General features: G+C 45.5%; 2 protein-coding genes across 4 annotated transcripts; both read right to left on the bottom strand.

Moving 5' to 3' along the window:
- Nucleotides 1-385: 385 nt before the first annotated feature.
- Nucleotides 386-40,945, bottom strand: CRY2 (cryptochrome circadian regulator 2). Of its 2 annotated transcripts, XM_075927583.1 has the most exons (12): nt 40,689-40,944; nt 30,628-30,736; nt 18,255-18,397; nt 15,339-15,523; nt 9,388-9,476; nt 7,754-7,894; nt 6,855-7,166; nt 4,686-4,837; nt 4,313-4,515; nt 3,697-3,786; nt 3,029-3,170; nt 386-2,510 (listed from the first exon to the last, which is right to left on the bottom strand). In XM_075927583.1, the coding sequence occupies exons 1-11, from the start codon at nt 40,871-40,873 to the stop codon at nt 3,031-3,033; spliced, it is 1,749 nt and encodes a 582-aa protein (XP_075783698.1). In that variant the 5' UTR covers nt 40,874-40,944; the 3' UTR covers nt 386-2,510; nt 3,029-3,030. The 2 variants fall into 2 exon arrangements, with proteins under 2 accessions (XP_075783698.1, XP_075783699.1); XM_075927584.1 differs by lacking the exon at nt 3,029-3,170 and having other exon boundaries at nt 40,689-40,945.
- A 4,885-nt stretch (nt 40,946-45,830) lies between these two features.
- Nucleotides 45,831-48,723, bottom strand: SLC35C1 (solute carrier family 35 member C1). Of its 2 annotated transcripts, XM_075927557.1 has the most exons (3): nt 48,586-48,723; nt 47,727-48,268; nt 45,831-46,665 (listed from the first exon to the last, which is right to left on the bottom strand). In XM_075927557.1, the coding sequence occupies exons 2-3, from the start codon at nt 48,235-48,237 to the stop codon at nt 46,106-46,108; spliced, it is 1,071 nt and encodes a 356-aa protein (XP_075783672.1). In that variant the 5' UTR covers nt 48,238-48,268; nt 48,586-48,723; the 3' UTR covers nt 45,831-46,105. The 2 variants fall into 2 exon arrangements, with proteins under 2 accessions (XP_075783672.1, XP_006124561.2); XM_006124499.4 differs by lacking the exon at nt 48,586-48,723 and having other exon boundaries at nt 47,727-48,541.
- Nucleotides 48,724-60,948: the final 12,225 nt, after the last annotated feature.

Here is a 60,948-nt window from a genome sequence, read left to right as displayed (position 1 = left end):
CCCATTATCTGATGAAATGGGTAGTCTCCGTTCTTCCCATGCCATTCTTCCCATGTGGAAACACCTCCTAAGACTGAAAAATCATTACTCTGTCACGACCTAAAATAAACAGTGTACTTTGCCTCTCTCCTTCCTTCATATTTATATCTTCTCAGATTGAGAGTTCTTCAAAGCAGAGTGTCTGCCTTGTATAGACTGCACCTAGCAAACTGTGGGTGCTCCATGTGCCAGAATACAAATACTGGGGATAACAGAGAACCATACACATTCCCCTCTGCACACATTCACAAAGCTTTGCAATAGACCACTTGAAGATTTTCTGACCCAGCATAGAAAGACCCTCCAACACACCTGACTCACTTGAAATAAGTGAAAACACAGCAAGTAGAGGGTTAAAGACATTTATAAAACAATATTTACAGACAGACGATTGTATACGCATGAAACTGTCCATATGACAGAAGTCACATTTTCTGAATGCTAAGTGTACAAAGTGCATTTCTTTCCCCTTCTCTGCACCAGAAGATGGGGTCCTATCCTGCCCCTAGCCCCTATGCTACCAGACTATAGAGCCGCCCTGCCATGGTAAGGATTTGGAGACATCCCCCAGTTACGCTGGATAATTGGGTTATTCTTAAATCCTCTCTAGAGGATATTAGTATGGAAAAATACACACCAAAACAAGGTTAGGAGGGGAGACTCACTGCTTGGAAAGTCTGGTCAATAGATTCCACTGGAAAGGGAAATCTGGGGTCAATGCCCTAGTGTTGTTAGTAGGAGGGAAAGGTTATTTAGCTGGTGTTTATAAACTAACTCTTGGCTCTGACATACTGCCCCATCTCCCAGTAACTGTAAACCTTTCAAATGCCCCTGAATCAGTTGCTATTTATAACCCCAGCATCATTTAAACTTCAAAGTCTGGGTCCCAAAACTGAATCCAAATCCATTGAAGATGAGAAATTGTCTTCTGTTATGGTAAGGGAACAGGTTATCAGTAGGTGAGATTGTGAGTGAACCTAGGCAGCTGTTTCTGCTAGGGCCTATGTCTATGCCACACAGATATAGACTGTTAATTTAGATGGCAAACAAATGTTGTGCCAAGCACAGACACTGGAGACAATTCCTTGTGATGGCTGCAGAAACAGAGGCTCCTCTACTCTATTCCACCCATAATCTGGGGGGCAGCCTGAGGGCCTGTCAGCGCCTTCATGAAAGACGAACAAGACCAGGGGATGTATAATTAACAGCCTGTATGTGCTACAAAGCTGTCAGGTTAGAATACAAGCACTGAATGCTGTGAGGACAGAGGGAGAGGATGCGGTGCAGGGTATAAGGTCATAGGGTTACACAATGCAGAAACAAACAAAAAAACCAGATACAAATGCACTGCAACCTACAGGAAGGGGAGCGGACGTCCACAAAGAATGGGCTATAGAGCCCAAGGAAGACTCACGTATAGGAGCTGCCCAACAGCCCAGCCTCATTCTAGTGGCACATTCACTCCATATCAGACACTGCATGGGCTCCACACCAGACATTGCTCACTCTGTTTGAAAGGGCCTCTTCTTAGGGAAGGAAAACGTGCAGAAAGGGTAGATACCACAGCTTAGTAGATCCAGAATGGGGTTCCTCACCAGGTACAGCCTTCTCTGCTACTCAGAGGGGCAAATATTTGAGAGAAAGCTTCATCTACGATCAACGCAAAGGCTTATTCTCAGAAGAGTCACCCTTCTCTTGAAATTTCCCCTCAAGAGGGCCCCAGAGAGGAAAAAGCCAGTTTTCAGCTGCCTATTCTAGACATCTGCCCCATTTGGACAATGGCAGGGTCACAATCAGGCACTGGTTTGAATGTTTAAGACTCACTGAGCAGATAAGTACTTCCTGGTCCATGGAGGGTGGTCATGGCTATGGCAGTACTGATGTCTCATTCCTGCAGCTTCATCCTTTTCCAAATCCCCCTACTTTGCTGACAGTCATATAGAAGGACATTTCATCATGCTCTGGGGCTGGAGTTGTTTGAACAGATGCCTTGGGAGCACCCTAATGCCATACAGGCAGGAGAAAGGACTTATTTTGGGGTGAAAGACATCTCGCTGCCTGCTATTTAATAGTTAAGGTGGGTGTATAGTTCTTCTGAGACATGCAGATACTGCTTCCTGTAATTAGGCAGCAAATGGACCCATGTATGAGACAAATGGAAAGGAAGAAGATACACCTGGGAGTGAATGAAAAACTCTTGCCACCTCCAATCTGGGCAGATTCCAGGCTTGGCTAAGAAAGAGGTTTAGGTCCCAGGGCTTCTGTATTGCCACTGAGCCAAAATGTACCCAAACACAAGTGACGCAATATCCCTGTGGGGCAGCCATCAGACTTACACATTCATTCCCCTTTCCCCTCCCATTTTCAGCTGTTGCTCAAAAGCTCTGATCCCTTTGGGAGCAGCACCCATCCACTGTTGTGGCGAACACTCCAGAACCCCAACTCTTCCCTTGCGATTCGCCCATCTCTGGCTGCAGGAAAAAGAGAGAAAGGAGGATTTAGGTATCAGTACTCTTTCCAGAACTAGAGCTAGAACAGCAGCACTTCTCTCCAACATTTTAAGAGGACAACAAGGAACAGCCCATTGCCCCAACAAAAGATGTGCTTCTCTCCCTCTCAGCCTGCAACATTTGGAGCAGATTGGGACCAGGCAGTGAAGTCTGATTCTGTAGGACAGCTAGGTCCTGTCAGAAGGGAGCAACACCCTGTAGAACAGGTCCATAGAATAAGGGCAGTCTGTTTCCTAAATTAATAATGCTGCTGCCCTCTGCTGGTCAGCTGTGCTAAAACCTTGCCAAACAACGTGGTGACAGACAGAAGAGAGCCACTGAGGCTAACTGGCAGTATAATAGGGCCTATCAAACTACAGCAACACAAGTTTTAAATTTTTAAACTACTGACACCATTTCAAGTTGGGTACCAAAAGAAATAGACTGAGGAGGATTACAGCCCTGCAGTCATCCCATAGTAAAACCATGGGGCTACTCACATTCACAAGTTCTTGCTGGGGATCTCTGAAATGTGCAGACCCGTCACTTTGGCCCGTTTGTACAGCTCTTCAGCACATAGCTCCTCTATTCCCTCATGTTTACGTTTTGGAGAGGTCTGACCACAATGCAACAGCCTCTGTGCTGCAAGAGGGAGAGGAGAGTCACTGCAATATTTCCTCTGGCCCTGGAGTTTCTCACATTTACTGCTTTAGGCACCTTTGTGCTGAGACAGCAGAGGAAAAGGAGAGCCTGCAATGCCAAAGCAAAAGGAAGTGCAGCCACAACCTCACTTCACTTTTCTCTGACACAAATATTAATGCCAACAGGATACGGAGTCTCAAATTCCAGCTCAGCTCAAACACCAGAGTCTAACTGCACTACACTAACGGGCTAGTTTTATAAAAAAAAGTTTCCATCTCCCCTCTTCATGTCCTATGTATCTAGACAGGTTCCATCCAATTGTGGCACATGACGACAGAAACCACCACCAACTAGAGTTCTGTTGGCTTTTTAGGAAGAACTTTTGGGAACTCCCAGCAAGTCCAAATGAAAGTAAGATCTATTCCAGTCTAGCCACACACTTGTTCCTAGCTGTCCTTTCTAACCAGCAATGGGCACCAAGTATCCATTAACTTATCTAGGTAATTTATTAACAGCTCCTGCTCACCTGTAGTGGTGCTGCTGCCCTGGCCTGCAGTTGAGTCTGTGACTGGGTTGCTGAGATCTTCCACACAGGAAGGGACTGATGCCAATAAACCTGGGAAAGAGAATGATCACTGAGACAGCCGCTGAGGAACAGGCTCTTGTTTTTCATGGGGAGCTCAGAACAACCTATGTGCAAACAGTTAGTGGTGCCCCAGTGTTGACAAAAGACTAGGCTTGATTTAAAGCTCAGTTGGCACAATGCTTGCTGGGGAGCCAAGTCTTGGCCCCCATGATGATCATTCTTACTTGGATCTTATGCATGGGCTTTAGGAGTGAAGCACAGGTTCTCTGGTCCCTAACAGGCTTCCACCCATTTTCGATCTCCTGAGAGCTGTTCCCAACCTTCAAAACTTGACATACTGACGTGCTCATGGTCTTGTCGCATTTCCAGGGAAAACCATGTGCCCTTTGAGAAACTTTCAGCAGAAGTCACTTCCTCTTGCAAAAATCTGATCGGAGCGCAACTGCTATTTGCTGTATTATGAATCCCCCTCCCATCCCAGTCATTTTATCTCCTTCAATTGATACAGAGTTAAAATGCACAATACAGTAAGTGCCTCATAGCACCTGATACTTACAGAGGCCTCTGTAGCGTGACAGCTGCTGGTAGATCTGTTTCATGCGTTCAATGTTTAGCCGGCTGGTCTCTGCATGATTCACCATGGGTTTGGGGTAGTCCACCCCAATGATGCACTTGGCTGCCTTCTGCACTGACTCAGGGGCATTCCAGGGCTCGTAGATGTACCGTGAGGGGAAGCCCTTTAACTTGGGCAAGTATCGCCTGAAGCACAAATAAAAAGATACTCTGAATAAGGAGTCAGTGTAATAGTCACAAAGAGTTCATATGTATGGTATAAGTCAAAAGTCAGCCACCAGGCAGACAGATTGTGCAGCTATGTCTCACTGGCATGACTAGGATGTATATGAGAAGCACCCACCCATATTACTCACCTAACATAGTCACCACTGGGGTCTGTGCGACGCCCAAAACCCACAGGGCAGTAGCAGTGGAAGAACTGTTGGAAAAAAGCACTGCACGAAAGCCACATCCAGCTGCCAGCATTCACACTGAAATCTGCATCCAGCAGCAATTCATCAAACACCTGCAGCAATCAGAGAGAAAGCTGGTCAGGGAACCAATCGCTTAAGGAAAGCCTCAGCAGCAGAGAACACTAGAAGATTGCCTCAGATGCTAAATATCAGCTTGTCACGACACAGATCTTAGTAAATGGAACAGGAGCAGAAATGCAGACACCTGACCAGATAATCTTTACATCGAACCATTCCCAATGCAAAGCCCTGCCTGATCATGTTATTTTGCAAACATTACAGTTAGCTCCTGCTGCTGTAGACTCTGTTGTACAGTTTTACTGCAAGATTTGGACATCACACCTGTACTTGGAAGTGTAAAGAAAGTAAGCAAAATAGATCTTGAAGGAACAGAGCAAGTCTGTGTAGATCAAAAGTCAACAAGTGCTTTTCCTTCTAGGTATAACATTATCCATCCCCCACTCTGAGCCAAAGCAGGGTTTTAGTAATAACCCACTGAATTCCTGTCTATTTTGTTTTCTTGAAGTTCTGTATTCCAATGTCAGTGATCCATTGGAGTTTTCAGCACCTTGGGGCAAGTATCTCACTACTTCCACTTTCAGCAATGAACATATTGGGTGGATTCAAGGCTCTCTGACCTTTTTTTTAATATGTCCAATAGGTGAGTTTTTTAGCTCTTTCCTTGGAAGACCTCTAGACTCAGATTGCACATTCAGGGAGCTTACCTTGACCAGCAACAAGGAAAAATGCCCAGTAATATCCAAACACAATGGAACTGACAGACACAGTTGGGCTGGGAATGCTTTATAATAGCCCATATCAACCAACAGATCCCATTTAAATGTATTTAGGGTAACAGCAGTCCAGGCAGAAAGATGACAACTTCTAAGGCAAGCAAAGCTAGCGAGATCATCCTATCTTCCACACTACTTTACGTGCCAAATGATTGCCAGGACAGTACAGGTTGAACCTCTCAAATCCAGCATTCCCTGATCCAGCAACATCCAGCCAAGTTTCCCGTGGTCCCATAAAGTTTGTTTACAGCCACCAGTCCTGGCTCTCCACATTTTGTGCTATTATTTTTTCTCTAACTTACCCCTCAATGTCTTCAAGGGCCCAGTAAACAGTGGAAGCGTAAACAGTGGTAAAGCTGATAGTGTTCCCTCTAAGATTTTCCATCCATGAGTGGAGTGAGTTGTCTTGTGCGCTGATATTGAGGTCATGGGTGCTTGTTTGGATGTGTGCCACCATTGGCGCTGCTCCCCGAGAGTCTCTCCTCCAGTGTCCAGGGTTTGCAAGGAGTGGGAGGCTTGGGCAGCAATGTGGGAAGCCAGAGGGCAGTGAGAGGGTGGAGTAGGAGTGCAGGGGGGTGGGGGTGGAGAAGAGAGAGACAGGGATGCAGTGGGCCCCAGTCCCTGAAGCAGCCACACTGCAGTGCTGGCTCCAGCTCCAGCTCCAGCTGCTTCTTTGGCCTAGAGGGAACTTAGTATGTAACCAAGTCAGTGACAGAAAATGTCTATAAGGATAGTTCCTGATAATTAGCTATTGGGGGGGGGGGTACCTTTAAGTAAGCACAAAGAATATCTGCCCTTCAGCCACAAGAACCCCCTGACTTGATTCATTCTAGTTTTGTAGGTTGGCTGGAAGATAGTAAAATATTCAGAGCAAGTAGTTGTGAAACTGTCCCTTAATCCTCATTTGCTGAGGGACAGCTTCCTGCTTCTTCCACCTCTAGCACTTTATAATTTCCAATTGAACTCAGTATATTCATAGAACAAACATACCAATAATAGGTCTACTTACATTATTACAGAGCAGCTAATTTTGTTACACTTATAAAAAAAACTTCTTACATTTTTAAACAGTCTTCCCCATTTTTGCAGCAGAGGTAGGCAGGTCTCAAATTCTGGTGTGCACCTGCCAGGTGCATACCTTAGAGGGAACCCTGGTCAGGTCCCAAAGATGCTGGATTAGAGAGATTTAACCTATACTGCAATCCCTGCAGAATGTGCCAACAGGAATTTGCCTATCATGTGCTCTGTTGCTTAATTCTGGAAGTGTCAGACTTACCCTGACTCCAGACTCCCAGCTGATCCAGAGATCACCCCTGGTCAGGAAGCAGGCCACAGCATGCCTGGCTAGGTGGTGAATCCAGCCTTCCTGTTTTAGTTGGGTCATGATAGCATCAATCCAAGGGAAGCCTGTTTTGCCCTCTGCCCATTTTGCCAAGGCTTCAGGATTCCTGTCCCATGGAATCTGAATGCAGATTGGGTTCCCTTCCATACGGTCAAATTTGGGATTGTTGGTGGCTGCCGTATAGAAAAATTCCCGCCAGAGGAGCTGCCCATATAGGGAGAGTGGTGGTGTGTTGTTTCGCTTTACCTGTAGAAGAAGAGATGCAGGGGCAAAGAGAGATTAGACTTTCCCAGCTCCTGCACCTGCGTAACTTAGCTCAGCCCATCTTCCGCCCCAGCACTACAGGCAATTTCCACTCAGGGACCAAAACTATCTGCAACATTTGGAATCATAAAGCTATCCTCTGAACCGCCCTTTCCCAGAAACTCAACTCATTGGGGCAGAACATCCTTGTTTTTAAGCTAGTGTGATATGTTGAAAGAATTGGTCTGTCCAGAACGAAAGAACAAGCATTAAGTTAATCTAGAGCTAATGATTGTGAGAACTCAGGCTTTAGAATCCAAATAGCTACATTTAAAACCTAATTAGGTCTACAAGAGTCACCATTTGTGAATGTTGCCCCCTCCCCAATATAGGCAACTCTATTTAAAGAGCTGAGCGCTGCTTCATAGCCAGGAGAATTAAAGGCAGGGGAAGGAGGAAATGTCAATCTGCAGCTTCTAGTGTCAGAAACATAATATGACAGAGCTGCAAGGGAATTAACACAACCCATGTGCTCAGAACCAGCCTGTTTCTTGGTCTGCCTGCTCTGGATGAATCCCCCACCTTCTCACCTTTTTGTACAGCTCCCAGAGGCGGTAGTAGAACAAGCGGCAGGACAAACAGCCGAAACGCAGGTATGGACTGAGCCCTGTGGGGCTTGCCAACAGGGAGTTGGCATTCATCCTTGGCCTTTCATAATTTGCAACCCAAGCCTAAAAGCATTTGGAAAAGAGAATGGGTTTCAGAAATGCAGCATTCCAAGGAGTAGGTTCCAACTATCTCCAATAGGTTCACTAAAGTGCATCAACTCCAACAGTACTGTACTGAACTTGCTTCAAACATTTGTTGGAGAGGTCTCAGGCTGACCATTTCAGCACTCCCACAGCAGTGAGAGGCACACAAATCACTTTCTATTCAAAGGGAATTTGATCTAGTCATGTTTATCTTGGAGGGGTTATTAGCTCTTGTCTGCTGAGTAGGTCTGGGCCTAGGACCTCGCAAAAGTACAGCCAATTCTGAGCTACAGGAAGAGAGATTTTAACTGTCTCCCTTATTAATGCAGTAGGTGACTCCAGAAGGAAAGACTATGAACACTGAAAATGGCATAACAAAGCTGAAACTAAACACTGACTGCAGAGTATTATACTGAAGTTTTATTCCCTCCTCTATGCAGCATGGCAGGATGCAAGATGAGAACTGCACAACTACCATCAAGAAAGATGGACATTAGACACACAACTTAGCCATGTCTGACTGAGTAATTTTATCTTGTATTGTCACCAGTATCACCTAATATTTTTACTGTTCTAATTTGTTTGTGTGAAGCAAAAAAACCCCCGACAGAGTCAGCAGAAAGTGTCTAGGTATTATGATGAGTGGTTCAAAGTATAATGTAGCATGTGTTGTACTAACAATCCTCACATATTCTACCTAGAAAAAGCCCGTTTGTTTGCCCTGTTGGTGCATCTGCACAAATGTCTCCAAATGAAAAACTAAAAAGGAGATGGTAAACAATAGGGATGTGAACCTTTAACCAATTAACCCAGTAAGCCTCACCCTTACAGTTAACTAGTGACCCTGCAGGATGTACAATGGACAAGGGTGTTCCAGTGCGCCCCTGTCCCCCAACAGTCTCATTTAACTGGTAATTGGTTAAACATAACATTTAACCAGTTAAATAATTAAATGGGATTTTACATGCCTAGCAGGCAGTTTGTAGCTAGTATTGTACCTTGGTCGAAGGTGCTCTTCACCTATGCTATCCTAGACAGAACAGGCTCAATAACCTTACAATCACAGAACCATAGAGCTGGAAGAGACCTCAGAAGGTCATCAAGTCCAGCCCCCTGCTCTAGGCAGGACCAATCCCAATTAAATCAACCCGGCCAGGGCTTTGTCAAGCAGAGACCTTCTTGCTCCGAGGGAGCTGAAACACCAGAATTGCTCAGTGAGTGAATTCCACTCCTAAGTACATGTACATCAGTACACGTCTACCACAGCTAGAGTCCTTTTAAGCCTAGAAGTGGGGAGGGCACACTCTCTATGCCACCCCACCAAGCTGGGTCCTATAGAGACATTTCCATCAACACAGAACTGTATCTACTGCTACAAACAGCAGAAATGAGAGTGACAACTAGGGTTGGTATTTTTCAACCAGAGGCCTCAGCATGCAGAAGGTATCATTTTCTGAAAGGAGGTTAGTTACCTTTCTTTCCAAATGCTTATCCAGCCGGGCTAAGGCCTCTGTCTCACCTCCTTTCCAAACTGCTGGGGCAAGGCCATCTGTGGGGAAACCTGAGAACAACAAACAGGGTGGTAAGGTTGGAAGCCAACACTACGCAAAGGGCCCAATAGAGTTCAAGCAGCAACAATATCAGGCTAGAGAAAGATGGCTCCTGAATTCTCTGAACATCTGGTTTATTGTTGCTAGCCTGATCCTTATAGAGCAAAGCAAGCATAACTTCTCTCAAACCCCAGTAGAGAAGCCTGTCGCCAAATTAAGTTCTTTAGTCAGCATTCTTGGGGCACTCCACCATCATTCATACGCAAACCCTATCAATGTAAAGCCATCATCTTCAGGATCAATACCAAAGAAACAGAACAGCCAGCAGGGGGCATGCTATATTAATTCAGATGGATTATATGTACCAAACAGTTGAAGATGCTGACAATTATAATTAAAAAAGTTAAGGGGTACAATGGGTTAAATTTAGATAGGGGCATAAAATGCAACAAGAAGTTCCATACTGTAAGAATGTGAGACAATAAGGAAAGTGTAGGTTCTCTTAACGGGGAAGGACAGCAAACACCTGATGACATCAAGAAAGCTGAAGCGTGTATCTATTTTATTTCAGTCTTCACTAAAAAGATTAACAGTGACACAATAACACTATTAACAACAAGGGGAAAGAAACAAACCAGATTAGGGAAGAACAGGCTAAAGAGCACAGAAAAATTGCATGTATTCAAATGGTGGGACCTAATGAAATGTATCCTAGGTACATAAAAAACTAGCTGAAGCAATCTCAGAACCTTTAGCAATTATAGTTGAGAACTCCTGCAGGATAGATGAGGTCCCAGAAGATTGCATAATGGCAAACATAGCTACCTGTCTTTAAAAAGATGAACAAAGAGGAGATGGGGAATTACAGACTAGTCAGTCAGTCTAAATTTATTATGTGGAAAGATACCGAAACAAATTATTAAACAATCAATTTGTAAGCACTTGGAGGATATCACCATTATAAGAAACAGGTAGCACGAAGCTGTCAAGAACAAAACCATGCCAAACTAACCTAATTTCCATAAGGCAGGCTTACTTGCTTAGTGGACAGCAGGAAAGCTGTGATAGATTTTGAATTATGTAAGATTTTTGACAGTACTACATGAAATTTCATAAGCAAAGTAAGGAAATAAGGTTTATATGAAGTAACTACTTTGATTGAGGTCTTATAGTAATCAATGGTTCACTGTCAAACTGAGAGAGCATATCTAGTGAGATCCTGTAGCAGTTGGATGCTATTCATATATTTTCATTAATGATTTGGACAACAGAACAGAAAATATGCTTGTAAAGTTTACAGACAATATGATGCCTGGGAAGCAAGCACTTTGGAGGACAGGATGACTGGATGAGAATTCACAAGGATCCTGACAAATTTAAAAAGTGGCCTGAAATCAACAAAGTGCCATTCAATAAAGTCATAGAATCATAGAATAATAGGACTGGAAGGGACCTCGAGAGGTCATCGAGTCCAGCCCCCCACCCTCAAGGCAGGACCAAGCTCCTTGTGCAAGTCAAGTGCAAAGAAAAAAAAACAGTCAAATGTGCAACTATAAAATGGAAAATAATTGGCTAGGTTGGTGGTACTGCTTAAAGAGCCCTAAGATTATAGTGGATCACAAGCTGAATATGAGTAAATGTGATACCATTGTGAAAAAGGCTGATGGGGGTGTATTAACAGGAGTGCTCTATGTAAGCCATGGAAAGTAACTGTGCTGTTCTATTGAGCATTGGTGAGGCCTCAGCTGAAGTACTGTGTCCAATTGTGGGCACCATACTTTAGGAAAAATATGGTCAAACTGGAAAAAGTCCAGAGAAGAGCAACAAAAATAAGATTTAGAAAGCCTGATTTATGAGGAGAGGTAAGAATCCAAGCACTTTTAGCCTTGAGAAAAGGACACTGAATAGGGACCAGAAAACAGTTGGCATACATGTTAAGTGCTGTAATAAAGAGGGTCATCATTCTCCATGTCCACTGAAGGTAGAACAAGTACTAATGGGGGTAATCTGCAGCAAGGGATATTACAGGTTTTTCCTAATATGTAACATTAACAGCAGGGATAATTAGGGTTGTCAGGTGTCCGGTTTTGAACCTGACAGTCCCAGTATTTGAGCTTTCTGTCCGGGAAACAAATTGAGAAAAATACTGGACGTATAAATGTCCAGTATTCTCTAATTAAGTTTTTATTATTATCATGAGTATCAGTACGTAGTTGCATACTGCCTGGCTGGCAGACGCTCATATTGCATGAGCGTGTCTACCAGCCAGGCAGTATGCAACTACACAGTAGAGAGGAGGGGGGTGGGGCTGGATGGAATCCTGGGGCCAGACTCGCCTGTGCATCCTGCTGTGACCATGTGTGGGACCCCGGGATCTGCATGCACCCGGGCCAGCCCTGCTCTCCGCCAGCCAGTTCCCACTTCTCCTGCTTCTCCCCGCCCCCCCCAGGCCAGCCCCACTCCCCAGCGCCCGGTTCCTCCCCGGCTGGCCCCACTCCCCCCCCAGACCCCGCTTCCGGGCAGCTGGCTCCCCCCTCGCCCCAGCCAGCCCTGTTCCCCCCAACCTCCTCCTGGCCAGCCCTGCTTCCCAGCATCTGGTGTCCCCCCCCCCGATCGGAGATCAAGTGTGTCCGGTATTTTTTAAAACCATCTGGTAACCATAAGGATAATTAAGCTCTGGACTAGGCTTTCTAACTGTGGGTTGGAACCCCAAAGTGGGTCACAACCCCATTTTAATGGGATCACCAGTGCTGGCTTAGATTTGCTGGCACTTGGCCCTGGGCACCAGGTCTCAGGTTACAGGGCCTGAAATTCTTGGGCTGTAATCCTTTCCCCTCCTAAGGCAGGGTGGTGGGGCTTGTACAGACTCAGGCTTTGGGAGTGATGTAGTAATTTTTGTTGTCAGAAGGAGGTTGTAGCACAATGAAATTTGAGAACCCCCAGTCTAGACTGCAATATCACAGGGTGCTGACTTTATAACTTTAAGGTCCCTTCCAGCCCTACATTTCTATGATTTTATAATCCAGTCACTCTCCAACATTAGAGTTTTAAAGAAGTTTTGGGATTTGTTGTATAGAAATCTCACTCTGCTTAGCACTATGGTAAACACACTATTAGAAATCCCTCTTTTCATTAAAGACTAGAATTACCCAGCCTGTTGTGATAGTTGATATATACTCTGTTGGCTTGGTGAGGGAAGCAAAAGCAGACCTGGCTGCCATCTTGCCCATGAAAGACCTGCTGCTGCAACAGTTGTATCCTCACTGCTCCGCTCCCACCTTGTGCCATCTATGCACACCATGCACTCACACCTGCTGGAGAGCAGCGTGGAGCCACTGGAGACCATCATCCAGGGGCCGGCAAGCTGGATCCTGGCCAGCCTGCCCAGACCTGCTGGCCGGACTTCCTGTACTTCTGGTGAGGTGCGGCCGCCATTCCACACTCGCTCATGGGCCGCTAACTTATTCCCTGTTTGGAGCAGCATCTGACTGTCACATGGGAATGACTGTTATACTAAACAAACTCAGCTACAGACACTGGAGCTGGGGTCCCTGCTCTGCAGGCAGAGCTCTGTCCGAGTGGGATAAGCCTAGGAGGGAGGGGACTGGACTACTCTCTATTCCCTCGTGGCCTGGCCAGGGGAATGGGCAAACCTGACCCAGCATTGTCCCCAGCTTCAGAGGAAGGTGTGGCTAGGAGACTGGGAGCTGACCTCTGGGGGAGCGCACTGGCTGCTGGCCTCACCTGCAGGTTCTACAGAATAGTCAAGTAACCGAAAAGAATTCATGAGGTTACTCAACTATTCAATTAACCGCTATTTAACATTCCTACTCAATATTGCCAGCTACAGGAAGCCCCAGCTTGAGAACAGTCCCAGTCAGGTTAATCCACATACATGCAAGATGCATACAATCCCAAACAGAGAGCAACCTGAACATAACTGAGGCTGTAGAAGGTTAGCCACCTTGGTAACTGCCACAGCATGAAATGAAATACTCCTGTCTCCTGACTGGGGTTTGTAATACTCTTAATGGAGCATACACTGTTTCCAAACACAGAGCTTGGTACTCCCGTCCAGGCAGACAGACGAAATGACTGTCTGCCCCCTGCAAATTCGAAGTGGTATTTGATGTCGGGTCATTGTTATAAGTGGAATAACACAATTCATTTGGCTAATCTGGGATGAGTGAGCCTTTCTGGGTAACATGAATGCTGAAAAGGAGATGGGGGAGGAAAAGTGCTTCTGCCTTCCTGAAAAAAATCCAGTTACTTCTCCAGAAAGAAGAGCATGGGACTGAGATGGTTACTATATGGACAGCTCCATGCAGGTGTTTGTACTGTGATGAGCTGTCTGTAGGACCCTCACAATCAGTGTTTTTAATCAGCATCTCAGCAAAATAAGTTATATTGGCAAACCCCACATTTGCCTGGCTTCTGCTTCCAGCCCCACTCTTATTTTTCCATTCCACATAATCCCTGCTTTTCTTCCACTTCCAGCACTCACTTGGCTCTTCATCATCTCCTTCCTCTTCTCAGAGAGCCAGGCTCCCCATCTCTCACTATCCAGAATCCACCTTCCTTTTACTGACCCTACTTTCCTCTCTAGCCTCCCCACCCTCCCAAAGCTAGCACCCTGCACCTCAACACCAGCCTGGAACCCCCTCCTGTGCCCAAATTCCTTCTAGTTGAAAGCTTCAGCAGAACCAGTTTTCCTGTGGAACTGGACTTGGGCTTTAAAATGCAGTTTGTGTGCAGGGTTTTCCTGCAATGAGGTGGATAGGCAGGCAGGCAGGCAGGCACATTATACTCTGAATCTCCCCCAGCATGACTAACCAGGAACCCCTCCCTTCTCCTTTCATGGAGCCCCTGGGGAGAACAGTACTGGGACTGTAGTGATCAGTCACAGGTATTCACACTTCTCCACCAGGGAGAAGGGCTATTGCAATAAGGATGCAAAGTAATTAAGGGGCTGGACAGTCAGGTCTCAGCTGAGCTCCTTTGGCACTAGAAGATATGCTAACCTTAGACAACTTTGGCATTTGCTTAAAGTGCTGCTTTCTCCTGCCTCATTACCATTGGGATACTGCTGCCCCTTTCCCATGCTATTGGCTCCTCTGTTTTTGCTATTCCTCACCTCTCCCCTTCTCTTGGAGCTCTTAATTTTCATCCTACCTGTTGCTGCTGACTATCCCTGCCCTTTCATCTCTTTGTCCCTGCTATCAATCATTCCAACGCGTGGGAATCAAAGGAACCACGACCTCTTGCCTGCTACTGTAGGTAGCATAGGGGTGCAGTATAAGTGAACTAGTCTTTATTATTGTATTATAATAGATCTCCTATTAATTGCTTTTGCATTGCTTTGCGTTGCATTAATTGCTTTAGAATGTATAGTAATTGTTTTTAAGGCTTGTGAAACTTAACTATGTTAACTGCTTAAAGCTTGCAAGTAAGAAAGAAAGTGATTAAATTTCCCTTGAGTGTCCTGCTTTCCCTTGCATGTAAAATAAACCAAACCACACAACACTGAGAGGGACGAAGAAGCAGAGGATTCAGTGGGTCAGGACTGAGCAGCACTAGGTGGGACACAGGGCTGAAAAAGCAGGCAAAGGATAGCAGGTCACATTGAGAGGTATCAACAAAGCTGAGGGAAGAAAAGAGAAATTTGCACTAGAAACAAGCACAACACAGGCAGACAGTCAGTCAGTGGCTCATTTTCTCAAACGGCATGACTCACTGAGTATAAATGTAGCTCCCAAATCTGCAAGTCTACTCAGGTCAGACAAACAATGAAACCATTTTGGAAGCATTTCAGCTAGCAGAAACACTTTAATAGAGCTCTGACTGGTCAAGCCCTCTCAGCCCTGGATACATACCCAGCTCCTCCAGAGATGGGACTCCGTATGTGTCGTCATGATTATCCTGGATCTCAGACTTGCACTTCTCCATCTGCTGGCTTGTTATGCTGCTCACTGGCTTCTTGGGAAGCTCCATGCGGCTAATGATGGTCTGGAAACGCTTGTAGGTGAGAGGTGGTTTGTGGCCATTCAGCTCGATTATTCTAGACACACAGGCCCAGGAGACAGAGTTAGAAAACAACTTTATTCTTATAGGAGGGGTGAGGAAGAACACAAACACCAGCCTCCTTGGACTCCAGGTATTTTCTCTGCATAGAGAAATTCCAGACAGATTTGCCCTCCTCCATTTGGGCCTACCCGTAAGCAAGGTATTAATATTAATCTCCATGCTAACCCCACTTCCAGGAAAGACATGCATCAGCCCCCATGCCATGGCTTGAAACCAGAAAAATCCAAGCCCCTAACCAAACTGAGAAAGACAAGTCAAACTATTTTCTATTGATCCCTCAGATGATAAATCCTAGTATATTTGCCCCCATCTCTTTCTTCACTAGATAGCAAAATCCAAGCTATTATAATTTCAGTGCTCCCCACTCATCTTTGAAAAATCCTAGACTGTGCTTGTTTTTGTTTCCTCCAAACTAAAAAAAAAAAAAATCCCAGTCTGTCTGTCACATCTCTCTCCTCCAGCCCCACAGAAGGGATACTAGTATGTCACTCCTCTCCTTTCCTGGGAATAGAAAGATCCCCATCATATGATCACAAGCAATTCTGCAACATACTTAGTACGCCATTTACTTTTTAGTGTTTTAACCCATTTCAGTTCAAACCTGGAGCACAAATTGCAAGGTAGCCACAACTCCCTTCTATCTTCCTAAGCAACAACAATCTGCCCAAGTTACTACTGGGGAATAAAATGTGATGCCACCCAGAACAGCTCTCTCCCTCCCCTGGGGAAAGAGCTGAAAAGAATTTTAAGAAAATAATGTGGCAGAGTCTCAGAGTAGAAGCAAGGGCATTTTTCTTCAGCACTGTCTAACACAGTACCAAGAGCAGAAGAATTAATAGGAAAGCAGGGAATACTCAGACTTCCAGGTTTATATAAAGCAGCAACAACCAAGTCAGCAATCCTGCAAGAGCATTTACAGCAGCTGCATTCCTCCCCACCCTGACAGTCAACAACTTATGCAAGAGGCTGAGCTTGGAGCATATTGTTTCAGGAGAGGCCACATGCCTCCCTTCCTTCTCCCCTCCCATCATCTGCACGTGTACTGGGGAGGAGCTCCATGCTAGCCTGGGGCCTTCACAGAGGAGCTAGTCACATGTGATACTGTGTGACCCATCTTCCAAGCTCTACAGCAGCCAGAAGGCAGGAAGCTGCTTCCTAATTAGTCTAGCTGCTGCTGGGATCTAGGTCATAAATAAATCTCTCATGCATAGGGGAGAGGAACAGAGAGCTTTTTAAAGGAAGAGCATTAAAGAGAGGTTTGTAACAGAGACTCCCACTATTCCTAATTATTTCTTCATGTAGATAAGGTAAAGATACAAGGTATGTCTACACTGCCCACATTGCAGCACAACTGTGGCAGCACTGTGATGTGGACAGTGTAGTCACACTTTATTGCCAGAAAGAGCTCTCCTGGGGTGCATCTACATAGCACCTGAAACGCAAAATAAGATACTCAAAATAAAATTGGTGTATTTCAAAATAGCTTATTTTGTCATTTGGCGCGGCCTAAGCAGCGCCAAATTTTGAAATACAGGCGGCCCCCAACTTGCAACACAATTGGTTCCCAGGCCATCCCTTACTCTTCGTACAATGAGGTTTACAGGGATGGCAAAATAGTTGACGCGTTCAAAAGATGTGGGGTAGCTATTTCAGGATACCATGATACCTCTCATCCCACGAGGCATAACGGGGCAGTCAACAAAGGCTTTTGATGTTGCCAAGGTATGTGAAATTCTCCATGACTTGGGTGTCCTCAAATCAAGATTATATATTACAAAAAAAAATCTGATTCAGCCACTTACTGTTGGCTTGATGCAGGAGCTGCCAGGTTAAATTGTATAGCCTATGCTATAATAGGGGCTCACACAAGATTATAATACTCTCTGTTAGATCACTTTGTAGATTTTCATTGATTGGGGTTAGGGAGAAACTGGCCTGGGGTTAGGGAGAAACTCCCAGTGTGACCATCTGTAAGTCTGGATTATGAAAGATTTAGATCCCAGGGAACAGAAAGCAGGGAGACTCACCTGGAGGAAGAAAATGACCAGCCATCAAACAGCGTTGACTTAATGTGGCCCATGTTATTGTCTTACAGTAAGCCCCTATTATAGCATAGGTCATAAAATTTAACCTGGCAGCTCCTCCATCAAGCCAACAGTATGTGGCTGAAATCAGATGTCTTTAAAAAAAAAAAAAAAGATCTAATCTTGATTTGAGGACACCAAGTCATGGAGAATTTCACATACATTGGCAACATTATAACCCTTAATGTCAAAATTGTATTTTATTCCAAGTTGAATTTTTCTGACTTGAGCCTTCATTTTTGGAACTAATCAAGTCTGAAGGCTACCCTATTTCAGGCTTCTCAGTTAGAAAGGGCAAAATAAGGGGGCATCACTGCATACAGCAGTCCACACTAGAAATACTCAATGATGATAGAAGAGAACAGAGTATAATGGGAGAGATGTTTCTTCAATGCCAACATTCATCACCATCAGCACTTTGAGATACTCTTGTAAAAGGCATGATTAAGTGAAATGTAATCCCTACCATCCTCATCTGTGCTCACATGCAAATTGTGCTTTAAATAGTTGCCAAATTATATGGATCAGGGGACCAAACCCTTCTTCAGACACTAGCTTTCCTACAATCCTTCTCAGACAGCACAATATGAGCCCTGTTTGTGCAGTATAGCTACCTCTTACCTATCCAGGTCATAGAGAGTGTGAGAATTCTCTATCACCACCTCTACACCAGCTTCCTTGGCCAGTTTGATGATAGCTGCATCTCTCTCCTTTCCAAATGGTTCAGAATCATATTCAAAGGTAAGACGGGTCACTCCCCATTCCTGTGAAAAACACAAAACAAAAGTTGTCATTATAGATACCAGATCCTTAGAAGCTAGGATGGTCACTGAAAGAATGACAAAGATGCCATAAGGTCATGCCAATGAGGCCTTGAGATTTTACTTTACAGGATGCTAGGACATGATGAAAGATACCATGGAGGGCGCCCTGTGGACAGATGTGGCAACAATACACATGGAATAAAGAATCAGGGATATGTGCTATCACCTCTATAAAAAGGTCTGGATAAGAATCTTAGCATTATACTAACTCATGTTACTAAACTCCAGGATTATAGACATTTAAGAACCTCTTTCCTCTCTCCTCCCTAATACATATTCTTTGTCTGCACTGCTCTCAGTTTGATACCACTCCAATGCTGAAATATTAGGGTTACAAATTGCAAGGGAAATGCTCAAAAATAGCTTAAAACTTATACTGAAAAACGGCCAAGGAGTTTAAGACAAAAATGTAGGTTCTGAAGTAAAGTTTTTCCAAAATCCCCTTGAGGCCACCACACAAGAGTTTTTCAAGCTTTGGGAGCCGCAGATGCTAGGCCAGGCAGAAACTCCACTTCCAACTTATTGCTGGAACGGGAGTTCTGGGTCTCTGCTAGCAATGTTATGTGCCACCAGAGGTGTGGCCTGAAAGAACAGATGTGAACTGGAGGAAAGCAGGCTTTGCTACAAAATCTGCAGAGGTGCTATTTCAGATTTCAATGGAAGAAGCAATTTTCAGTGATGTTCCAGGGATTAAAAGACATCTAGCCCAAATCTGAGTGGCACTGTGATGCCATGGGCCAGGTTGGAATGCCACTCAAATCTGCCCAAGTTACCTTTCAGGCAGCAATGTCACTTAAATTTGGCCTGGCCCCTACTCTGTAGCATGACAAGAGGTGGAACCAGATCAAATGTGAGTGGTGCCACGACCCCCTTGTAGTAGGTCAAGTTGCCAACCACCAGTGCTTTGCAAAGTGTTTTTGTACTGATTTAGTAAAGGGATGTCCCTTATAACACAGGGACATTAGCAACTCTTCACTGGAGGAAGGAGAAATCAGAACAAGAGGGACTGGGTTTCTTCCCAGAATAGCACAGGAAGATGCTGGAATCCAGACTTGGAGCATTCATTCTCCAAATAGTGGTACTGTTTTTGCCTTATCCAAGATATGAACCTGGCAATATATCAGACAACACACACCTGTATAACACTTTACAGACTGCATGAACTTGGCTCTGAAATACACAGACCTGAGAAGAATTGGGCAACTGCACTGCCAATTTCAACCCTTTTCAGAACATGATATGCTCTCTGAATCCACAGCGTTCATTTGTTGAGAAATCTAGGCTATCAGAAGGGAGTTAGTGTTTTCCACTGTAATACTCCGGATGGCACTGTCAAACACTAACCAAATGTGTGGGCTGCAGGAAACACTCTGAGCAAAACCAAAGTGCCAAGGGGGGGGGGGGGGGGGCTTAAAAAAGTCCCAAATAGGCGGCTTCAAATTAACATGGGGTCACATTTTCTCATTGAAATGGCATGGGATGTCCTTCCCCTTATGCTCTAGAGATCCAGTCAATTCTGAATAAGTTTGGGAGGCTTTTCCTTTTCCTGAACAAGAGCTGAGGGTTGAGTGCAGCCAGCAACATAAGCACAATGCAACAAGAAGAGTTTTGCAATCTTGCATACAATTACATAGATACAATGATGCTGAGGTGGGGGAAATGTTAATGGTTAACTGTTAAGGCCTGGGCCGCAGGCAGGGGCTGCTCTGGCTGGTCAGAGCAGCCCCTGCCTGCCTCCTCTTCAATGGGTTAAATGGTCAGACAGTATGTTTAACCGATTAACCAATTAAATGGGATTTTATTTCCCTAGCTCATAGCAGGAAACAAGTGTTTCTTCCTCAAAAATAAGTCCTGTTTAGACTGCCTCCTTGGCTGCTACCATTGTTGGAACTGTATGCTTAAAAACTGGTTTGTAAGAACAACATAAAAACCATTCTTAGAAATGCAATGGGGCAACACATTTCAAAGTCAATATCCACTCCCTTTCAGCTTCAAACTTCCTGGCTATTATTTGCCTTTCCCCAAACTAAGAAATATACAATTGACAAAACACACTATCCAATGGTTTTAAAAGTCCTTCAAAGCCAGTTCTCTCCCCCATATTGGAACTTGATTTGTCAAATCAGATTTAATTATACAATTGTTTAACAAGGGACAATGTCACTGGGTCACACACAAAATACAGGTTCGATTTAAAAGAACATGTATGTACAGGGAAAGAGGGAAAACATTTTATTGTGACAGACTAGTTGAAAAATTCTGAATGTTGGCAGGTTTTTAGTGTAGGAAAGCTGAAAACAATGGCTAGTGACTACGCTAATAAAAAGGCAACAGAACATAGATGACTAGAAACCAAGAAAACTGATAATTTTCAAAATACAAAGAAGTAGTTAGAAATTTCAAATGCAGTTTCCATCTTCCCTATAAGTGGTAAGGAAGCATTTCAGATTTATATTACACAATATTTCTATAAAAAAGTCCCCCCAAGCCATTTTGCTGCCTTGATGCCTTCTAAAGATATAATCTCAAAAATATTGAATTCCAAAAGACAATTTAAGTACAAGCAATCAACCAGTATATCTGGTGTCTGAATATGGCACGTACTGAAGCCAAATACACACAAATACAAAAATTAACCAGAGACCCTAACAATCTACATCAGGCATATTAGGGGACTCTTATTGAACTGTGACTTACCACAAGGTAGCAGTGACCACTGGGTTTGGTTTTGTGCAGAAGGTCAAACTCCCGATGACTAGTTAGAAGAAAGACGGTGTTTTTAAAAACCAGATACCTTGTGGTAGTGACAAAGCAGCAGAGCAAACTGCATATTAGGAATGTTAGATAGCACGCAACTAAATAGTAATGTAACCGCATGAAAATTTAGTGGGCTATCAAAGGCAGCAGCATGGGGTGGTAGGCAGGAGCCAATCCATGAGGGGAACCAGTTTAAAAACTGGCTTCCTGCGCAGACTGGCTCCCGCTCCATGCTGCTAACTCTGAAATGGAAGTGGCAGGCCTGTCCATGAGTCCGAGCTCCCTGCAGACAGAGGCTTCTCTGTGGGATGCTGGAGAAGCCTCTGTAAGCGGCAAGAAGCTGGGGACAAAGGCAGCCTCCCCGGCTTTCAAATTGGCTCCCTATGTACTGACTTCTGTCTCCCACACCTCTGTAGGAGGCAGCGAGGGAAGGGACAGGTGGGTCCACGGAGCCAGCATGTGCTGGGAACCTGCTTGAAAGCCGGCTCTCCACATGTTTTGTCTCCTGCCTGCCTCCCTCAACCTCTCTGCTTACTGCCTCTAATAGAGGCAGCAACGCGGTGGGGAGGGAGAGTGGATCCGGTGCTCATGGGAAGCCAGCTCCTCATGGGCACTGGCTCCCGCATCACCCCAATACCTGTTTCTGCCTCTGATACAGAGACAGCGGGGAGGGAGGAGGGGGAAGAAAGTGTGTGTAGTCAACTAGATTAACCAATAAACCTGAGCTTATCAGTTAATCATGTATTCATCTACATGTTGACATCCCTACTGCATGCACCATCTTCTACTGAAGCAAACATTCTTTTTAGCCTAAATCTCCACAAGGGCCTCTCTACCAACAGTAGAGATATTTGAAGCTGTAGTGCAGACACTGCAGTTGTATTACTATTGTGCCACCTAGCTTTATTCTAAGCAGCATCGGACAACATGGCATGAACACCTGAGTCCTGTTTAGACTGCCTCTGTGGTTGCTACCATTGTTGGAATTATATGCTTAAAATCAATTATAACTATGATCAAGTCTGCAGCTGCAGACAAGGCCCAAGAGTATGTGCTGCAAGCTTCAATTTCCCTCTTTCTAAACCCATTATATCCTCCTTCCCACTCCAGGGGTTGTCATTTGCACTCTTTATAAACAGTGACAGGCATTCATTTCCATGCTCTGCTTACCCTTACAAAACACACAATAGACAATATCTAATTCTCAGATGATCTAAAACCACCCCCTAAAGAAACCAAACGTAATTGTATATCCCTCTATTACAGTGTATCCCAATTTTATTTGGCCACAGAACCATTTCAGCTTGAAAGAATTTCAAGGAACCTCTAGGGTTGCCAGGGTAAAAATTATTGGGGGAGGGAGAGAGGACCTGCCAAGTCCCACCGCAATTTGTTGAGTAGAAAAAAGCTCTGTCTCTTTAAGGGGGGAGGGGGGGCGAGGCTGAGTGCTGAGTTCTCGTGGAACCCTTACTTTAGCTTCACCAATTGGGAAACACTGCTCTATTATATGCAGTGTTTGGGATTTAGATGTTTTCTGCAGAGCTACTGTCCCAAAACTCCTTAAAATCAAGTTTAAAAAAACTTCATAAACATTTATATTCATATGCAACATTTTATGTCTAAAATATCTGGCACTGTGTCTATCAACCAAGTCCAATTACTTAGCAACCATGGGCTATGGTGAAATTTAGGCTGACTCTTAAGTCTTCTGTTAACTGTATAGCTATTTTCTGAGCCCTGCTCAGAGGTTCAAAGCTCCTGCGCAAGCAGGGAGCTCAGCTGACCAGTGGAGAGAGGGGCATCTCCTAAGCAGCAGCTGAGAGGAGCTACCTGCTAGAACTAAGGAGCTACCAGAGCAGGCAAAGAAGGGAGATAAGGAGGGAATAAGTGGCTGGGGGAAGGGGAAGGAAGTAATTGGCTGAGGGGTAAATCAGAGGGGAGGGGAGTTTGGAGAGTCCCATCTGCATGAGGAGAAACGCAGAGGCAGAAACTGAAACCCAGCACTCTCCTCAAGGCTCCTTGGCTGGGAAGGGGGAGATAAGGGGCTGACTGCATGGGTAGGTAGGGTAAGAGAGGGTGGGTGGGTGCTGGCAGTGGGGTGAGGTGGAGACGGGGGGGGGGGAAGGAGGGATGTTGTGCTGTGTGTCCTGCAGTGATGTTAGGAGGGGAGTGTGGGGTGGAGAGTGTGTGTTGTGTCCTGACTCCCAGCTAGACTGCTTGTGCCTGCTACTTTGGGAAGCAGGATTTTATCCCAGCCTCAAGCTGGGTTTGGGGGAGCAGACTGCACAGGAGTAGGTGGGGGAAAGGAGACGGATGGTCTGGCATCTGTGCAGCAAGGTAGAGGCAGGGGGCAGCATGTTTGGGGTGTCCTGACTAAAGATGTTAAAATGTGATTTTCTGGCTAATCGTATAGTCCAGGGCTGGGCAAAATAGGACCCGGGGACCAGATCCAAGCCACCAGATCCAGCCCACAGACCACCCTGCTGGGACCCTCAGGTACGCAGCTACCACGGTTTAAAGGCTGTCCGTGCGGCTCTCTGCTCTGCAAGCAGAGGGAGGCTTTGCGTGATCTCCCTGCCCCCAGCTCAATCCTCAGATCCTACTAGCTGGAAACAAAGAGCCAACAGGAACTGAGAGACTGCCTGAGAGATGGGGGCAGCTCAGCTCTGAGAGTGGGAAGAGGCTTAAGATCCACATGGAGGGAACAGTCTGCAGTTTCAAGTGGTCTGGGGCTGCAGCAGGCAACGAGTGCAGCCTGCTTTGCAGGTGCTGCAGGCCAGGAGACACTTAGGTAAGCGCCTCCCAGCCAGAGCCTGCCTCTGGCACCCCTGGCCCTCCTGCACCCAACTCCCTCCCCCAGGTCACCATCCAAACCCTCTGCACCCAAGGGGCTGAGGTACCAGAGGGCTCTTGTACATTTCAAAAGAAGCAGCACCGCAGTGGCCACTTGCGTTGTTTCCCTGCTCTGCCTCTGCCTCTCCTGCCCCCCACGGAGATGATGCTTGGGGGAACTGGCTTAAAGCCAGTTCCCCCGAGCACCAGCTTCCCCCACCCTTGCTGCCCCTCTCTGATAGACGCAACAAGGATGAGGGAAAGAAAGCGACTAGTAGAGTCGCTACTTGACTCTCTGATAAGCATTTTCTTATCAGATAGTTGACTAGTTGCTAACATCTCTAGTCCTGACTCATTTCCTGCAGTCCTCTCTGTCTGGGTTGCAGGGGGTAGAGGGGAAGTAGGATGCATGGGGTGTGTGTATGCCAAGAGGACATCTGCATGATTACATTTCAAATAAAGTTTACATAGTTGTTAATGATTTATGGTAAGAAAGAAAAAAGATTAACAGAATTTTTTGGAATGTTACAGATATCAAATGGTGATCTTATGATAGACTTATGTGTAGCGCTGGGGAGGAGCCGGTGGTCGTGGTACATGTAGGTACCAATGACGTAGGGAAGTGTAGGAGAGATGTCCTGGAGGCCAAATTTAGGCTGCTAGGAAAGAGACTGAAATCCAGGACCTCTATGGTGGCATTCTCGGAAATGCTTCCAGTTCCACGCACAGGGCCAGGTAGGCAGGCAGAGCTTCAGAGTCTCAATGCGTGGATGAGACGATGGTGTAGGGAAGAGGGGTTTAGATTTATTAGGAACTGGGGACACTTTTGGGAGAGGGGGAGCCTATACAGGAAGGATGGGCTCCACCTAAACCAGGGTGGAACCAGACTGCTGGCACTAAACATTAAGAAGGCCATAGAGCAGTTTTTAAACTAAGAGATGGGGGAAAGCCGATTGGTGCAAAGATGCACGTAAATCGGAGAGAGACTTCTCTTAGAGGAGAATCCGTTGATAGAGATTCTCTAAGCTGTAGTCGGAAAGAGAGGAGGGGAGAGGGCAAACCATTGGCCAGAGCTGACAAACAACCGCATACAAAGGAATCCAATGCATCAGGGAAGGGCAGACAAATAACCAGTGGCAAATTTTTAAAGTGCTTGTACACAAATGCTAGGAGTCTGACTAATAAGATGGGTGAACTAGAGTACCTCGTATTAAATGAGGAGATAGACATAATAGGCATCACTGAAACCTGGTGGAATGAGGAAAATCTGTGGGACACAATCATACCGGGATATAAAATATATAGAAAGGATAGAGCAGGCGGGTGGCGGAGTGGCACTGTATGCGAAAGATAATGTAGAATCAAATGAAATAAAAATATTAAGCGAATCAACATGTTCCATAGAATTGCTATGGAGAGAAATTCCATGCTCCAATAATAAGAAATCAGCAGTAGGGATATATTACCGACCATCTGACCAGGACAGCGATACTGACACAGAAATGCTGAGGGAGATTAGAGAGGCTACCAAAATAGAGAACTCTATAATAATGGGGGATTTTAATTACCCCCATATTGACTGGGTACGTGTCACCTCAGGAAGAGAAGCGGAGATAAAAATTTCTCAATGGCTTAAATGACTGCTTCTTGGAGCAGCTAGTGCAGGAACCCACAAGGGGAGAGGCAATTCTCGATTTAGTCCTGAGTGGAGTGCAGGATCAGGTCCAGGATATAACCGTTACAGGACCACTTGGGACTAGTGACCATAATATAATAACATTCAACATTCCTGTGGTGGGAAGAACACTTCAGCAGTCCAGCACCCTGGCATTTAATTTCAAAAAGGGGAATTACGCAAAAATGAGGAGGTTAGTTAAACAGAAATTAAAAGGCACAGTGACTAGAGCCAAATCCCTGAAAGCTGCATGGAAACTTTTTAAAGACACCATAATAGAGGCCCAACTTAAATGTATACCCCAAATTAAAAAACATAGCAAGAGACCTAAAAAAGAGTCACCGTGGCTTAACCACCATGTAAAAGAAGCAGTGAGGGACAAAAAGGGATCTTTTAAGAAGTGGAAGTCCAATCCTAGTGAGATAAATATAAAGGAACATAAACACTGTCAAATCAAGTGTAAACATGTAATAAGAAAAGCAAAAACGATTGAGGAACAGCTAGCCAAAAACTTAAAAAGAAATAACAAAATGTTTTTAAAGTACATTAGAAGCAGGAAGCCTGCTAAAAAGCCTGTGGGTCCCCTAGATGATCGAGCTATAAAAGGAGCAATCAAGGACAATAAAGCCACTGCGGAGAAACTAAATGATTTCTTTGCTTCAGTCTTCACGGCTGAGGACGTTGGGAGATTCCCAAATCTGCACTGTCCTTTGTGGGTGATGAATCTGAGGAACTGTCCCGTACTGAAGTGTCATTAGAGGAGGTTTTGGAACAAATAGAAAAACTTAATGTTAACAAATCTCCGGGACCGGATGGCATTCATCCAAGGGTTCTAAAAGAACTTAAATGGGAAATTGCTGAGCTATTATCTGTGGTTTGTAACCTATCCTTTAAATCGGCTTCCGTACCTAATGACTGGAAGGTAGCCAACGTGACACCAATATTTAAAAAGGGCTCTAGAGGCGATCCTGGCAATTACAGACCGGTAAGTCTAACTTCAGTACCGGGCAAATTAGTCGAATAAATAGTAAAGAATAAAATTGTGAAGTATGTAGAAGAACATAATTTGTTGGACAAAAGTCAACATGGTTTCTGTAAAGGGAAATCATGGCTTACTAATCTATTAGAGTTCTTTGAAGGGGTTAAACATGCGGAACAAGGGGGATCCAGTAGATATAGTATACTTTGATTTTCAGAAAGCCTTTGACAAGGTCCCTCACCAAAGGCTCTTGTGTAAATTACATGGCCATGGGATAAGAGGGAAGGTCCTTTTTTGGGTTGAGAACTGGTTAAAAGACAGGAAACAAAGAGTAGGGATAAATGGTAAATTTTCAGATTGGACAGGGGTAACTAGTGGTGTACCCCAAGGGTCAGTCCTGGGACCAATCCTTTTCAACTTATTCATAAATGATCTGGAGAAAGGGATAAGCAGTGAGGTAGTAAAGTTTGCAGATGATACCAAACTGTTTAGGATAGTCAAGAAAGAAGCAGTCTGTGAGGGACTCCAAGAAGATCTCACCAAACTGAATGATTGGGCAACAAAATGGCAAATGAAATTTAATGTGGATAAGTGTAAAGTAATGCACATCGGGAAAAATAACCCCAACTATATGTACAGTATGATGGGGGCTAATTTGGCTATGACAAATCAGGAAAGAGATCTTGGAGTTATCGTGGACAGTTCTCTGAAAACTTCCACACAGAGTGCAGCGGTGGTCAAAAAGGCAAATAGGATGCTAGGAATTATTAAGAAATGGATAGAAAATAAGATACAGAATATCTTACTGCCCATGTATAAAGCTATGGTACGCCCACATCTTGAATATTGTGTACAAATGTGGTCTCCTCACCTCAAAAAAGATATTTTGGCCTTGGAAAGGGTTCAGAAAAGGGCAACTAAAATGATTAGGGGTTTAGAACGAGTCCCATATGAAGAGAGGCTAAAAACGACTGGGACTTTTCAGTTGAGAAAAGAGGAGACTGAGGAGGGATATGATAGAAGTATATAAAATCATGAGTGGTGTGGAGAGGGTGAATAAAGAAAAGTTATTTATTAGTTCCCATAATAGAAGAACTAGAGGACACCAAATGAAGTTAATGGGTAGCAGGTTTAAAACTAATAAAAGTAAGGTCTTCTTCATGTAGTCAACCTGTGGAACTCCTTGCCAGAGGAGGCTGTGAAGGCTAGGACTATAACAGAGTTTAAAGATAAGCTAGATAATTTCATGGAGGTTAGGTCCATAAAAGGCTATTAGCCAGGGGATAAAATGGTGTCCTTGGCCTCTGTTTCAGAGACTGGAGAGGGATGGCAGGGGACAAATCGCTTGATCATTGTCTTCGGTCCACCCTCTCTGGGGCACCTGGTGCTGGCCACTGTCGGTAGACAGGATACTGGGCTAGATGGACCTTTGGTCTGACCCAGTACTGCCGTTCTTATCTTAATGATTTTTTTAAAAATCCTGTGTTACTAATTAATGCAATACAATATGCCATGTATTAAGGCCAGATTTTTGCTATATGGCATACTTCTGGCTCTTACGCATCAGAAGTAGCAAGTATCAGCCGTGATGCTAGTTTTATAGGATGAAACCTTATTTGAAAGTTCTTTGAAACATGCATCTGTCTACAAACCCTGAAGCCATCTGTTCATTTGTTCTGGGGCTTCTACTCTTTAAATTGGTGAAACAGAGAAGGTAAAAGCTCTCCTGGTTTGAAACTTTCATCTATTTTTACAACATGGATCCTAAACATTCCCCAGAGAAACACTATAAGCCTGAGTGAATGTCTTTTACTCTCCTTTCCAGTGTCAGTAAATATTGTATTAGTCATGCTCTCCTTGTAAATACTATTTCTAGTTGACTCAGATTTGTTTAGTATTTTAAAGCTGGTCTATGTGTGGATAATATGCATTTTGATTTACTAGCTTGAATTGTTAGTAATACATGTACTCCAAAGATAGTGTTATTTAATATGAAATCAAGTAAAAAAATAAAATCATCATAAGCAGTGCTCCTTGTTAACTATCCCTTGTTTTAAAAGATTTTTTTCTACACATATGGACTGCTTAAAATATATATTTGTGTGTATGTATAAGTTTTGTTTGTACTGGTATTGCTCATCCATACACTACCTCAGTATGGATGTTGCACATTAGAAATTTCAACCCGCCCAAAAGAAAAAAAAAAGTCAACCTGCCCAAAGAGAGAAAATATTAGAGGAAACACTGGCTGATTCCTCTTTGGGCAAGTCAATTACAACTACTGTTCTTTAAGATTAGAAAATAAAACAGCTCGCTAAATTCCATTAAACAAGTTAGTATGTTTCCTTTCTTTTTAACAGTCCTGGGATTATATTTAGTCCTTGCCTTATTTTAGCTAAGGACATGCACCACAAATAGACAGTATTTATTTGCAGCTTATTAGATAAAAATAACCTGCATTCTGGAAAGACTAAAAGCAAAGCAGAGGATATTTTTGTCATGTGCTAAAACACAGTTCAAGAAAGAATAGCAACATACCTTCTGACCCTGGTAATCTGATCCCCCTAGTCCCTCCCCTCTTGTCAAGTGGGGAACTATGACAGCTTACTGTGCACTGACAAACCATTCAGACTCACAAGAACTGCATATTTTCCCCCATCCTCATCAGAAGCTTCCTCTATGGCAGGCTTTGAGAAGCAGGTAGATAAAAATAATTTTATTTAAATTAGATTCTTACTGAAAATTAAATACACTTGTCTGTCAACTTAAACCTGTTTAAACTATGAGATTACAACAGCCTATGTTAAGGCCTAAATTTACTATAATCTATTGAAACTGTTTAAAATTGCTGCATCAAAAGGTCCTCAAATGTTAATGAATTGTATATTAAATCATGAAGAACCTCTAATTTTTTAGGTTGACAAACTGTAAAGATATGTCACAATATCATTTATTACATAATCTACACTATTTTTGGTCTTTACAATGGGTTACTATTTACACTTTTCCAAACATCAGTAGATTTGGTTTATGTTTTGCAGAAATGCTTTTACCTTAATGCCCCCCTTTGGTCTCAATATAGCTATCAGGTACAGAGAAACTATTTTCTCATTTATACTAGTTCAGTCAAAGCTGGGATATGGATTCAGAGAAAACAAGCATTTCTACTCTCAACCTTCTCCAGTCAATGAAGATAAAATATGAGAAGGGTGATCTAATACTCCACATTTCAATGGGAGGCAGGCACCTAACCCACTTAAACACAGTTATAAATTCCACTAGCTACCTTTCTGCAATTGTAGATGCCTAAAAAACAAAGGCTAACTCATGGATGCGAGAGTAGGTCACTATTTCCTTTCTTTAATAAATCAGTTTTAAATAACATGTTTTGATAAATTGAAAAGAAAAAAAATCCAGCATATGAAATTATATTGTATAAAAACTGTTTTAAATTAGCATTTTTGTACATTTTCAATTTCCATTCAAATAGAGGTAGACACAAATCCCAAATAAAATAACTAGTAAATAAATAATCCATTTACCACTTCTCCCACAATTAAAAAAGCAAAACAATTTGAACAAACATATATTAAGCTATAGTTTTGGTTAAATATATATAGTTATCTTTCTGGTTAGCAAAAAATTACAAATTTAATGTAAAGGCTACATTTGATTACAAGATACGTTAACAGTTATATCAACTAATAAGAATGAACCTCTTGAAGAAAAGAGCTAACAAAAGTAGCACAAGATTAGAATCAATTGATTTAAATCGTCATGCATGCTGATTTAAATCAAAGATGGCTGGAGAGCAACCTGAGGACCATAGGTGACTAGGGAACAATGACATAAGGAATAAAAACAGGGATCCCAAAATATGATCTAATGTCTTCCTGATCAAGCTAAAATACAGGGTTAGCCTCTTACTTTGAAAAGTCTTGGGAAGACATCTGTTGGCTGCCCCCGGACCACAAACAAGCAGGAGCCGAGTTTTCTTAAACTATTGTCCAAGTCTTCCAGGGACTGGAGCAGGAACCTGTGGTGGGGAAACAAACAGTCAGCAGCAGTAGTCTGAGTATAGCTCAAGGATTAGGGTTAAGGTCATACAGGTAGGCATACCTACGATTCAATCTAACTCTGAGCTAAATGTTAAACCAGCAAACATGACTCAACCTAACAGCCGACATACACAGAACAGAGAGATTGCTGTGCCAGCCATTTCCCTACCAACCACATCTAATACTCCAGACAAATGGAGATGTGCTACAGTTTTCCATGGCCTTCTTGCTCTTGTAATCCTGTCTACTTATGTTATTGTCAGGGCTTTTAGTGTCCATCTGGCAATTAGAGCATCCTTAAAATTGAGACACCCCAGACTTCGTAATATTTACGTGGAGAACTTCAGGCAATATAGCATCAGGCAGAATATATTGTACTGATTACCTCAGGGATAACATTTCTGGCTACAGGCCATGCCACAGTACAAAATGGCACATACATTTCCATCCCATCAGTAACAGAGGCCAAATGTACAAACAAATTTCAGAGACGCAGTTCAGTCCCCAGGCCAGCTGCAATTGTTCTAAACATCTGTATTCCACTGTGACCTTGACAATTAGGTCATTTGTCCACACTATATCTCCTTTCATACCTGTTATACAGGCTAAACCTCTTTAGTCCAGCACTCTCTAGTCTGGCAACATCTGGGTCTAGCATTATTTTAATTAGCTGGATGTCCACTTGTCTTGGGTGTGGTCATGTTTCCTGCGGCCCCATAAAACTTTATAGCGTTTTAAAAATTTTGTAAGCTGCTTCAAATATTTTAAATAGAGAGGCAGGGGTAAAAATATTTTCAATAAATAAATAAAGTCACCAGTCCTGGCTCTAAGTGTCCTGTGCTATTCGTTAGCTCTAACCTGTACTAACTAACTTCATCCTTGATTCAGCCCAAAAAGCTGCTGCCAAAAACTGTCTCTCTCAAAGCATGTTTACACCTTATAGTTAAGTGTGCATGAAACATAACTAAAACTTTGTTTAACAGGCTGGTTTTAAATATAAAATGTGAGTGGATATACTTCTTTCTTGTGCATAGTTAAAAAGCAGTTTTATTTAACCAGTCTAACAATTTTTAAATGCTGCTGTTGTGCATTTTACTAAATTTTCAGCTTAATACAAATCAATTAAGTAATTAAGAAATGCTCATTCACAATTTTCTGAAAAAAGTCCCAAACCCTAAAATCTGAATACATGTTTGTAAGCGATATGACTATTTAAATAAGCATAAAAAGACCGTATCCTCCTGAAATGAGTAGTCCTGTGGCACTTTAGTAACTAACAAATATATATATATATATAGTAGCATGAGCTTTCATGGGCAAAAGCTACTTCTTCAGATGAGATGATTTTCATTAGTAACCTCTGGGTTAGCAAACATTAATATAAAAGTTTGAGTAAAGACTAGGGATGTAATAGTGTAATCGATGAACCGATTAGCAAAAGCTTATAGGTTAATGCAGTGGTCCCCAACCTTTTGAGGTTGTCGGGCTCCAGGGGGCGTGGCCGTTTGTGGGCCGGCGCTCCCCGCCGAGGGCCGCGCGCCCGGGGCCGGCACTCCCCCCCCCCCCCCGCCGAGGGCCGCGCGCCCGGCACTCCTCCCCCCCCCCCCCGGCCGCGCGCCCGGCGCTCCCCCCCCCCCGCCAAGCGCGCTCCCCCCCGCCAAGCGCGCTCCCCCCGCAAGTGCCCGTGCGCCATGTGCCTGGGGCCAAGCCAGCCCCGAGCACCTGGCGGGCGTATTGAATTGCCCCTGCGGGCACCATGGCACCCGCGGGCACCGTGTTGGGGACCACGGGGTTAATGCTATAGACTACATGCATTTCCCTCCCCCAACCCTTACCAATAATTTTTTTAGCAGGCTGGCCAGCAGCCCAGCTCGCACCAGGTCCAGAACCTATTCTGCTGCAGCTCTGCATTCAATGTGTAATAGGAGGCAGGCAGGCAGCCTAGCTCAGTTCCAGCTCGTGTTGGGTCTGAGAGCTCAGACCCACCTTAGACAGGGGCTGCTGCCACCCCACACTGCTGCCTCTTTGCAGCAGCATTGGGCAACAGGCAGCCAGTCCACAAGGGGAGCTGGTTTTTAAATGGGCTCCCCTCATGGACCAATTCCTACCTGACACCCTGCACTTCTGCCTCAGCTACATCTTTAACATGATCTTCTTTTGTACACTCAATGGATTTTTGTGTTGCTTCCAGCATTAATATTCTTTTCATTTTTTCCACTGGCAGCTTCACAATGCCGTGAAACTTGAAGGAATTCCAAAGTTTATTTGCCAAACATCTACCTCACCTCATTCAAATTATCACTAAAAGCTCACTTCTGCAGCATCAGGAACACAAAGCACTAGTGCATGTGATCATTTAAGGCGGCTTCATTGCTCTAGGCCTGACAGTGGCTGCATGGCTAACAATTATCTCATATAAACTAGGAGCTTCCCTACACCTTCTCTGACGTACTAGGGTCTGTTACTCACTTGTCTATCAGGTACATCATAACTACAAGCTATTTGGGGTAGGGACTATTTACGTATTTCCTGCAAAGCAGGAAGACAGCGTTTAAAGGAAAGGGCACTGGATTTAAGAATGGGAGTTCCAGGGTTCCACACCCAGCTCTGCTGTTTACTCATTGTGATACCTTGAACAACTCAGTTCCTCTCTTTCTTGGCTTCCCATCTGTAAAATGGAAATAGTATTTACTGAATCTACCTCACTAAGGTATTGAGGGGATTAATAATAAATGCAGGAGTTAAATTCACAACAGATGTACAGGCGCAACATGTAATTTTCAACACGACCAGTTTCACAGAATTAAGTAAAACATACTTTAACACTTCTGACTTATGATGCAGCTCTCTGATCCAACTCCCAATATGTCACCAGTGAAGACGAGTGGCAGAAAAGCAACAGAAGCCATCCTCGCTATAAGTCTAAGATACGTTCCAAAAAACCTTGGATTTATAGCGCAACAACTTAAAGCAGGAATTTTTTCCCCCGTGCTGACTTCCATTTGTGCAAATTGGAGGTTTTTTTTGTGCAACTTAAGAGTGGGGAATGGGAGGACTTATAACACATCAGTTCCTACAAGCGTCAACAACTTCAGTGCAGAATAGATGTATACCGGGGTGACTTATAGCGGGGATGCCCTGTATACAAACCCCTTATACACAGAGGCAATCTGAGTCTCAATTAACATAATATACTCACAGAGAAACTTTCATTCTTAACATAAAGGTGTAATAATCTCATACATTTAGAATTATGACTATCATGATGTAACTGTAGGGAGAACATGGAATTCCTAATAAATTACTAAGTAATTCAAACTGTATTCTCATAATAGGTTATCTAGGACTGCGATGCCCAAAGGTGGACCATGATGCAGCACTATGGGTACGTCTAGACTACACGCCTCTGGCAACAGAGGCATGTAGATTAGACTACCCAGCATAGGAAAATGAAGCGGCGATTTAAATACAGGCAGTCCCCGGGTTACGTACAAGATAGGGACTGTAGGTTTGTTCTTAAGTTGAATTTGTATGTAAGTCGGAACTGGCGTCCAGATTCAGCCGCTGCTGAAACTGACCGCCAGTTCTGACTTACATACAGATTCAACTTAAGAACCCCAAGCGTCCCCAAGTCAGCTGCTGCTGAAACTGATCAGCGGCTGATTTCAGGAAGCCTGGGGCAGAGCAACTCTGCCTCAGGCTTCCTGTAGTGAGCGCTGGTCAGTTTCAGCAGCGGCTGACTTGGGGACGCCTGGGGCAGAGCAGCTGGGGTGCTGCTGGGTTGCTCCAGTAGCACCGCTCCTCGCTCCTCGGCACTACTGGACCAACCCAGCAGCACCCCAGCTGCTCTGCCCCAGGCGTCCTGATTCAGCCACTGCTGAAACTGACCAGCAGCGGCTGAATCCGGACGCCTGGGGCAGAGCAGCTGGGGTGCTGCCGGGTTGGTCCAGTAGTGCCCAGAGCGGCGCTGCAGGACCAATCGGCAGCGCCCCAGCTGCTCTGCCCCAGGGTCCACAACAAAAGCCTGGTCTGCTGGGGGGGGGGGGGGGGCACACTAGCTGCGCCCCCTCCCCCCCCAGCAGACCAGAGACATGGGAAGCAGAGCGGCAGCGGGGTGCCGCGCCTCTGAGGCTTTGCCAGAGCAAAGCCTCAGAAGCGCGGGAACCCGCCGCTGCTGCGGCTTCAGTCCCGGTGCCCCTGGTCTGCTGGAGACGGTCTCCAGCAGACCAGGGGCACCGGGAGCAGCTTATGAACGGGGCGCTCTCACCCCGGAGCTCGCAGGCAGCAATCCGCCACCTCGACCTCCGGGGCGAGAAAGCCCCATTCGTAAGTGCGGATCCGACATAAGTCGGATCCCCGTAAGTCGGATCCGCATAAGTCGGGAACTGCCTGTAATCGCCTCTTCATTTAAATTTACATGACTGCCGCTCTGAGCCGATCAGCTGTTTGTCGGCTCAGCGCGGTAGTCTGGACGCGCAGGGGTCGACATCAAAGGCATTTGTCGACCTCCCAGGTATGCCTCCTGGGATGAGGCATACCTGGAAGGTTGACAAATGCCTTTGATGTCGACCCCCGCGCGTCCAGACTACCGCGCTGAGCCGACAAACAGCTGATCGGCTCAGCGCGGCAGCCATGTAAATGTAAATGAAGAGGCGATTATTTAAATCGCCGCTTCATTTTCCTACGTTGGGTAGTCTAATCTACATGCCTCTGTTGCCAGAGGCATGTAGTCTAGACGTACCCTAAGTGGTCTGCCAGCACAACTGCATTCTTTAACTCCATGTGACTTGTGCAATCTAAGTAAAAACCTACACAAATGTAATGTTTTCAGCTGCATATGTTGGACCAAGTATAGAAAAAAATACTTTAAAAAGCTGCTACAAAGCAAGTTTAATTTTCATGAGTTCAGTAGTGCATTTAAATGCAAGGTAACCCAGAAGTATACAAGCACTCAGTCATTTAAACTTAAAATTAGTATTGCAAGCAGTATTGTAATCTCACATGAATGACTATTTTTCAAAAATGAGAAGGGTGCACTAGTGGAGAAGAAAATTAAAATTCTGAACCATCTACAACTCCACAAAATGAATTGGTCAAAAAAAAAAAAAAATTATGACACACAAAATCCTTGCATTCTCCTTTACAGGATGGGATGAATATCTGTTACCTTTGTGTTTTAACTTGTTTTGTATTTTATTTACAATACTTGATTATTTTCTAACTTAACAGAGAATAGGATTGTTCCTTGTTTAAACAAAAAAATCAGAGTTTACAGTTAAATTGAAAATATAGTATTCACAGTTGGATAACTAATTTGGTTTCAAAGATCCTGAAGCATTTCTTTGAATGCATATCATTACAATCATTTACACTAAAATAAAAAGTAAACATGTACATTTTGTTATAGTTTACATATACACAATAAGTAAAACAAATAAGTTTCCTCAAGAAAAAATAGTAGGTCACAGGGCCTACTGCAGCTGTCCTAGTGGGATTCAGGGAAATAAGTTTGGGAACCCCGGTCCAGTGGACCAGATATCTTCGAACGATACACATTAATGGGATAGGCAGTCTTCCAGCCTCCATTTAAGTTGGAAGTGAAAAAATGGTTGTTTGATGACCCATAATAAAAGGACTACAAGCAGCCTATTCATTTTGCAGTGAACAATTGCTCATATCACAAAGAATAGCATAGGCAGAGACTCTCTGTTTCGGTAACATCGGTGGTCCAGCAGAGCCATGGATGTGCCAGGACCAGAGAATCCCAGTGAAGGGCTAGCACCAGGGCAGCGGGAGCCCCAAGTGCAGCAGCAGGGCTGCGGAAGCCCCTTTTGTGGCAGCAAGAGCCCGGTGTGTAGAGGTGGCAGGGATGCCAGGTAGGGCTGTGGGAGGCTGATAGGTCAGTGGTCGGGCCAGGGCTGGAAAGAGCTGGGGGAAGGGGTACCAGAAATGACCTGGCAGGGCTGCGGGAGCCCCATGTGCGGCAGCAGGAGTCTGCTGTCAGGTCCCAAGGGTGCCAGACCAGAGAGGTTCAATCTGTACCTAGCTCACTGGAGCCCTGATTTGGCCCGGTAGGCATTTTCACAATAGAAAAAGAAGCAACATAGTTGCTCCTGATTCATTATGCCAGCAGAAAAATAAAGAATTGAACTGGTCAGAGATTAACTAACCCCTCTCACACAGAGCTGTGGTCCCATCCAGACCAGGAGTGAGAATCACTGGTCACAGTGTAATCTATACTTCAGTTACCCAGGCTGCACCTCTCTGTGGAAGGATTGCACTCCTGAAAATTAAACTTAAGCCAGAACAAAATTAACAAAAATTTTGAATACAGGCAGTCCCCGACTTACGCGGATCCGACTTATGTCGGATCCGCAGATACGAACGGGGCTGCCACAGAGTAAACGGACTGCGGGACCAGGGAGACTGGGAGCAAAGCTGCGGAGGACCCAGGCGGCGGGACCGCGGTGCGTCTCGGTCCGCCGCCCGTGTCTTCCTGGTCTGCTGGGGTGGGGGGGCGCAGCTAGTACGCCCCCCCCCCCCCCCCCAGTAGACTAGGCTTTTCTCCGGACGCCTGTAGCAGAGCAGCTGGGGTGCTGCCGGTTGGTCCCGCAGCGCCGCTCTGGGCGCTACTGGTCCAACACAGCAGCACCCCAGCTGCTCTGGTCCTGATTCAGTCGCTGCTGGCCAGTTTCAGCAGCGGCTGAATCAGGACGCCTGGGGCAGAGCAGATGGGGTGCTGCTGGGTTGGTCCAGTAGTGCCGAGGAGCAGCGCTACTGGAGCAACCCACCAGCACCCCAGCTGCTCTGCCCCAGGCGTCCCCAAGTCAGCCGCTGCTGAAACTGACCAGCGCTCACTACAGGAAGCCCGAGGCAGAGTTGCTCTGCCCCGGGCTTCCTGGAATCAGCTGCTGATCAGTTTCAGCAGCAGCTGACTTGGGGACGCTTGGGGTTCTTAAGTTGATTCTGTATGTAAGTCAGAACTGGCGGTCAGTTTCAGCAGCGGCTGACTCTGGACGCCAGTTCCGACTTACATACAGATTCAACTTAAGAACAAACCTACAGTCCCTATCTTGTATGTAATCCGGGGACTGCCTGTACCTGAATTTCTGTATTTCTAGTAGTTTAGAATACTTTTAGAACTTCTGAGTTATACTATGTAGTACTATTAAAAACCATGAGAAGCCATTATTTATCAATAATCCTGCCACACAAAGACTGAGTGGTGTTGCAGTAACTGATGAGTTAGCCCTAAAAAATTCCCCAAATCTCATTCAGAAATTTTTTACATTGCAAAGAGCATGCAGATGATTTTTAACCAAGTGACTATTCCCTCATTAAAATCCTGCAACTAGATGCAAATGCTGAAGCGGTGCAAATAAGGAGATCAGGTTGTGCCTGCTCTTGCTTGCCCTGGTGTAGAACTCTTGCTTGCATGCACAGCAGCAACATTAAGGTGAATCCTCACTTGGCTGTTCAAATATGCAGGCAGCCAAGACTCTAACATCAGTATTATATAATGTTAGGAGAATACATCTTGGATGCCTATTAGGTTAAAAATCCTGCTCCCTGTACAGGAGTTATACACCCAGCATATTCCTTCAGATATCTGAAGAAACCCCCCAGATTTGTCCACCCCTAATCACTATACTCCCATAAGCAACCAAAGTACATTTCCCTAAGAATTAGGGCCAGAAAAAAAAAGGGTTTGTGTATGAGTGCACCCACACATACAATGGCTGAAAGCTAGAGACAGGGTGTTGCTTATTGCTGCCATACAACTCTGAGACTTGAAAAACGGGGAAAAAAAAAGTTTTCCAAAGTAAAACATGAACCAACCAGAACTGCCTTACATAACCTGGCATTGTGTATGTTATGAGATTTTTCTAAAGCCCACAGCTCCTCACATGGTTAGAAATGAGACTCCAAAAGCTGCAACTGTTATGGTGATATGAACAAGATAAGTTCTGCATCAAATTGGTTTTGAGCAAATACAGAACTGAAAGTCCAGGCTCAGGGTAGTATACAGAATTTTTACTGTGCAGAGAAATTTAAGAGTAACAAGATCAGCTAGACCTACAAAATTAACAAATGTTTTAGTACTTGGGAAGAAATTCTCTCCGCCACCCTCCATCCCCCCTTAAACAACATACCGGTACATTTGAATTATATGATAAAATGTTATTCTCAATGGAAGAGTGAACTAATTTGGGGCTGGTACTTGTACCATCATTTTTCTCCAGATCATAGAATACTGGAACACACATTGTTTTCAGGACCAGGATCTGTTCTTTTCCAGTTGCTTTTTAACATAGTGAAGTGATGTTTGAGGGCATCAGGATTCTCACGGATTAAGCATTAGAACAATCCTGCACTAGCCCCTGATGATTAACTAGCTGGGACATAATAGGGCTTCCTCATCTCTACCATGTAGGATTCTATATGCTGTCAAGGCCAACTACAAATGTGAAACATTTCCAGGACAGTGGAACAGGAATGGACTACTAACTAAAAGAGAAGCAGTTACTGGCATTACATAGCAACACACCAGATGTCATCAAGATTATGCCCATCTCTGGGCTTCTTGGCATATCCCAGTCTTTTCCAGTTCTTTCAGGCTATAAACAGTCTTTAGATATTGGTCTGTAGTTTGCTTAGTAAGAAGCACGGGACATGCCCTTCAATGATGTAAAAAAGAAGGCATTTTATATACTGTTTAAATTGTCCTCATTTTTAGAGAGGCTAAAATTTAGTTAGTAGCCAATAACTTAAGTTTCCTTTTGAAGTGTTCCATTTCAAAACTCCACACACAAACTCACACCTGCCCAAGGCAAAGAAAAGTATTTTTCCATCTCTATTTAGACATATCATGAGTCACAGCAGACAAAAGGTCCCTCTACTATTGCAAGGACAATCATGGTTATTCTACGACCACTAGGAAGAACATATGGAGATGCAAGACATGGGGTGATGCACTTATATGCTGCTTTCTCTCACCTCTTTACCAACACTTTTGGCAGACCACAAAAATTCACTTCTTCACTGGTTCAGTGAGTGTTTGGGAAGAAACTGCCGGTACCAAAGCAGTTAGTAGAACGATGAAAAAGGCAAGCACAGCTTAGTCTTTACAGCAATGAAGGTCAGCCAAAAAAAAATATATATATATATAGCAAGCCCATGTGTTAAATAACACATTGCACAACCAGTCCCAGCACACTGATACACCCCGAAGCAGACATGGTGAATAGTAACAGAGAGGTAGCCGTGTTTGCTTTTTTGTTTTACCAAGATCAGGATGTCATGTAGCACTTTAAAGACTAGCCACTTAATAAACTATCTTGTTAGTCTTTAAAGTGCTACATGACTGCTTTTTTTGTTTTGCTGACATGCTGTAACGTTAAGGGGAAGCTTGTGCTGTTTTCACTGGTTCTGATCTCAGACTGACCCAAACACCAGTGTATGGGAGGCTGAGATGTGTCTCGTCACTAGTGTCGGGCACCTGGATAGACTGGTGGCCTGCAATCCAGATGCATCGATCCCAGACTGGAATAAGGCAGCGACCAAATGGACACGCAGCCAGGCCTCTCTTACCTAACGCCCTTATGCTGCACGCCGAAGGGAGAGCCCTGCAGCCCAGCAAGGGCAGCCACAGGGACTCAACACAGCCGGGCGAAGGGAGGGGAGAAGAGAGCTCTGGGCTCCCTGCTGCCGGGCTAGGAGGCACCGGCCCTTCCCGAGCTCAGCCGCACAGGCACGGGCAGGAGACGGGCCGCAAGGGAGGGCTCCTGGGACACGAGCCGCATCGCTAATGCGCCGGACTCCCCTCCCCAGAGGCCGCTGCCCCGGGAACCCCCGCCGCCTCCCGCCGCCTCGCGTCACTGCCGAGCCCAGGGCGAGGGGCAGCCTGCGAGCCGGCAGCGCCCCGCTTACCGCCAGCGGTTGATGCCCACGGTGGAGGAGGCGGCGAACCAGGGGTCCAGGATGTAGATGCAGCGGACGGAGCTGGCGTCCCGCAGCGCGGCCTGCAGCGCTGGGTTGTCGTGGAGCCGGAGCCCCCGCCGGAACCAGTGCACCGAGCGGCCTAGGTCGGCCGGAGTCGAGCCTGCAGCCGCCATCTCCGCCGCCACTTCTGCCACCACAACAGCCCCACCCGCGCGCCAGCCCCAACCGCCTCCTGCGCGCGCCGTGGCCCCGCCCACCGCGTCCGATTGGCCTCCGCGCCCGTCATTGGCTGGGGACGCCATTGGCTAGCGCCTTTGTCGCATGTTCACGCCGCGTGCGCGTGCCTGCGAGGCGAGGATTGCGCCGCTGGGTCAGGCCGAAGGCCGGGGGGGGGCCGAGTCGGAGGCGAGGCGTAGGAAAGGGAATCGTGAAGCCTCCACGATTTAAAAGGGCTTTGCTAGCAGCAGCAGCAGCACGACCTGCCCTAGCACGGGACCGGTGTCCGTTATGGCGATGGGGCCCCCATGCGGCCGCCTTGCACCGGCATTAACTAGGAGCAGTGATACCGCACAGCGCCCAGTGATTCCCTAGCCCGGCTGCACCAGTCCCCATCTGCGCCCCTCAGTTTACACTGCACGCTCCTGAGAAAGCCCTTCTTCATGGCCCCATTCTGCCTTGTCCCCCTCTCCCTCAATCATCAGATTTACACAAAGCTACACGCTGGGGATTATTTAGCTGCCTTCAGGGTTGAATTTTTCAGGCCAAGTTCAGGGACGGAATTTTTTTAGGTAAAGTTTCAACCCTATTCATGTGACATCAGGGTCACAGGCTTTAACAAGACCAACTTTCACAAGTCTTGCATGGTGTCAAGTATCAGAGGAGTAGCCGTGTTAGTATGAATCTGCAAAAGCAGCGAGGAGTCCTGTGGCACCTTGCAGACTAACAGAAGTGTTGGAGCATAAGCTTTCATGGGCCACAAAAGCTTATGCTCCAACACTTCTGTTAGTCTATAATGTGCCACAGGACTCCTCGCCGCTTTCACAAGTCTGATCTTAAAATCACAAGAATTGGCAACACCACATTAAACTTAAAACTTAGGCTACGTCTACAGTGGCAAGATTTTGCGCAAATACTCTTTAATGCAAGAGTTTTTGCATTAGAGTATTTGCGCAAGAGAGTGTCTACACTGGCATATGCTTTTGTGCAAGAGATGTGCTTTTGCGCAAAAGCATCCATGCCAGTGTAGACGCTCTCTTGCGCAAGAAAGCTCCGACGGCCATTTTAACCATCGGGCTTTCTTGCGCAAGAAATTCATGTTGCCTGAAGAACACTTGCGCAAGAGGGCTTATTCCTGAGCGGGAGTGTCATAGTTCTTGTGCAAGAAGCACTGATTTCTTACATTAGAACGTCAGTGTTCTTGCGCAAGACCTCGCGGCCAGTGGTGACAGGCAGCAAGTTCTTGCCACTGTAGACACAGCCTAAGTGTTCTATCTAATTTGCCTCCCCTCCTCCTCGTTCCCTAAGCACTGCTGCCTAAGCGTTGTTGCCTCCACAACTTGTGGGAAATCCAGGCAAGGCACACACCTGACTAGAAACAAGAGTTAAGCAGCCTGAGAAATTCTTCTCCTAGCTGAGTGATTTTCAATCTTCTTTTATTTGCAGACCCTAGACATTTTCAAAGGCAGATGCAGACATGAGGCATAGTCTGTAGACCTTCTCTGGGGCCTGCAAACCACAGGTTGAAATCCACTGTCCCAGGTTATTTTTGAATCCCAGGGACATTGGTCTGGTGAGAGTTCTGTGCATGCATCATCCACTGGCATGCAGGCTGTTCTCTTCTTTAAAAACATAAGAACAGCAATACTGGGTTAGACCAATGGTCCATCTAGCCCAGTATCCTGTCTGCAGACAGTGGCCAATACCAGATGCCCCAGAGGGAGGGAACACAACAGGTAATCCTCATGTGATCCCTCCTGTCATCCATATCCAGACTAGGGACACCATTCCTACCCCTCCTGGCTAATAGCATGGATGGACCTAACCTCCATGAATCAATCTAGCTCTTTTTTGAACCCTGTTAAAGTTCTAGCCTTCACCACATCCTCTGGCAAGGAGTTCCAGAGGTTGGCTGTGTGCTGAATGAAGAAACACTTCCTTTTGTTTGTTTTAAACCTGCTGCCTATTAATTTCATTTGGTGACCCCTAGTTCTTATAGTGTGGGAATAAGTAAATAACTTTTCCTAAGTCACTTTTTCCACACCGGTCATGATTTTATAGACCTCTATCATATCTCTCCCCCCCCCCCCCCCATCTTCTCTTTTCTAAGTTGAAAAGGCCCAGTCTTTTTAATCTCTCTTCACATGGGACCTGTTCCAAACCCCTTAGTGGAAAGGAGCAGGCATTGAACTATAACATCAAACATGTCAGATGCATAAGCAGGCAAGTGGGGGATACTGATGATGGGGAATGCCTAACACAGCTCTTAAGGAGGTATCTGTTCAGTGACCACACAATCACTATTATCTGAGGCATTCAGGGAGCACCCAGAATCTATATGGTGATCCAGTAAATACTGGTTGCCTGAGACCATAAACTTCCAGGCCAATTTCTTCAGTTCAGCAGAACACAGGAGTGAGTCCTATCCCTCTACACAGCAGTGATATGCATTGGGGGGAGGGGGGGAAGCTACATGTGAGATTTTAAGCACTAATCTCAGCAATTCCAGATTCCGGTGATATGAGACCACATTGTGTAACAGGTGAAACTATGGCTCTCAGAAAGTGATTACAGGCCAATATGTGCCCTGTGGCCCATCTCTTGCCTGTGCCTGTGAGGGCTGGCCTGGGGAAGGTTCAGTGATAATGCAATAATTAAAGGCTGGGACTGGTACCATTCTGAAGCAACTATTAGGAATGTAGGGACTCTGTGTATGCAAGGAGCACTGCAGAAACCACTAGTCATCCTGCACACTTGGTCAACTTTGCAGACCAAAACAGTAGCCAAGATTCCAATCCATACTTTTATTAAACAAGTTTGACAATCACGAATCAGTATTTGCAACCTAAAATTTATCCGAGTAAAAAAAAAATTAAAAGACCATGGAAAAAAATCCATCCCCCTACCAAAAAGTGACCTTCAATGAGGCAAATGTGATTCAAAACTCCAATGAGGTTTAGGCTCCTGAAAGCAGGAACAATTCACCCAGCAAACAGAGGAGTGGAGGAAAGAGTGAAAGAGAGAGCGTTTAAAAAAAAAAAAAATAGGCCTACTGCTTTCATAAGAATGGCATGTACTCTTAACAAGTCCTACTGAGTATCAACGGGATAGATCCTCCCCTACTCACTTCAGGGCTATGTCTACACTCGCGGCTTCTTGCGCAAGTACGGCTGTTCTTGCGCAAGAATCTGCCGAGCATCCACACTGTTCACCTGCTCTTCCACAAGTAAATTTACAGTACGGCGTGGAAAGAGAGGGCTCCTTGTGCAAGAGCTACACTCTTTTTTAACAGGTGTAAGCCCTCATGCGCAGGAGCTCTTGCACCAGAGGGCAGTGTGGATGTTTGGCAGGGATTTCTTGCGCAAGAAAGCCCTATGGCTAAAATGGCCGTCAGAGCTTTCTTGCGCAAGAGAGAGTGTCCACACTGCCATGGGCGCTCTCGCAAAAGCACAGCTTGCACATGGCCGTGTGGACATTTTCTTGCACAAGACTTCTTGCACAAGAACCCTTCCGCAAGATGTTTTTGCGCAAGAAGCCGCTAGTGTAGACAAAGCCTAGTGGTCCCTGGGAGAGAAAGGAACTCAGAGGTTTGATAAAGATAAACAGTATTTGCTAGGCAGGAAGAATTGATGTTTGTGAATCAAAATGAGGAAAAAGTAGTTCATAGCCACAATGGCACTTGAATGAGACACAGTAGGGCACAGAGGTTTCTGTGCTAATCAGACTCCTAAGCGGGAGCTTGGATATGAATTCAGCCCTACTGCATTCACTGCTCCTCTGCAAACTGGGATTTCTTGGTAAAAGTGTAACAACCTCCTAGTAAATTCATAGTGCAGCTGAATTATGGCATTTTTCCATAATTTCACACAGTGGGCACCTCTTCTTGTGAGGATCACTAAGTAAGGCAACCACTAGAGGCAGAGAGCAATGCACCCTGAAACTGGCCTAATTATTGAAAGGCAGCTCTGCCCCAATGCAGATGTGAGAAATGTCTCAAACTCCCCAACTCACTATTATGGAGTACTCACCCCAGAACAGCAAATGGTTCAGAAACCCATAGGAAAAAAGAACCAGCTACTCTTTAATTAAGCGTACCCAGTAAAGGAAGGTCCCATCAATATTTTGTGAAAGGGCCAGCACCATCCTCTTGCTTAATAAAAGGAATGTTGCTAGCTTTTGGAAGGGGGGGTTGTAGTTCTGTCTCACCCTTTTAGTCATTCATTGGACAAGCAAACCCCCGGGGTGTGAAAAAAAGCCCCCAAAGTTAATATAGAACTTTGAAGGGCCCCCACCAAGAAATACTTACCTCTCAGACAGTGAACTTAGACGTACCAGAACTGTTGGTGAGGGAATTTCCAATTGTATATTGCAATGGGGGAGGAACAGGAACAACATCCATTTTAATTTATAATTATGGCTAAGATTGTCACAGAGGGCATAAAAGTCACAGATTCCATGACTTCTGAAGACTTCCATGACATTTTCTGCCTCAGCCCAGAGTAGCAGAGCCACAGCTATCAGCTACCCTATCCTCCCTTCCTGCAACAGCACTTGTGCTCTCATCCCCCCCACCCCAAGGCTTCCTTCACACACACACACCCCCTTTTTTTTTAGTAAAAAAGTCACAGATGGGTCATGGGTTTCCATAATTTTGTGTTTATTGCCCATGACCTGCCTGTGGCTTTTATTAACAATAACTGTGACAAAATCTTAACTTTATTTATAATATGAGGCAGGGGTAGCCTGGAAAGTCTGGCTACTTGCCCCTCCCTACATTTAAGGCTAAATTAATGGCTACTTTAGAAGTAGCCATCAGTCTCCAGACTTGTACATCTTATGCCCTTTTCCCTCTTCATCACCAGCACCTTGGTGTACATATGTTATGTAGATAGCAGCAGCAGTTTAAAAAAGCCCCAGTACTGACAAAAGGTCTCCCAGTACACCCTTGTCCCCATCAACAAAAGCCCCTCCTTATTCAAGAAACTGTGAAATTCAATGGAAATAGCATGTTCCTCCCCTCCCTCACAATTTTAGTAAACAAACTGTATACACAGAGCATCTTTGGCATCACTGCCAACACCCCTTCGTATGCAGTGTGTAGTTGAGTGTTTTCCTGCCTGAAGGTTCTTCTTTTCCCACTGAAGCTCCATTTCATAGGCACAGTAGCAGATGTGCAGATTACAGCTGGTCTAGACGCCAGTCTCATTTTTCTCATCTGTTTTTGGAATGGATTCTACCTGTGTCTTCTTCATCTCCAGCCCTTTCACCCATGTATAGGCAAAGGAGCCTCCTAGAACCATCATGTTGCTTGTCCACCACAGGAAGCTTTTGGTTTCCTCATAGTAGCCGACAGCCAGCACTGTCTGAGCACAGGCCTTGGCTGTCCCAGACACATTGTGGGTAAGTGGGCTGGTGAACTTGATCTGGAGTCCTGTCACGTAACCAATTGCAAAACCAAACACGCCACCCAGGGTCATCATGCCCCAGAAAACAGGGTTCCCCAGCTTGTCAAAGTGGTAGAGGGTGCGAAACTCGCCAAGCAGCAACATGAAGGGCAAGAATAGGACACAGGCGTTCAAATTGTTGTAGAAGGTCAGGCGCCAGATGCTGCCATCCACAGCAGGCAGCACTTTCTTGGTGTAGATGGCATTAAGCGAGACACAGAGACTTGCCAGGATCCCAAAGAATATGCCGGCCCATGACAGAGTGCCCTCTGCTCCCTCCTGGTCTATGCCCAGCCAGAATCCACCTGCGACCAGACAAAATTAGTTACAAATCAGGGTATTACAGACACCAGAGACCCCACACACTCCATTAAAAACAATCTATTGACAGTTGCTTTTTAAATGGGTTTGTTACTCTCGCCCAGCTCCACCTTATATGGAGGAAGATGACCTGAATGCAGCATCAAAGTTAAGGTTCTCCTCCATCCCTTCTTTGCAAATATTCTAAACAAAAAGCAAAAACAATCTCAGAAAAGTCAAATCTTGTCTTCACTGGTTTTGTTTTAGGATATGTTATTTTATGAGGTCTCACAAAATGTTTAATTAGTCATTGGAATAAGATAACCATTAAAAACCTCCTAAGAACTGAAAACTCCCCAAGAACAAAAATAGGGATCTGAATGATTAGCTGACTATCTGATAAGCAAATGCTTATCGGATAGTCAACATCCTAGAGGCAGCCGGGGGTCATTTCAAAGCAGCAGCGCCACATGGAGCCGATTTCAGTTGGAGAGTCCCCAGCTGACCCCAGGCTCCATGCAGCACTGACACTTTGAAATGCCGTGAGGAGCACGGGGGTCAGCAGGGGACAGCCCCTGGGGCTTTTGCTACACTTCAAAGGTGGAAGCGCCCTTATTAACTAATCGAATAGTTGAAGCAAATTGCATCGACTATTTGATTATCCAATTAATCAAAATTTTACATCCCTAAACTAAAAATATTATCAGTTGCTCAGTTTTCATTTTGTTGGCTTTAGGGTTATCATTATTTCTCTACTTTTCCAGTCACTGAAGACTCTTCCAGCCTAGAGAGGAATCAAATTTCTAAAGTTAAAAAAGGGGTAGGACACAATTTACAGGAAAAACAAACAAAACACAAAACAAAAACAAAAACCACAATACAAACACTCAAAAACCTCCCAGGCTCTTTTTCTCCACCCTGAATTGGAGTAGGGGATGGAGGACAGAAGGAAAGGTATAAACTCAACTATTTTTCCTTTGAAGGTCACCTTGGAAATTCATCCAGTTCTGAGAAGATGATCAAACTGGTCACACGGGTATAACTAGACTCCACAAGGTTTACTCACCTATAATGATCCCACATGCTATCAGGGCATAGAGGGAGGTGGTTTGTTTGAGGAGCAAGTAGGAGAGAATGACATTGAAGACAGTGGTGAGGGAGCGCCCCACGTTGTAGAAGGCCACACCAACGTATTTGAGGCACAGGTTGTTGAAGGTGATCATGCCGATGAAGATCACAGAGAGGGGCAGGATGCTGCGGGACACCTTGAGGTCCATGCGGATGGAGGGAAAGTCCAGGTGGCCTGGTGGGCAGCAGGAGGCCAGCAGGCTGAGGCCCTTGCAGAAGACAACAGTGACAGCACACTGATAGAAGGTGACAAAGAGCGGGGTGTCGAGGTGTAGTGAGGGGCTATCCAGCAGGTACTTGTTGAGGAAGACCATGGTGATGGAGACGAACCAGTAGAGCGAGACAACCAAGGCGATCTGGACAGCCTTCAACATGAAGGGGGTCTCCTTGCTGCCGCTGCCCCCTTCCTCCTGCTGCAGCAGCGGGTCAGAGGAGCCGCTCAGAGCCATCCTGAGGATCCCAGAGCGCTTCAGCTGCGTCCTGTTCATGTCAGAGGGCGGAAGCAGAGAAGCACCGAGCTGGGGTCAGTCACGCAGCGTGGGATCCCGGCCCGGCTCGGACAGCGCAGCCGGGACACCCCATGGAGCGCGAGGGGCTGCAGCCCGGGACCAGTCTGAAGCCGCCGAGTCCACTTCCTCTCCCGCCCCAGCGCTCGGCCCCGCCCACACACGCGCCGCGCCTTGGCAGCAGCTTAAAGGGGACGCGTCCTGCCGGAGCCACGTCCCTATCACAGGCGCCCCCCGCCCGGCCCGGACTCCCCGCGGCCCGGAGCCCCCGCGCTCCAGTCCGTCGCTCACCTGCTCCCGCTGCGGGCGGGCGGGCTTTCCGGAGCGCTACCGCTTCCTGGTCCTGGTGCACCTGCAGCCCCGCCTGCTGGGGCCCTTTATTCACGCCTCCCGGAGATTAGGTGTCACGCTCCGGTTCGCCTCCATCGTCGGCGCTGCCCGCCTCCTCCCTCGCTGGGGACACGTACAGCAAAGCAACCCCGCCCGGGGCTCCTCGCGTCCCAGGCACCTGCCCCGCCGAGGCCCACAACGGCAAGGAAAGCGGGGCTTTTCCAAGCCAAATGGTTTGCGATCCGCCCTGTCTTGATAAAGCTCGTGTATACAATCCCCCAACTTTGCGCTGATCTTGACGGTGACTTTTAAACCCAAACAAGAAATCTTTTCCCAGACTTTAGGGGCTGTACCCATCATTCGTAGGCACTATTGCAATAGAAAAAGTAATAATGATCAGTTTTCCCTGTAGAGAATGCTAGGACCCACAGAATGGGCTTTGGCCGTTGGAGAAAAAAATATCCCCATCACCTCCCCTTATTATTGCTGTAGGAAGACATTACAGCAAAGGTGTCAGTGTCAACCTCCTTTGAAGAGGGCTGTATTCAATTTCTAGTTAGAGGCAGCTCTTACATACTCCCTCAGTCTACTGGGAAACTCCCATGGGCATCACTAAGAACATAAGATCGGCCATACTGGGTCAGACTACCAACAGTCCATCTAGCCCAGTATCCTGTCTGCTGGCAGTGGCCAATACCAGATGCCCCATAGGGAGGGAACACAACAGGTAATCCTCACATGATCCGTCATGCGTTTTCCTCTCCGTCTGATTTGGTCGCTCTCATTTGGGACACCACAGCACTCGGCACCATGGAGCCAGAGCCGCCCCTGGGCACTCTGGTACGCATGTTGAACGTCTTGCTGCAAGCCTGGCGGCAATTTCTGGAGGCTGCCTGGCATCTTCTGCTGCAGGCCAGCCCCCTGGACCTCCCCCTGCCCCCTCTGGAGGCCCTGGAGAAGCGGCGCCCGGACGCCAATATGCCCGAGAACATAAGAACGGCTGTACTGGGTCAGACCAAAGGTCCATCTAGCCCAGTAGCCTGTCTGCCAAGTGGCCAACACCAGGTGCCCCAGGGAGGGTGGACCAAAAACAATGATCAAGCGATTTGTCTCCTGCCATCCTTCTCCAGCCTCTGACAAACAGAGGCCAGGGACACCATTTCTATCCCCTGGCTAATAGCCTTTTATGGACCTAACCTCCATGAAATTATCTAGCTTATCTTTAAACTCTGTTATAGTCCTAGCCTTCACAGCCTCCTCTGGCAAGGAGTTCCACAGGTTGACTACATGAAGAAGACCTTACTTTTATTAGTTTTAAACCTGCTACCCATTAACTTCATTTGGTGTCCTCTAGTTCTTCTATTATGGGAACTAATAAATAACTTTTCTTTATTCACCCTCTCCACACCACTCATGATTTTATATACTTCTATCATATCCCTCCTCAGTCTCCTCTTTTCTCAACTGAAAAGTCCCAGTCGTTTTAACCTCTCTTCATATGGGACTCGTTCTAAACCCCTAATCATTTTAGTTGCCCTTTTCTGAACCCTTTCCAAGGCCGAAATATCTTTTTTGAGGTGAGGAGACCACATTTGTACATAATATTCAAGATGTGGGCGTACCATAGTTTTATACACGGGCAGTAAGATATTCTGTATCTTATTTTCTATCCCTTTCTTAATAATTCCTAGCATCCTATTTGCCTTTTTGACCACCGTTGCACACTGTGTGGAAGTTTTCAGGGAACTGTCCACAATAACTCCAAGATCTCTTTCCTGATTTGTCATAGCCAAATTAGCCCCCATCATACTGTACGTATAGTTGGGGTTATTTTTCCCGATGTGCATTACTTTACACTTATCCACATTAAATTTCATTTGCCATTTTGTTGCCTAATCATTCACTTTGGTGAGATCTTTTTGGAGTGCCTCACAGTCTCCTTCTGTCTTGACTATCCTAAACAGTTTGGTATCATCTGCAAACTTTACCACCTCACTGCTTATCCCTTTCTCCAGATCATTTATGAATAAATTGAACAGGATTGGTCCCAGGACTGACCCTTGGGGGACAACCCCTCTCTATTCTGAAAATTTACCATTTATTCCTACCCTTTGTTTCCTGTCTTTTAACCAGTTCTCAATCCAAGAAAGGACCTTCCCTCTTATCCCATGGCCATGTAATTTACACAAGAGCCGTTGGTGAAGGACCTTGTCAAAGGCTTTCTGAAAATCTAAGTATACTATATCTACTGGATCCCCCTTGTCCGCATGTTTATTAACCCCTTCAAAGAACTCTAGTAAGACAGGATTTCCCTTTACAGAAACCATGTTGCCTTTTGTCCAACAAATTATGTTCTTCTACATGCCTCACAATTTTATTCTTTACTATTGTTTCGACTAATTTGCCCGGTACTGATGTTAGACTTACCGGTGTGTAATTGTCAGGATCGCCTCTAGAGCCCTTTTTAAATATTGGTGTCACGTTAGCTACCTTCCAGTCATTAGGTACGGAAGCCAATATAAAAGATAGGTTACAAACCACAGATAATAGTTCGGCAATTTCTCATTTGAGTTTTTTTAGAACACTTGGATGAATGCCATCCGGTTCCGGAGATTTGTTGACAGTAAGTTTTTCTATTTGTTCTGAAACCTCCTCTAATGACACTTCAATCCCGGATAGTTCCTCAGATTCATCACCCACAAAGGACAGTGCAGATTTGGGAATCTCCCTAACGTCCTCAGCCATGAAGACTGAAGCAAAGAAATCATTTAGTTTCTCCGCAATGGCTTTATCGTCTTTGATTGCTACTTTTATATCTCGATCGTCTAGGGGACCCACAGGTTTTTTAGCAGGCTTCCTGCTTCTAATGTACTTTAAAAACATTTTGTTATTTCTTTTTGAGTTTTTGGCTAGCTGTTCCTCAAAGTCTTTTTTTGCTTTTCTTATTACATTTTTACACTTGATTTGGCAGTGTTTATTTTCCTTTCTATTTATCACACTGGGATTGGACTTCCACTTCTTAAAAGATCCCTTTTTGTCCCTCACTGCTTCTTTTGCATGGTGGTTAAGCCACGGGGACTCCTTTTTAGGTCTCTTGCTATGTTTTTTATTTTGGGGTATACATTTAAGTTGGGCCTCTATTATGGTGTCTTTAAAAAGTTTCCATGCAGCTTGCAGGGATTTGGCTCTAGTCACTGTGCCTTTTAATTTCTGTTTAACTAACCTCCTCATTTTCTTGTAATTCCTCTTTTTGAAATTAAATGCCAGGGTGCTGGACTGCTGAGGTGTTCTTCCCACGACAGGAATGTTGAATGTTGTTATATTATGGTCATTATTCCCAACTGGTCCCGTAATGGTTATCTCCTGCACCTGATCCTGTGCTCTACTCAGGACTAATCGAGAATTGCCTCTCCTCTTGTGGGTTCCTGTATCAGCTGCTCCAAGAAGCAGTCATTTAAGCCATTGAGAAATTGTATCTCTGCTTCTCTTCCTGAGGTGACATGTACCCAGTCAATATGAGGATAATTAAAATCCCCCATTATTATAGAGTTCTTTATTTTGGTAGCCTCTCTAATCTCCCTCAGCATTTCAATGTCAGTATCGCTGTCCTGGTCAGGTGGTGAATAATATATCCCTACTGCTAATTTCTTATTATTGGAGCATGGAATTAGTATCCATAACGATTCTATTGAACATGTTGATTCATTTAATATTTTTATTTCATTTGATTCTACATTATCTTTCACATACAGTGCCACTCTGCCACCCACATGGCCTGCTCTATCCTTCTGATATATTTTATATCCCGGTAGGATTAAGCCAGATCCCTGCTGCATCTGGCGTCTGGACACCAGCAGTGACTGGTGGGACCACATCATCCTGGAGTGCTGGGGAGACCAACAGAGGACCCAGAACTTCAGGATGAAGACGGACACCTTCCTCAAGCTCTGCGGTGACAGGACACACGCATGAAGCCCACCATTCCCCTCCACAAGCGGGTGGCCATCACCTCTGGAAGCTCTCCACGCCAGATAGCTACCGATCTGTCGGCAACCAGTTCAGCGTGGGGAGATCCACCGTCAGAGTGGTGCAGGTATGGCACTCACCGACCACTGGACTAGGAGGGGGGGCTGCAAGGAGGACATGGGCTGCCCCAGGGAAAATGGGGGGGGAGGTGGTGTAAGTGCCCTCCCCGGGAGGGTTCAGTCTGTCCCAACCATGCTACAGACCGCCCACGGTGGCCAGGATTGCAGTGGGGGTTGCTCCTGGGAGTGGGGCGCGGGGCAGTGGCAGGGAATGAACACTCCCAGCCACCCGGGTGCCCCAGTGACCCTTGGTTTTGTGTGTCTCTCTGCAGGTTGTCAAGGCCATCAACAGTGTGCTGCTCCGCAGAGTCATCTGCCTCACTGACCTGCACATGGTCATCTAGGGGTTCGGTGCCCTGGGCTTCCCCAACTGCGGCGGGGGGGAGGGAGGCAATCGATGGGACGCACATCCCCCATCCATGCCCTGGACCACCAGGCCTCCCTCTACATCAACAGAAAGGGGTACTTCTCCATGATTCTGCAGGCCGTGTCTGACCACCGGGGCCAGTTCACGGACATCAATCTGGGTTGGTCTGGCAAGGCACACGACACGCGGGTGCACCGCAACTCCTCCGTGTGCCAGAGGCTGCACGCTGGGACTTTCTTCCCTGCACGCTGGGCCTACCCCCTACAGCCCTGGCTGATGAAGCCCTACATGGGACACCTTAACTCCTCCCAGCAGGCCTTCAATGCCAGGCTCAGCAGGGCCCACATTGTGACTGAGGGGGCCTTTGGCCGACTGAAAGCACAATTTAGATGCCTCCTCACCCGCTTCGACCTCTCCCAGCACAATATTCCGCACATGGTGGCAGGGTGCTATGTGCTCCACAATTTATGTGAGAGGAAGGGGGAGGCTTTCCTGCCAGGCTGGATGGCGGAGACTGCCCGCCTGGCTAGCCAGTACGCACAGCCCCGCATGGCTGCCAGCCGGGAGGCCCTTAGGAGGGCTGTCCGCATCCAGAAAACCCTGCGGGAGAGCTCTTGCAAAGTTACACTACTTTGTAGTGTAGACATACCCTAACTCTTTCTTTAAACCGTGTTAAAGTTCTAATCTTCACCACATTTTCTGGCAAGGAGTTCCACAGGTTGAGTGAGCGCTGAGGGAAGAACTTCCTTTTGTTTATTTTGAATCTGTTGCCTATTAATATCATTTGGTATTATGTTCTTATGTTGTGAGAATAAGTAAATAACTTTTCCGTATTCACTTTTTCCATAGTAGTCATGATTTTATAGACTTCTAGCATATCTCCCCTTTAGTCTCCTCTATTCTAAGTCCCAGTCTTTTTAATCTCTCTTCACATGGGACCGGCTCCAAACCCCTAATAATTTTTGTTGCCCTTTGTCACAAGAATCACAGGTCCGATGATGCGTACCCAAGGGGGGAAGGATAGAACCAGGTGGACCGTTTCAGCAAATAAAAGATATTTATTTATAACAGTGATGAATTTATAGTAATTATTCTAAGATTTTTAATAGACCGTGTTAATAATGAATTTACAGTATTTATTATATTTATTGCACGATTTCTAGTTAAACGTGTCAGAAATATAAAGATGGGAATGGCAAGGGGAATAGTCTCTATTCTAAAAATATCCAGCTACACTAATTAATAACAATAATAACTAGAAACTCTATGTACTACCCAAAATAACTACAACACTAAGCTTATACAACAAAGAAAATCAAATCATACATACCAACTTACACAGCACACGGAACATTTCAAAGATATTGGTTCGGTTGTGAAGCCCTTGGTTATGCCCGAGAGTTGGGGGAGGTGGCTGGTCAGTTGATCAGGCCAGCAGTGCTTTGAAGTATACGGGAAGGCACAAGCATGGTGGTACGTGTGTTGTGAAGACCTCCTTGAGCGAACTGTGCGATGGGTATTTATTCCCAAATCTGCACATCGCTTTCCTGCGCTTGCATATTACCATATATGGCCCAACGGTCACTAAGTGGGGGGGTCTGTGTCCCAGGGGTTGGGCCAAAACTGTGCAGGTTTCATGCGACCAGGTAAGCCCCGCAATTCTCACGCCAAAGTGACTGGTGGGAGAGTCTGAGGCTGTTTTCCCCTTTTCACACCTTCCCTTTTTCTAAAGGCAATGGTATGCAGGAAGGGTGCGGCCGGTTTCTCCCAAGGAGTACTGCAGCCCATTATAGCAAGAGCGGCCTGGCCAAACTTTTTACTGGGGGGGCAGGGTTTTTTTCTAACACCCTTTATCAACTTTTTCCAATACCAGTCTATCTTTTTTTGAGATGAGGCGACCACATCTGTACGCAGTATTCAAGATGAGGGTGTACCATGGTTTATATAGAGGCAATAAAATATTCTCTGTCTTATTTTCTATCCCTTTTTGTAATGATTCTTAACATTCTATTTGCTTTTTTGACTGCTGCTACACGTTTGCAGAAACATCAAGGGTTAAATGTGACTTTCATCTACTAACTAAACACATTGTTATTTGTTCATACTTTGTCACATTCAGTATTGATCTTGAAAGCTGTTTCATCTTCAGGATACTTGCCATTGCTGCTCTTTGTTGTTCTTTTTTCCCTCTCCTTTCTTTATTTAAATTGTCTTACTGTGAAGGATTTAAGAAGCTCAATATATTAGTCTAGTCAAGATATGCTTAAAAGATGACTTGATCACAATCCTTCAATATCTACATGGGAGAAAGATGTCTGAAAAGAAGACAGTTCTTTGCTCTAGCAGAGAAAAGGACAGAAAGACTCAGTGACAATGCTGAAGCTAGACAATTTTCAAAAATAAGCTATCAATTTCTAACAGTGAGGATAATTAATCATATAAATGACAAAGTACATGATGGATTATTCATCACTGAAAGTCTTTAAATCAAGGTGTAATGTCTTTGTAAAAGAATACGATCTCATTCAATCAGAAGTTATCATCTTGATGCGAGAATTACTGGTGATATTCTATGGCTGGTATAATGCAGAAAGTTAAGACTAGATGATAATGGCGGCATCTTTTGGATTTAAAATCTATGAATCCATTTCTGTCCTATCTTTTTGCTCTCGCCTTTTCTTCATTTTTTTCTACTTTTAGCAACTCCCAGTTTGCACTCCTTGTGTGCCTTATTCTATCTCTTCACTGTTCCATTTGCTAAAATGATCACCAATGAGATAGTTAATGCTGACATTTAAAATGCTATGCTTAGGCTTTAGAATCAACATCCTAATGAATTTTTGCATGGGTGGGGAAGATCATATCTCTAGGGCTATGTCTACACTGCAGAACTTTTCCGGTATACCAGAGGTAACGCATCCACTTTTTCGGAACAGTTTCTGAAAAAGCGGATACATTCTTTCAACATCCCTGTATTCCTCATTGTATGAGGAATAAGGGATGTTCTAAAAGAGGCAGTTTTTCCAAAATTTGGCCCCATGTAGATGGGCCAAATTTCGGAAAAGCCTCTCTCCCCCCAAAAGCAGAAAAAGATACACAAATTGCAGTTCACAATTTGCATATCTTTTTCCAAGATAACCCTGCAGTCTAGACATGCCTAAGACTCATGCTTTAGGCTGCCTGCAGACTCAGGAAGATTGTGCTGCATCAATTTATACTTCCTTCATATTCTAAGATTTTCTTTGCACTAATGAAGCCTTGAAAGTTTACCTTTAAAATAAGATATTAGAGTCTGTAAAATCAAAAAGTAATTTTGACCAGAGAGACAATATCAAGTGAGTTGAATGTTTGACACTTTTGTACTATAGCCTAGTATAAAGGATTTGGTGTAGGGAATTGTGACCATCCATCCCCATCAGTTTTGAAACAAGGCAAACACCCTTGCTGTTGTACCTCTGTCGAGGCAACGTCTACTGGGAAAGTAGCAAACTCTGAGGCTACGACCCTCTATGCAGGGCCAAACAGTAAGTAGTTCAGGACTCAGACTAGGTGGGGCAAAGCACCAGTCTAGGGGCCTTAGTCTCCCCCAACCCCAGGTGGAGTGGAGCACCAAACACTGTCTTACTTGATGTTCAGATATGGGTAGATAGCAGACAAATGCAGGCCTCTCTCTTAGCCTAAGGTGGGGTTGGCAGCCTCAGGGACTTCGGCTCACCTACTCCATGGGGTCCCAACCCAGGACTCTAACAATAGCAGAGGGCTCCACCACAGGTCAGTGGGGAAAAACACGGACTAGGGCTCTGGCCATTCAGTTGAACTCTAGTCTGGTTTCCTTGGACTACTTCCTATGACCCCCTCATTGTGTACCTGTGTATGACCTGGGGTACACTGCTAGTGGCCATCCTAGCAGCTCCTTGGCATTCTCATTGACTGGAAGTGCCTTTGAATCCTCAGAACTGCTGCCGTTCCCTTCAGGCTCTCATTCCAGCAGCATGTAGATGCATGTCTTCTTCACCACTCTAGCCCGAGTTGGATGGCCCACCTTTTATGCGTCTTGTTCCATCCTGCTGCTTCTGGTGGGGTGAGGGTAGCTTGTCTGGCTCTGCCCAGGGGGATGGAACAGGTTCCTCCTCACCAGTCTCAGAGGGAGGTCACACCCCCTTGCTACTTGATTTGGGCTTGATTAATAACAATTTCTATTGTGCTGAGGCACGGTAGGTAAGAATAGAGGTCATTCTGTCATGGCACAGCCTAACTCTTCATTACACAGGTCACAGCATAAAGGAAGTAACCAATAGGGCAGATATTCCTGGAACAAGTGCTGCTGCCCTGATTCAATATCCTTTATGTCAGGGCTACTCAACTTTGGAAGCCCTGGGGGCCACAATGATATTCACAGCACATGCCACGGGCTGCAACTTACGTGAGATTGTATATACATGCAAATATATATGCACATAGCTTGTTTCACACTGATGGGTATGAATACAAAGATTAAGTCAAGACTATACAACACGCAGGCCCCATTTAAGTCACTTCTGTTGATATTAATAAAATGCAACATTTACCCGATTTCTACCCATATGACAGCACTTTTAATGAGCAATGACAGTCCAGGAATTTAACTACTAACCTTCCAGTAAGGAATGTATCTTAGTTTTTCATAAAAATTGCTGTCAGGTAGAGTCAAGTTTTTGAACTCAGGGTGACAAGATTCATGGTGCTGTTGTAGGTTTGTTTTCTTTAACAAAGCGATAGTCTTTTAACAAAGAAGACTCATTAGTTTTCTATTTATCTTTGCAAAAGCAAATTCCATCACCCAAACAGGGTTGAAAACCCTGTGTTCATCAACAAGTGTCTCTTCTTTGTTGCCATTTTTAATGCATCTTATTAAAAAGAAAATTGTATACCAGTGTTTTGGGTGTTTAGTTTGAAGCTTCAGGTTGTGTGTTTCTTGGAGTGATTTTACTGTAAAAAGAAAAGTTTCCAAGCCAGAGCGCTCCAACCTGCAGCGAGCGGGGCAAGTCAAGGCGGAAAAAGAGAGGCAAAAAAGGACAGGTGCCTGAGAGCCCTGTCCTGGATTCCCAGCAAGACTGACATCCCCGTGTGGGAGTCCATTGCTCTATGCAGGATGGAGGCAGGGCTGCCTGGCTGCAGTGCTGGACCCAAATGTGGCCAGTGTGAGCCAGTCAGCATCTCTCAGGTTCTGCCCACAAGGCTAAGCAGCCACCACTTCCCACAATGCCTCAGCACCTCTTCCCTGGGGGCTAGTAATGCCGACACACTGTACCCATCTGTTCCAGCCAGCCTGTCTGCTTGCATCTTTCAATGCTCACCCCACCTGCGAGACACCTCGCCGTTGTGGAGTGTGTTCCCAGTGGAGGCCATGTTCAAAGGATCCCACCCATAGGCCACGTGTCAAGCCCTGCGTAAACCCAAACTGCACTGAGCATGCAGCCTGCGGGCTGTGTGTTGAGTAGCTCTGCTTTATGTGGTATTCAGAGTCAATAAAATCATGGCCCTGTGAATTCAATGATTCTGCAGGTATGGATTTTGCTGCAGGCCACACTTTGCTGCAGATTTGTGCTCCAGAAACTAAGCCTGGTTAAAAAAAACCAAGTTACTAGTCTTTATAGTTGCACATAAAACCTTCCCAATGGGACTTATATGGAACTAATACAGTGATATGTATCTGCAGCTAGTCCAGAAAGACAGAGGGATATGAACTGCCCCATTCTTCGCAATGGTGTGCTAACTTTGAAATCTAACCACAGAAGTGTTGTTGTCAACATTGTTAAATATTCCACCGCTAATCATTTTGACAACCAGCAATTGTGATTATCCACTATCCCAAACTGCTTCCCCAGGTACCAAAACCCAACTGGCCACTACTCATGAACAAAAAACTGGCTTCTTCCACCTGACAACCTCTAATAACAGATCTCTGCAGCACATTGGAAATTAAATATGCTGGGTCAGCATACAATTAATTAAATTTAATACAAAACTAAATAAGGCACAGGAGATGTCAGTGAATTTAGGATCATTAGTTCAATAGTACCCTCCATTTCTTAGATTAGCTGAACCTGTTGCAGAATCCTGAACTGCTGTACTGGAGGCTGCAGATTTATCTGTCTCCACTAGCAGAGTTCACAAAAAAGCTCAACATTTTTAAATGGCCCGTAGGCTTAAGCAGGAGGTGGGTGCCAAGGAGATATTTCAAATTGTGTGTCTGAATGCTTCCTTTAAACTGGCCAGCCAAATCCTCTGAAGAGCAACCAACTTTTAAACCTTTTGAACATTCTCCTGTACAAAAATGCATTAGCAGTGGGTAGAACATACAATTCTAAGCGAGTTTTGTCTCCTTCACTGACTTCCCTGCTAAGTTTGTCAATCAAAATAGTTAGAAACAATGGTGAAGGCAGCTTATGGGTTCGGGATTCCTGGTTTCCTAGGAAGTGAGCTGAGATGCACCAAATCCTGACTCTTTCCATGTAAGCTATTGCGTGCCCTACTCTAAAAGCAGGCTTCAGGGACAGGGAAGCTGCTGTGACCCTCTTGTCTACACTACGAGATCAGGTTGAATTAAGGTCTCATTGTTTAGAGGTCGGCCTACCGTGGTTAAGTTTGACTTAAACTTCTAGTGTAGATCAGGCCTAGGTTGAGAATTAGAGGCCAATGTTCCGCGTGGCCCAGCCAGCTCAACAGCTCCATGTCCTTACATTAATGGTAGTGGAGCTAAAACTGACTCTTTGGGAACTCCTTGTCCCAATTCCTTTCTGTCCTAGGTCCTTGAGCCTTCTCTAGTATCAATTCCCCTTCAGCCTTGGACCTACTCCAATCTCCATTGGGATGCTCGTTGTTTCCCTTGACTATTCTCTATTCTTATAGCCGTGTGTGAGTGTATGTAGTAGCAAAAGTGTGCTACTGTGCCTATATAACCGTGGTCCCCAACACGGTGCCCGCGGGTGCCATGGTGCCCGCGGGGGCATTTCTTGGCGCCCGCCAAGTGCTCAGGGCTGGCCTGGCCCCGGGCACGTGGCGCATGCGCGATGCTGGAGCCGGCCCCGGACGCGTGGCGCACTGTGAGCGCTGGCCCCGGGGGCGCCGCGGATTCACCCCCCCGCGGCGCATGGGGGGGAAAAAGTGCTAGTGCCGGCCCCGGGCGCGCGGCGCTTGGGGGAGAGAGCGCCGGCCCCGGGCGCGCGGCGCTTGGGGGGGGGGGAGAGTGCCAGCGCCGGCCCCGGGCGCGCGGCGCTTGTGGGAGAGCGCCGGCCCCGGAATGCAGCTATGGGGGGGCCCCGCCCTCCCAGGCGTCCGGCGGGCGAACGGCCACGCCCCCTGGCGCCCGGCAACCTCAAATGATTGGGGACCACTGCTATATAAAGTAGCAAATTGCTTTGACAGTTACTCTGAATAAAGGTTTGTCTACAAGGGGAAACTGACCAGCATAATTTTTCTGCTATAGCTAAGCTAGTGTAACTGCTTCATGTGGATGCTATTTTGCAATAAAAGTCACTATATTCCAAAATAATTGTTAGAGCTATGCCAATTAATTTTCCCCTTTAGACAAGCCCTAAATCTCTTTCCTTGATGCTGGCTTGTAGATTAATATACAAATACACATACTAAAGCAAGAGGTTCATGTGATTATCCATTTTTCCGGGAACATGCTGTGTTATGCAGACCAAGTGCTTTCAAGATGCACAGCCATCATTGGCTTAGAGCTCAGACTGGAAAATAAACAGTTTTGACCTACTCTTCATATTGGGGAATTTGTCCCTGTCTGAGATATTCATGTTCAAACATCCACACAGACATCTACACTCAGTCCTTCTTCTACCATCACTTTCTTAGACTAGCTAGTTGAGG

This window comes from Pelodiscus sinensis, chromosome 4 (genome assembly GCF_049634645.1).
Source record: "Pelodiscus sinensis isolate JC-2024 chromosome 4, ASM4963464v1, whole genome shotgun sequence".
NCBI classification, from domain to species: Eukaryota; Metazoa; Chordata; order Testudines; family Trionychidae; genus Pelodiscus; species Pelodiscus sinensis.
This window is presented reverse-complemented; position numbering and strand designations above follow the sequence as displayed.

Coding starts and splice junctions, on each gene's coding strand:
- SLC35C1 (XM_006124499.4), bottom strand. CDS start 48,276: ATGAACAGGACGCAGCTGAAGCGCTCTGGGATCCTCAGGATGGCTCTG. Junction 46,666..47,726: donor AGCATGTGGGATCATTATAG/GTGAGTAAACCT, acceptor GTCTGGTCGCAG/GTGGATTCTGGCTGGGCATA.
- CRY2 (XM_075927583.1), bottom strand. CDS start 40,873: ATGGCGGCTGCAGGCTCGACTCCGGCCGACCTAGGCCGCTCGGTGCAC. Junction 30,737..40,688: donor GTGGGCATCAACCGCTGGCG/GTAAGCGGGGCG, acceptor TCCCCACCACAG/GTTCCTGCTCCAGTCCCTGG. Junction 18,398..30,627: donor TCTTCCCAAGACTTTTCAAA/GTAAGAGGCTAA, acceptor TGTTTTTCACAG/GAATGGGGAGTGACCCGTCT.